At 42.2% G+C, this 72,089-nt stretch overlaps 3 protein-coding genes across 3 annotated transcripts; all 3 read right to left on the bottom strand.

Annotated features, from left to right (window-relative positions):
* Window positions 1–26,737: 26,737 nt before the first annotated feature.
* LOC127652144 (probable RNA-binding protein 46) lies at window positions 26,738–46,446 on the bottom strand. Its single transcript, XM_052138206.1, has 5 exons — window positions 46,302–46,446; window positions 45,484–45,821; window positions 45,092–45,221; window positions 35,420–36,226; window positions 26,738–27,018 (listed from the first exon to the last, which is right to left on the bottom strand). The coding sequence occupies exons 1-5, from the start codon at window positions 46,444–46,446 to the stop codon at window positions 26,825–26,827; spliced, it is 1,614 nt and encodes a 537-aa protein (XP_051994166.1). The 3' UTR covers window positions 26,738–26,824.
* A 1,230-nt stretch (window positions 46,447–47,676) lies between these two features.
* LOC127652153 (lecithin retinol acyltransferase-like) lies at window positions 47,677–59,145 on the bottom strand. The gene is made up of 2 exons (XM_052138214.1): window positions 58,087–59,145; window positions 47,677–48,132 (listed from the first exon to the last, which is right to left on the bottom strand). The coding sequence occupies exons 1-2, from the start codon at window positions 58,591–58,593 to the stop codon at window positions 47,977–47,979; spliced, it is 663 nt and encodes a 220-aa protein (XP_051994174.1). The 5' UTR covers window positions 58,594–59,145; the 3' UTR covers window positions 47,677–47,976.
* A 226-nt stretch (window positions 59,146–59,371) lies between these two features.
* On the bottom strand, window positions 59,372–61,994 carry LOC127652152 (lecithin retinol acyltransferase-like). The gene is made up of 2 exons (XM_052138213.1): window positions 61,133–61,994; window positions 59,372–59,793 (listed from the first exon to the last, which is right to left on the bottom strand). The coding sequence occupies exons 1-2, from the start codon at window positions 61,658–61,660 to the stop codon at window positions 59,641–59,643; spliced, it is 681 nt and encodes a 226-aa protein (XP_051994173.1). The 5' UTR covers window positions 61,661–61,994; the 3' UTR covers window positions 59,372–59,640.
* Window positions 61,995–72,089: the final 10,095 nt, after the last annotated feature.

Here is a 72,089-nt window from a genome sequence, read left to right as displayed (position 1 = left end):
AGAAGGTTTTGTATAAATACAAGTTGCAGTTTGTGTATGCACCTGTGATAACCTCAACAAATCAGGCCTTTAGAGATACATCTCCTTCGGTGTGCATTATGAATATTAACGACATGTAATTATACAACCATTCCAGAGGGCAGATATTGGAGGCCTTAAAGATTAGTAGCTCGTTGGCCTATTTGAATACTAATGGTAAATGGTGCTGAGTGTGTGTGTGTGAGGGGTTTTCAAAATGGCGCCGAGGCAGGGCGCCGTAGCAAAAGCTCTTCTATGTGCTGTCTGTTTTATGTTTGTTTTTATCTGTGATGCACTTGTCACTTTAAGCTATGGCCGCGAGACACTTCTGAGGATTCGTGAGGAAGTTTGTGGATTGTCATCTGTCAATACTGGTCTGAGGTGTGCTGATTTCGATGCGTGCCCTATCCGAGGCAAGCGAGGCCAGGACTCAGGTCGCGGAGGTCGGGAGCAGAGCGAAGGGACTGGGCGGAGGTATCGCCACACACGCCATACATCTGAGCCCCTGAGTGGGGATACTACAGGCTACCAGCGGCGGAAGCGCAGACACCGAGGGAAGCGAGGGGGGGTTGCTTGTGAAGCTACGCAGCCGCCAGTCGAGGCTCCTGCTGCCGTCCATCTACCTGGCGAATGTTCAGTCATTGTCGAACAAGACGGACGACCTGCTGAGCCGCATTAAGACCCAGCGCGAGGCCCGGGACTGCTCCGTGTTTTGTCTGACAGAGACGTGGCTACACAGCGGCGTGCCGGACTCTTCTTTCCAGCCGCCGGGTTTCTCTGTCCACCGCTCGGATAGGGTGAAGGAGCACACCGGGAAATCGAAGGGTGGAGGTGTATGTTTTTTAATTAATGAACTATGGAGCACGGATTGTGTTATCATAAACAAAACTTGCAACGCTAACTTGGAATGTCTTATTTTGAAATGCCGCCCCTTTTATCTCCCACGGGAGTTTTCGGTAATGTTCCTGTGTGGTGTTTACATACATCCGCGGGCGGACATTTCTGTTGCCTTGCGGGAATTAAGTGACATTGTACACAAATTTGAGAACTCCCATGTTAATGCTGTGGTTATAGTAGCTGGTGATTTTAATAAATGTAATTTTAAATCTGCTTTTCCCAACTACTATCAGCATGTTAAACATCCAACTAGGGGAGCACATATCCTGGATCACTGTTACAGTAATGTAAAATCTGCTTATCAATCTAGTCTCAGACCAGCCTTTGTAAAATCAGATCACTCCTCTGTGTTACTTCTTCCTACATATATACAGAGGAGTAAACAATTAAAACCTTCGTCATGTATTGTTCAGTGCTGGACGAAGGAAAGTGAAGTGAAACTACAAGGATGCTTTGATGCTACTGATTGGTCTGTGTTCCGTTCAGAAAATTTGGATGAGTATTGTGATGCAGTGACTGGGTACACTGATTTCTGCATTAATTGCTGTGTTCCAAAAAAGGTAACAAAACAGTATGCTAGTCAGAACCCATGGTACAATGGTGATGTGAATAAGAAAATACAACAGCAGGCCATGGCTTTTAAATCTGGTAACGCTGCTGCTTATAAGTTGTCCAGATATTCTTTGGAGCGGTCAATTAAAGCTGCTAAACGAGCCTATGGAGCTAAGATAGAGGGACATTTCATGGAGGCAGACCCACGACGTATGTGGCGAGGGTTAAATTCTATCACCGCATGGAAACCTAGAGGAGGATCCAGTCCCAATGTTGATCCATCCTTGTCAAACAAACTAAATAAGTTTTATTGTCGTTTTGACATTGGAAATGTTGAACCTGTTGTTTTTCCTGCTTGTAATGAGCAGAGTTTTACCATCATTCAGGAGGACGTTCAAAGGATCTTGTCCAGGACAAAGGTGAGGAAGGCACCTGGACCGGACGGTATTCCTCCTCGTGTCCTTAAACTGTGCTCCGAGCAACTTAGTCCTGTTCTGACTGATCTTTTCAACATGTCACTGGTGAGGTGTACTGTTCCAGTTAGCTTTAAAAGATCATTTATAATTCCAGTGCCCAAGAAGACACCTGTGACGAGTCTGAATGACTATCGGCCAGTGGCCCTCACATCTGTCCTGATGAAAACCTTTGAGCGGTTGGTGTTGAACTTTATCAAAGATCAAATCCCTGTGTCTGTGGACCCACTACAATTTGCATATAAGAAAAACAGAAGTGTTGAGGACGCCATCTCTGCTTTAAACTCTGTCTATAAGCATCTAGATGTACATAAATCATATGCTAGAATGCTATTTATAGACTATAGTTCAGCTTTTAATTCAATGGTCCCAGCAAAGCTCATTCACAAACTGAAATGTCTTGGACTCGATGATGCCATTTGTAAATGGATTTTACATTTTCTTACTAGTCGACCACAAAGGGTCAAAATCAATGGTTGCATTTCAGATGAGCTGTATGTTAGCACTGGTTCACTGCAGGGGTGTATCTTGAGCCCCCTATTGTTCACATTGTATACTCATGACCTTGAAGCTTCCAATGCTAATAGTGTGATAATCAAATATGCAGATGATACAACAATCATTGGGCTGATCAGCTTAAATGATGAATCTCCTTATCGTGGGGAGGTGGAGAAGGTTGTTCAATGGAGTAAGGAAAACAACTTGCTTTTGAACACTTCAAAAACGTGTGAACTTGTTATTGATTTTGGTCACAATAGAAATCAGGTGCCTATTACTATCGATGATTCAAATGTGCAGATTATTGAGAAATGTAAATTTTTGGGTGTGACTCTCTCATGATTTGAACTGGAGCTCAAATACAACTAACATTGCTAAGAAAGCGAGACAGCGCCTCTTCTTTTTACGTAGGCTTCGAGAGTTCACCCAAAATACTAAGATTCTTCTGAATTTTTACTACTGTGTAATTGAGAGTGTTCTAACTAGTTGTATTACTGTGTGGTTTGGTAATCTCACCTTGAAAGAGAAGAAGGCTTTGAACAAAGTGGTTAGTTCAGCCAGCAAGACTATTGGCTGCACTTTGCCGCTTCTGGAGGTTACATATAAAGCTAGACTTTTGGAGCGAGCTTTAAAAATTGTTAATGATGATTCGGGCCATCCTGCAGGGGCCTTTTTTGAGATGCTTCCCTCAGGGAGAAGGTATCGCTCTGTCAAATTTTCTACTGATCGTCATTTAAACAGTTTTTTTCCCCAAGCTGTGATCACTTTAAACAAAGCACTTTAAATTAGGCACTTTAAATCAATGTATGGATTTTATTGTACGGTGTTTTATTATTGAGTTTTATGTGGTGTTTGCTTGTTTGTTTTATGTTATGTCCTTTTATGTGTTGATGTTGCACCTTGAGCTTGCACATTTTCTTTTTCCAATGTGGTTTTATACTGCAAATGGCTAATAAAGTGAAATGAAATGAAATGAGGAGTATAGGTCCATAGAGATTCTGCTGATTGACCTAAGCTTCAGATGCTGAGCACTGCAGGCAAGCAATCAATAGCAAAGTAGAGGCTTTCAAACAGAGGCTAAATATCTATTTCCCTCTGGATGTCTATTGTTTCTGTGTGTGATACCATTTATTCTTCACACAACAAACTTTGTATATTTACAAGAACTCTTGAATTTCTCACAATACATTTGAAAGGTCTGTAAATGTTAATATAGTGATGTTTAAATTCAGATGGGACGAGCCACGTGCATAGCTGTTGTAAAATAGTCAGTATGTACACTGGTGACCGCACATCAACTGAGTTCTATATTATTGTTTTGCATTAAGTTGCGACACTGCTTGGCTGAAGATGAAGAATTTTACTTGGTGGAAGAATTTATTCTAATTGTGATTATTATTAAATTAAATGATTATTAACAGTGGTGGCTTTTATCATATTGCTGGTATCATATTTTAATAAAAGCAATAAGCCACTTGAGGCTGATCATGACAGTGATATTTTGGCAGGGCTTTGCACTATACTTAATAACACCCTCTAACCATGTACAGTGTGATAACTGTAATGCATAGCCTCTTGTGGATTATTGCTTTATTATATTCATATATATTCCACATTCACAGACTAATAACCTGCAGTTACACTGTAAATATGTTATATGGGAGCTTGCAAGTGTGCACAGTAAATATGCACAATATTTAACAAAGAATCTAAGTACACAATCTTGGTGAAATGTCTCTGTGGCAGCGGGGGTGTGGTCGAGCGTCCGTCAGGAGAGAGAGCGGTAAGGGTGCATACACCTGAGCCAAATTATGACTAACACCTGTCTCTAATTGGGAACTTTTGTCTCTAACTGAAGTGAGATTGGGGAGAGTGGCATAAAAGGACCACGTCAGTGCCAGATCGAGAGAGAGAGAATGGGTCGAGAGCCTTACTGTGAAGCTGATGTGTTATTGTGAAGCTGATGTGTTATTATGAAGCTCTAAACCAGAGAATTGGCTAATCAAAGTTCCCAACCTGTGATTGAAGAAACCAGCTCCTGGTGTCCTTCTTTGTTACAGTCTCAATGTACTTGTATGTGACTGTAAATGACTGATTGCATTGAACATCACTAACAAGGACAAAACCCAAACCAAACGGCCCTGAGCTCTCTCGCTTTTTTTTTTTTTTTAGATATCTATTATAAATCCACATAACTGTCAGCCTTGTGTAAAATACAATTTGTTCGACCGAATGCGTGCTGGACTACAGCAGCACGAGCACAGGCACTCGAATGCGTGCTCAAGGAATCTGTGTCTCACAGGTGCAGCTGGTTTATTTGAAGGACTACAGAGAACAGCGTTTGATTTACAAAACACTTCCAAATACAAAAATTAGGTGCAGTTTACCCTGGCTGTTTACAAAGCTGATGGTTAAAATATATAGAAGTGACATAATTCGTGCAACAATATAGAAGACTTTAAAGGATACCTATTTTTCCCCTTTTTACAAGATGTAATATAAGTCTCAGGTGTCCCCAGAATGTGTCTGTGAAGTTTCAGAGCAAAATACCCCACAAATAATTTATTATACCATGTTATAAATGATAAAACACTGATTTTGTGTGCGTCTCTTTAAATGAAAATGAGGTGCTGCTCCCCGCCTCCTTTCTGGAAAAGGGTTACAGCAACAACAAATCAGAACCAATATGACTGACAGTGTAAATACCGGAGTTCAGACATATATGTATGAATATATTATGTATATCTGGTCTCCGTGAATACAATCAGAGACAATGGTAACTTTAGCTCTATTAGCCATATAGAGCTAACAAGCACATCCATGCTTGAGAATCAAATTTTTGAAAATCCTGCTTTATATTGACACTCATTCACAAAGCAGTCTGGTGTAAAATAATTTGCACAAACATACACAAATTTGGTATGTTTTGGGGCACAATGCCATCAAAAACAAAACTTGTCCACTGTGTCTTCAGTGGCTCTGATGCCGGGAGTACATGAAGACTCTTATGTTCACTTTTACAGCAACAACAAAACATTTACGACACTTTGGAAGCTGAGACATTATTCTTCTCACTGTATCTGCTCCAGTGGCATACTGTGTGTAGATCACTCAGACATCTATAATAATAGGGTGGAGTCCGTCACCAGTCATGGGTGAGGCCTGTTCTAATGTGACGTCACTTTAGAGCAGAATCAAAAACCATTCATTTTGACAATTTTTTGGGATTAATAGAAATATAAGAAAGAGGAGTGGGTGGACTTTTAACATTGTAGGGTGGTTGTGTACACACACTGCTGACTCACATTTATGTACAAACATCATGTAAATGTGAATTTTGCATAATAGGTCCCCTTTAAAATGTTTAAGACATGCATGCATTTAATGTTAAATGATAAAGCGAAATATGCCTTAATAACCTAAGTATCTGCACTGTAAACTTTTGTTATATTTGGTTAACCGCGAGAGTTCCTGAACGGTTGTGCTATTTGGGACATGGGAATAAAGTAAATGTATAGCCATGGATGCATCAAACACAATCTCAGATTTGCATGGAATAATGTGCACAGTGAGCTATGAGCCAAAATAGCACAATACATAGATCTTCAAATTATAAAATCACATTCAATTTGAACAAAAATAATCTCTGTCACTGCCTGCAACATAATAGGCCTATTCTTAACCGATGGAAAATGCGTAATTCTGCCCAGGCAGGTTCACTTTCCATGAGGCAGCGATTGCTACGGTTTACAGGACTTCTTTGGGATGATTTGATTGATGATTTAACTTGTGTAATTATTGTCTGCACACCAGAGCAAAAGGGGTCAAACATTGGCTCATTGTTTAACCAGCGCTGAACTTTTGCCAGGAGAAAAACATTCTGAAATAATGTGTAACTGTCACATTCCTCTTTGCAACCTGAACTTCAACAGAGTGTTGATTTGTGACACCAGCAATGAAAAAGCTTGATGCAGCGCAACAACTGGTGAAACAGAACACAGGTGTCTCAAGATGCGTTCATAAATATTAAAGTTCTTTTAAACTTAATGCAGTATCTAAAAAATGCAACAGTCCTGAGTTGTGGCGCGACGCAACGGTCAAAGATGTCCATCCAGTGCATGTTTACATAGAAAAACTATTTAAAAACAGCGCAGACGCACGTGTAAACAGCCCGTAACTCACCATATAGCTTACTTGAAAAACTGGTTTGTCGGGTACCGTCAGACTCAGATCGAGTTGAAGAACTCACGTGCAGAATAGTGATTTTGATATTTAAATACCGTGCACATCCCTAATAATAACGTATGATTTTGAATCGGTTCATAATTAAAAAGTAGCCTACATATAATTGGCCACGTCAGACATTGCTATAAACATTTCTTCCATCTATTTGAAAAATCCAACCAAATCTGACAAGCGTGCTGTAGCGCATAAAAGTGAACATAATCATGTCATGGGGGGGGCCTCCAAGGTATACCGGCCCATGGGCCTCTCAGACCTTAATCCGTCCTTGATCACTAACCCCATAACTTAACACATGAATTGAATATGTCACAATTTTCATGCTCTTTGAGGACAAAACTATTATGTTGGCACCCCACAAACTATACAACTATACAACAATCACAAACAATAAAGACAGGAACCCTACTATTCAACTTGTACCATATTCAGTACTTCAGATCACGTGCTTCAATAGATACAGAACAGACAGCAATCAGAGGACTGCATTTTATTTTAGGGCATTTAGGTGCCACTTTGCTGAATTATGAGCTGTAACCAAGTACTACTGTAGATTATGTTGATGACGTATAAGATGACGTAGGAGGTCTAGTAAAAAGCGGAAACGTGGAAATAAGGCAGAAGTGAATAATAATAATAAAGAGCAGACCTGAGTTCTACACGAGGTGTCAGTAAGTTTGTACACACATCTACATGGTGTCAGAAGTCAGCCTAAAGTGACGATGGCACAAGGACTTCGTAAGATCGACCCCCTCATCTTTGACGAGAACATTGCGGACAATTGGACTAAGTTTAAGCGCGAATGGCGCATATACAGCAACGCCGGTCTCTCAGCAGCAACCGAAAAAGTGCGAGCATACACGTTTCTCAACCTCGTTGGTCCCGATGCCCAAGATAAATATGACACGTTCACTTTCGAGGAGGGGGAAGATCCGGAGGATTCAGAGGTACTGATAAAGAAATTTGAAGAAATCTGCCTGCCTGTAAAGAATGTAATTATGGACAGACATGCATTGAATACAACGAACCAGAAGCCACGTGAAACAATCCAGTCCTACGTTGCCACGTTAAAGACACTAGCCAGAAAATGCGAATTTGGGACGTTGCACGACGAACTGTTAAGAGATCGATTGGTAGGTGGCATTCACAATGACAACATCCGCACACAGCTGCTGAAAGAAAAAAATCTAACTTTAAACTCAGCTATCGAAATATGCATGCTACATGAGCAGTCTGAAAAAGGAAACAAAGAAATAAAAAAAGAAGCAGGTACCAAAGAACTAAAGAAGGAAAGTGAAGTTTGTGCAGTGCAATATTTGACGTGTTCGAACTGTGGTGGCTAGCATTCATCTGACCGCAGCAGCTGTCCAGCCTTCAACAAGCGATGCAATGCGTGTGGGAAATGGAATCACTTCTCTAAATGCTGCAGATCAAGCAAAACACGCATCTACAACAGATCAGAACAAGGTCCATCTCAGTCAAACAGAGCACCCCACACCATACGCAGAGGAGGACAGACACATAGAATTAGTGAACTTGATGCACAAACTGCATATGAACCAGCAGATTTGTTTTACTGTGAAAGTTTAGAGGTGCCAGCTGATAAGGGAGAGATATTTACCATCCTGTCCACTTCCAACACAAGGAAGCAACTTGAGGTGAAGATTGACACTGGAGCCCGGTGCAATGTTCTGTCTAGAGGCGTTCTCCAGCACATCGACCCAGGCGCACATGTCAACCACAGCCATGTAGTCAACCTTGTGGCCTATGGTGGTCAGATTATAAGGACTTTAGGTGTCACTAATGTAAACTTCACATGTGGGACACTACAGTTCCATGTTGTTGACAATGATGTAAAACCTCTATTGGGCCTCAGAGACAGCGTCAAATTAGGCTTTGTGCATCTTGGCCCGAATGTGCACGATCTCCAACAAGGGGACACCGAGCTCACAGAGTATAAAGATCTCTTTGACTGCAGCACCATAGGCAAACTGCCTGTAGTGTATCACATGCGCTTGGACCCCTCTGTGCACCCTACAATATGTGCTCCCAGACGAGTGCCATTGGCAATGAAAGACAAAATAATCAATGAACTCCACAGAATGACTGAACTGGGAGTCATTAAGTCAGTTCAGGAGCCCACTGAGTGGGTCTCGTCTATGGTGGCTGCACGTAAAAAAGATGGTGCCATAAGACTGTGTATTGACCCTGTCCACATCAACAAAGCCCTCCTCAGGCCACATCATCCTATGAAAACAGTGGAACAGGTGATCGCTGACATGCCAGGAGCCAAGGTATTCAGCATCCTTGATGCTAAGTGTGGGTTCTGGCAGGTGCCACTCAGTGAGGAGTCATCAAAGCTGACAACCTTCATGACCCCAGTAGGCCGATATGCCTTCCTCCGAATGCCTTATGGGATATCCACGGGTAGTGAAGTTTTCTAAAGGTGTATGGAGCAGCACAAGAGAAGAGCACGACCTGCACCTCCGCCAGGTCATGGACAGAATACCTGCCGTAAACCTTAAGCTTAACCCTGACAAGTGCCGTTTTCGGGTGTCTGAGGTGTCGTATGTGAGTCACCTTCTAACTGACCAGGGCATAAAGCCCGACCCTACAAAGACAGATGCTGTCCATTCAATGCCAACCCCAGAAGACAAGCATGGAGTCCAAAGGTTCTTGGGTATGACAAACTATTTGTCAAAATTCATCCCGGGCTATAGCGAAACCACAGCACCCCTGTGTCAACTCCTGCTTCAGGATGTAGAGTGGTGTTGGCAGGAACACCACATGGCAGCATTCACCAGACTCAAAGAACTACTCACAAGTCCTCCTGTACTTCAGTACTTTGATGTGCATCAGCCGGTGGTGTTATCTGCAGATGCCTCGCAGCATGGCTTGGGTGCTGTCTGCCTCCAGAACAACAAACCGGTGGCGTTTGCCTCAAGAGCACTTACAGAGACTGAGTCACGCTACGCTCAGATAGAAAAGGAGCTGTTGGCCCTTGTCTACGCTTGTCAGAAATTCCACGACTACATATATGGCCGTCCAGTGACTGTCGAAACTGATCATCAGCCTCTCATCACTATTCTAAAAAAACCACTACACTCAGTTCTGCGCGCCTTCAGAGGATGATGCTTAAGCTGCAGCGTTACAACCTCAATGTCATTTACAAGAGAGGCAAAGCGCTATACCTAGCAGACGCGCTCTCGCGTGCACACCTGCCCTCCACTGACTGGGCTGAAACTAGTGAGGACTACGATGTGATGACAGTGGAAGCTCTCTCCTCAAGAAGAATTGTGGAACTGAGGCAGGAAACACAGGCAGACCATCTGTGCAGGCGCTTATCTGAGGTCGTTGCGGAGGGCTGGCCTGACTCAAAGAAGCTGCCACATGACCTCAGGCAGTTCTATGCCATACGAGACGAACTCACAGTTGATAATGGCCTATTGCTCCGTGGTCAGCGCTTCATCATTCCCCACTCACTGCAACCCTATTATATCAGACAGCACCTGGGCCTAGAAGCAACAAAACGCAGGGCCAGAGAAACCATGTTTTGGCCCAGCATATACCAGGACATTGAACATGAAATCTCCAGGTGTGCTCCTTGTAATGCCCTCAGACCACACCAAACAAAGGAGCCCCTTCAATTGCATTATATACCAGACTTGCCATGGGCTCTCACAGCCGCGGACGTTTTTGAGTGGGGGGGGGGGGGAGAACACCTGGTGCTCGTTGACTCATACTCCGGCTGGTTTGAAATAGACCAACTCCCAAACGTGACCAGCGCGACCATCATAACCAGGCTAAAGCGCCACTTTGCCACCCATGGAGCTCCTCAACAGCTAATGACTGACAACACAGCATATTTCACAAGCAGGGAGTTCCAAGAATTTGCCCACATATGGGACATTTGCCATGTCACCAGCAGCCCCCACTACCCTCAATCAAATGGGCTAGCTGAGAGGGCTGTATGCTCAGCTAAACACCTGCTGGAAAAATGTGCATGTGATGGTACAGATGTATATGCAGCACTGCTCAATTTGCGCAACATACCAAGAGATGGGCTGCCCTCCCCAGCCCAGTGGCTGCTGTCTCGGCGCACTAAGACTCTCATTCCCATGACCAAGGTTATGTATGTGCCAAAGGTAGAAACACAGGTCCGGGCAGCTCTGACACATTATGACAGATCAGCCAGACCCTTGGTTTCATTGCAAGCAGGGCAGACAGTAAGAATACAGACGAGTATGGGATATGACAGATTGGCGACGGTAATAGGAAGAGCACCGCAGCCAAACAGCTACCAGGTCCAGTCCGGAGATGCGACATATGTGAGAAACAGGCGCCACCTCCTACACACACCTGAACAATACAACCTGCCCACAACAACAGAGGCCCCACTCAACCCCGATAGCGAATCTCTGCCAGAACCCCAGCCTAATGTCGAACAGCCGCAAACAGAACAGGTGCTGGAACCACCCGTAGTTGTCACCCGTTCAGGAAGAATATCAAAGCCCAACCCCCGATACAAAGACTACACGACATAAGCTTAGAGAGTTCTCTCTACCTCTATTGCAACAGCCCTGTGTTTTTTTTTTTTTTTTTGGCTGAAAAAAAAAAAAGAACAATGTTGTATTCTGTTTTGCAATGTTAAACGTTGTATTCTGTTTTGCAGTGTTGTATCATATTTTGGTACACGTGTTAGGTTTTACACTGTTTTCCAGTTTTACTGCACTTATATAGCACATAAAGCTAGGGCTAACTGTTTTTTTATATATATATATATATATATATATATATATATATATATATACTCATCATTAAGAAGGGGATGTAGATTATGTTGATGACGTATAAGATGACGTAGGAGGTCTAGTAAAAAGCGGAAACGTGGAAATAAGGCAGAAGTGAATAATAATAATAAAGAGCAGACCTGAGTTCTACACGAGGTGTCAGTAAGTTTGTACACACATCTACAACTACATCCATGGACTTCTGAAAAGTTCCAGACAAACCTTCCATTAATGTGAAATAAAAATTATAAGCAATTATGCAGTGCAGGTGACAGAACTGATTAAATGCTAGATAAAAATCAATAAAAAAATAAAATAAAAAAAAACAATTAAGTTTTGCAGCATAGTCCCTTGATATTCTGTGCCAAGAACACAAAATGCAAAAAATGTATAGTATCAAATTGTATGCATAAATGTACAGTATAGTGTAATGTTAAATTATTTGTAAATTATTCATATATTATTCCAATTATCAAGAACATTTGCACAGTACAGTAAGTGGCCGCAAAAAGTATTTGGACACTAAGTCACAATTAAAAATGTCTAAATGTCATTCAATTACAAAACTAAATATGGAAACATCTTACAATGAGGTTGTGTTTGTTAACATGGGTAAACTACATTAGTTAACATGAACTAATGATGAACCACACATGTACATCACTTAATAATGTTAATTATAATCAAAAGTTTGTATAAGTTAACATTAGTTCAAACAGTCATGACACAATGCAGCCATTCTTAATGCCCTAAACAAAGGCTTCATATTCTTTATATAAAATATAATTTCTTATTTTTTACCCTCCATTTTGGGGTGAAACATTTTTCTTCATTTGGCTTACAGTGCATTCAAGTTTAAGATTTTGTCAGTATGTGTGATCCCTTGGAATTGAACCCATGACCTTGTTTTTTGCCATGCTCAGCCAGTTGAGCTATATGATCTAAACATTTCTTCTATGAGATTCACCCCATTGCCGATCCTCAAAAAGGCAGTCTTCATAGAACACTTAAAGTTCCATCTCCATGCCATCTACTGAAAATATTATCTATTACTGCTATTTGTGAGGAATGGAAGCCCAAATTGCTACTTCAAAAGTAATGGCATCAAAGAGATTTCAGCATAGTTTAAAAGAAAACAGACAGAAATAGAAGAAAGTCAGAAAGAGAAATGAGACAGCTATGTTTCGACTATGTTCTGGTTGCGTAACTTATCACCAATAGCCACAATTATTTAATCTCTTTCAGGTTTTGTGGAGCCCTCAACCATCAGACACTGTCAAAGGTTGATCTGCAGTCACCCCACCACATTATCACTCTTATCAGATCTAATTTGGAGCCATTACGGCCCTTCTGAGGGTCATTAGTTGGACAGTCTCAACAAAAGCGACCAAAATAAACATGATACCGGCTGTTAGCTGTCTGCATGCTTTTAACAGACAGTGCACTCTCTCTCTCTCACAGACAGATGAAAAAAATTAGAGGGAGCATGGATAAATGTCAGATGGATAAATGTAGGGTAAAAGGATATAAAAGATGATAAGCTCTTTAAAAGCTGCAAGACAAAGATCCAGTTAGTCTTGTGTAGCCAGACTTTTGATTGAAAGGCAAAATGTATGCTGGGTATTGCAGCTTATTCTGGCCAAAAACCAGACACTTTGATGAAAGCTGTCTGATTTACATGTTAAGCAATCAATCACAGTTCGTATTGTCCATAGATGCCATTGGGGGTGGCATAATATGAGATAGATTACCACAATAACAGACCAGCGTGGGACAAATTGAGTAAATATTGTTGCAGAAGTCTATGTGTAGTGTCCAAGTGTGCAAAACATATGTTAAATAATGGTGCAGCAATCTCTGTGAACGTTTGCACAGAAAAAATATGAAAAATAGTGGAAAATGCGTACTAAGTTCAGTACAGAAAATAAGTGTAGAATACACAGTTGTTTTCAATGATATCTAGTTGACATGTTCCTAAGTGCCTAAAAAAACTCTAAAAATCTTTAAAAACTTGTTGCCATTAACTTGACCTTGGCAAATCCAGTAATTATTTAATTCTCAAAACATTGTAAACTCAACTCGGTTCAAAAAGGCTGGTGAAAAACATGTGTGTCCTTATTCTTGGACATTTAGTCAAACCAGCCCTTTAGATTAGTGCTTAAACTAGCTCGAGAAAGCGTTTTCCAATTTTGTGTGCAATATGCATAAGATTGGAGCATGCATGAGCAAAACGCAGAGGCAAGTTGTGGACCGATTAATGTGTTTTCAGACGAAACTGGAGGTACAATCACATTATCTAGGTATGTTGGTCCAACTTTGCAAAAATCAGACTGGTACGATTTCCTTCAACTAAAGCATTTACACGAGACTTTAAAAAGATGACTTGTTTTAGTCCTTCTGAAATGTAACTTTTAAAGTGTATGTATATGTACTGAGACCTACCATATAAGACTCTGATCCAGCAAGATAAAAAGGCCTACTTTCAGGAATAAATGAAAAATATGGATATGTTAATCCTTCACCTAAAAATACAGGTCAAAGTGAAAGATCATATGATGAAAATGGCAGCGAGAGGGGAGTGGTAAAAGTTTGAACATTGAGCATTAACTCTGAAGGTTATGTCGACCAGCAACGAGAAATGACAAGCCGTGAAAAAGTAATGTGGATGAGCAGAACCGAGATAAGAGAAACAAAGGAAGAGGGCATGTACCGAGCTACATTATGTGAGAAAAAGACATGGGAGATAATGGAAGTCAGAATAGCAAGAAAGACTTATTTGGGAAGGGGGGCATTTTTTTGCATTTTATTTTTCCTGAGGTCCACTTATAATGTCAAGGTTTCTTGCACCAAAATAAACATAATTTTGTTTTTCATGACCATTGTCCATCCTCTCTCTGACCCCACATTTTTTTGCGGCTCTGCTTTGAAGACTTTAATTAGAATATCCTCTTTGCATGTGAAATTAATAACAGCACTTGCAGGTTCAATTTGAACATGACTTGTTAATATGTACTGGGCAGGGAAATATGCATTCTAAATGTTTAGTAAATCAAACTGTTTTACTTCAAAAGATCAAGTAAAATTAGATTTTTCATATATGATCCATAACACTCACACTCTCTAACAAAGAATATGCTATTTGATCTCATCAGCAATAGTGACCTTTTATATCTCTCCCTTGTTGCAGATTTCAATGATGCACACTGGCCCACTAAAACATTTGTTGACTTTGGAAGTGGCAGTCTTTAAAAACCCATTACAGCAGTACAAGTCATGACAGCTTCATAAAAATCACTTAGAACTGGCACAGCATTGGGACAGCCATAGAACAATTTACAAGATGAATTGATGAAAATTCTTGGCAACGACCACAATAAAAAAAAATGGCACACTATGCTATGCATGTACTCATTAAACATCCTTCACACCCAGTGTAGTGAGATCCGGGATGCTTAATGACAAAGCTGAGGTTGTATGACTAATGATTTTGTTTTTCTGTTAACAATCTTTGTAACAAATGCTCCAAGTCTCCGAGTTTATGTTAAAAAACACTTCATTTTCAAGTCACACACAAAGCTCTCATTTCAAGTCACACACAAAGCTCTCATTTCAAGTCACACACAAAGCTCTCATTTTGTTCTTTGTAACCTCAAATTATTTCCTCATAAACCACCCAAACCCACCCCCAACACACACAGATTGATGCACATTTTAAATGTTCAGCTTGTTTGTTTGCTTGTTTCCTATCGGGAATAAGGGGGGTAAGATGACCTAGATGTGGTCACCCCTTAGTGTTAGGAAATTTGTTCCATTAGCCTCTGTGATCTCAGTGGCTTGAGAGGATGAGAACCATAGCAACCAGCTGAGCATCATGCCCCCTCTCTCACTAGTGTGGTGTAGATTTCAGGATTTTAAAGACCATCATTACAAAGTCACCTGCAGTTGAGGCAGCTAGAATGTGTTGCGGAAGAAAAAAATACTGACCATGCTGTGGCATTTTTCCCCTTTTCATTGTGAAAATGAAAAGAAAGAAAGAAAGAAAGGTTTTAAGAGCACATGTCACAAGATCTGTAATGCAAGGAAAATCTTGGTAAGCTAAATTTGATGTTATATAAATTATATCAACATTTACATTGTAGGCCTATATTAAAATTGCAAACATGGTTGCAACCTTGTTCACACATACTAACACACACACACACACACACACACACACACACGTAAAGTATGCTTTAAAAGCTTTTTGAACTTATTTTAAAACTGCTCACATTGCCTGCAGGTAAAACTGAACTCTAGGAAACTCTCTTTGTCTGTCAAGGGATTAAATGTCCCAGTTGGTGCTTGTTAATTAGAGCAGCACTATGTAGGGGCCTGGACCACTCGTCTAGTGAAAAGCACTATAATTTACAATAATACCACATGTTAGGGTACATAAAACATGTGCTATGAGATCTAAAATCATAATGATTAAAAAGCTAACTAATCAATGGCACTTGGCTCACATTTCCACTACTGTGACCACATCTATTATATGCACACGTATGTATTTATTATGTTTAAATATATAGGAAAGCAATCACGCAGCTTGTACAGAAGTGTACTATTACATTTATAAGTTATCTGATTGATTATTTTTGCCTGCCAGAACATAAAATATACCATAGACTTACATTGAATTTGGGACCTGAGCCATATGTAGGGACCAAAATGATATTATGTGGCTCCTTGCACGTATTGTGATAGTTCGGAGGTAGTAAAAGTGCCATTAAAGAGTGGCACTAAAAATGAGTAATAGTTTCTCCCCAGCAGATGAGATTAATGTTTAAGGTTAATGCTCTATCGAGTTTTAAATCAACAAATCTAACCTCCCTACTAGAGGTCTTCAGGGGGCAAAAAATTCGTGCCTGAAACTAAAGAGACATGGAATGCACTACCCGGACCCAAACCGAACCCGACTATTATTTGAAAGCTTGGAACTGTACCCATGCATAACTGAGAAATGCCAAATCCAAACTGGATCCATCTATTATCTGAAGACACAGACCAGATCGACACCGATTTCACAGCTGATTGCAATTAACAAGTTAATTTACAAGTTGTAAAAACAAAACTTTGTCTTACCTAATGTAACGTTAGCAGCCTTCTCCCCTGTGCCTGGCCGTGACGCATATAATCCATCCTACTTGCCAAATAAAGTTGGTATAATATATCCAGGTTTTCTGTGATTCCTCTCTTGCTGATACTGCATAGCTAATCATCTCATTATTTCAGCTTTAAAAGTTCACTTGCTGTCACAGTGTCACAAACATGACTTTTTTAGAATCAGCTTTGCAATTTTATTGTATCTTGTATAAAATAACTTTGACTGTTTGCTCTTTTTAACTATAATAATGATTTCTCTTTCATAGCCACGGCTGCTAACGTTAGCATTGCTAATTTGCTATCATGTGCCTTAAATCCGCTCTGACATCACTCAGCTCGTTGTGGCTCCACTCCGTTTTTCACCTTATTTCCTGGCCCGCACTTTCTCAATGTTGCAAGTTACAACACACACAGCACCATCATCATCAGCACTGTCTGATCACAGCCGGATGTTCTCGGATCGACTAGGGTATTACACATAGTGTTAAACAGACCCGGGACCTGCAGCAATGGAATGGAACCCGACCCGGACCCGGCTGACCGTATAAAGCGTGGATCTGAACGGGTCTTGGGTCCTCGGGTTAGGGTGGACCTGTGAAGACCTCTACTCCCTACCCTAACCGATAGAGTCATAAAAAGCAAACGTGACATGAAAAACGTAATTGCTGAAGCAACTATGTCACTTTGTGGTGCATTTAAAAAAATACAATATTTTATGGTTGCGTTTTTCAACTTGCTTGCTATTAGGACTCATACCCTGGTCTTTTGCATCGCATGTGTAATTCTCCTGGTTATAAAATGTGAATATTTAAAAATGTCCATATTCATGCTATACCTTAATTCAGGTTTGCATGCATAGTCTACATGGCAACTGTGTTCTGTATAAACAACATGCTCGTTCTTTTCCTGCTAATCTCTTCTGCTAACTATTGCCACTGTATATGCTGCATTTTAGTATTTTAGCTAAATCATTCGTATTTATTTATTTATCTCCTCAACAACAGCAGACAAGAGGCTGAGGGATTAATTGATGAAAAAATAAATGTGAGTTTTAAATATGAGACTGTGGCAGGGCGGAGGGCGGGGCCGGGTCGTGATTCTGCACACCCTGCCCCTAATCCGGCTAATTAGCCCTCAAGAGGGATAAAGTCCATCCGAAGACGACAGTGTGACAGAGAGAGAGATTTACAGACAGCTGTCCAACACCTGTGTGTGTTTGTCTTTTTGCTTAAGTTTATAATTAAAATATTATTTATACTGTCAAGCCGGTTCTCACCTCATCCTTTCCATTAACCCCTTTACAGAGACTTTTGCAGTGCTTTCAGTCAACTGTATATTGATTTAGCTATGTCTTAAAGGCTGTAAACTACAATCTCTCCTCCTCCTCACTCCAAAAATGTGCTTGACATATTGTATACCCACTGTAAAAAAAAAACTACTATTACGTTTATGGTAAAAAAAAAAACTGTCAGCTGTGGTCGCAAGAAATTCACCTTAAAAAATATGGTAACCACGCTTCAGGCTTTACGGGATGTAATTTTGATGCCTGTATATTTTGCATTACCATTTATATTATTAAATTATGTAAACTTAATACTTTGACCTTCTGAAACAATTTTCTTTTCACTTTATAATTTATTGTTACACACTTTAATTACAGAAAGGCACATGATGAAATAAAGTTCATCAATTGTTGCCCTTCCCAGAGCAATGGCCAATAAATATAGAGACACAAACACTAAACACCTTCAGGGTAACACATGTAAAATAAAGCAACACCCCTATGTAGAGAAGTCATATTAAAAAAAGGAGGAAATGTATATGTCCATAAAATATAATGAAATGTGATGGGTCACGCAGAGAATTCTGGGAATGCTTGATAGTTGTTTTTACCGTAATTTTAACAATAATTTACCATAAAAAGTACATGAACTCTCTCGTTAAACATAATATGCATTTTTACCATTAATTATGTGGTAAAATCATACTTTTTACATCTAAAAATGTAATTGTACAACTTTTACTGTAAAATTACACATATTGTCTTTTTAAATATTATAATTGTTTACTGTATATTTTAAGCTAACTACCTGTTAACCCCAACTTTTGGGTGGAGGGGGACCCTGGAGGTAATTGGCCCCAGGGCCTTTGCAGGATCAAATTAATGGAATTTAGGATCAAATCTGATGTTAAGTACTTTTTTATAAATGAGGCCCCAGGAAACTGCTGAAATACGTACACAGAGCTGTGTAAAAATCATTTTGCAAAAATGTAGGTAAAATAACATGATTCTATGAGACCAGAAAGAAAGACTAAGTAATTGTGCTTTGCCTTTTAACTAATTTACAGAGCTGCTTTTTGAGCGTCCATAGATGCCACCTCCAAATAACAACTTTAGTGAATGGAATATTAAATATTAAACAGCACTTTGTGAGAATAACTTTGATAAAGTTATTTAAACTCTTGACATTGAGTGCTGAAGTTGAGACAGAGAACAGAAACTTCAACTGAGTGAAAACTTGTACAGCAGTACTTTTTTCTCTTTTATATGAGCTGTTAACGGCAAAGACAGATGAACATCATTAGTTCAGAATGCTGAAGATCTGCCCTGCTATTTCCACATCACACAGGTACTTGAACTGTCCAAGGCACTTTTAGCTGGAAAACGATGGCAAATACCAGGAATTTAGGCTTCAACGTCACATTTCAGGGATTTACGTCTGAGCCGAGCATGATTCTCAAGAGCTTTTGGGTGCTAAATGTTAAAACCTATGGAGGCATTTCTGTGGTTCTTTATTTAACTTGTGAAAGCTTATTTAGCCCTGCCTCTCACAAATCAACCCTTTTTCATTGTGTTGTTAAATGTTCTGGAGCATTTTTATTGTTGTTATTCTAAATTGTTGTAGGCGTAACACTGAGATTTATCCACTTCCATCTGCCTGCTAATAAAGTGCTTGACTGGAACTGTAATGAGGGCAGATTTAACCTTTTTTTTTTCCTTTGCTTTAAGCACAGTACACCAGGCTCTACATATGGTGTGTAAAATATTTTCATGACCTTATTTCATCCAGTTGTTTGTTGGGCTGCGACACACTTTTTAACCTTCTTTTTGTTAGTAGCCAGCATTCCATTACAATAAACAGGAACACATCTGTCTATTGGACTTTTAAAAAAAATAGAAAAAGTAAATGTTCTAATTTTGAAAGTCGCTCTAGATAAAAGAGTCTGCTAAATGAATAAAATGTAAATGCTTGCCTTTTCAAAATGTGTTTCCACTATGCTAGGGTATTGTGGGTGGTTGCCAGAGTGTTGTTAGGTTGCTAAAGAGCTGCTGAGTGGTTCTAGGTGGTTGTTGGGGAGTTCTGGGGTTTACTAGGTTTTCCTCCTTGGCCCAGTTCAAAAAAGGACACCCCTGAGTTCCTATGATTCTATTTTGGTCCCTAAAAATGACTTGAGTCTCATTGCTTAGAAAAGTAATTGCACACCACTCCTCAGCAACTGCATGATTTAAAATATCACTTGTGCCCGTAGGTGAAACAGTGCAGGTTGAGCTACATGACAAAGTTTAATACTAATGGTTAGGAGTATGAGCAACATTAATAGTGATTATTCATACAGGTATGTTGTTTTGTTTGCAGAAAACCCAAGGGGGTTAGCAGCTGACAGAGCAAGGAATATGACTGTCTCTCTCTCTCTTTCTCTCTCTCTCATTGTACTGTCAGGGGCCACATATATTGAGGAATTCAGTGAAAATTGCACTGATAGGACAGATAATACAGCTGTTTAAAATTCCTGATCAGTAGTCATAATTTGGCATGCAACTCCAAACTCAATTCCTAACCTTTTCAGATTAATTTGTTTACTTGTTATAATCTTATTAAAACATCTTTCGTGACAAACTTATCACATCTATTTTTATATTCAGCTGCTTTGTAAAAATGTAATGGGAAAGGTAGTGAATCGTCCAAATTCTGTGGAGAGTGAGGCCAGGAGAGGAAGTGTGGTAAGGATTGACACCTGTGGGAAATTATATCTAACAGCCAGTCCAGACCTCCGGAGGAGAGAGAGACGCGATCATGTGTGTGATCATTTGTGTTATGCCGAAAAGCAAACCGTGAGTGAGTGAATTATGTGGACTGTTCACCTGGCCCTGCTTCATCCTTTGTGGAACCACTGTCTCCAAAGTCATGGGAACAGCCGCTCTCCATGGTTTTAAGAGGATGAGGTGGTAAATCTGACGTGCTTATCCTCTATCCGTTCATTTCACCTCATAATTGATTTCCAAGACTCGCCATGGTTTCTCTCCAGCTCTTACTGCAACACAACATAGCTATTTCCCACAGGTTGGTTAGGTCCCAATCCTTACCACTCTTCCTCTCTCGGCCTAGTCTCCACAGACATCACTAGGCCACTCTCCCATCTCCGCAATCACTTTGCTTTACAGACCGTTTTTAGACTGAGAAAGCAATAGAGCAATGTGAAAAAACTTAAGGATGTGCTGTGTTAGCAATATTCATATAGCACAGGTATCACTCAGTCCCATCTCCCCCGCTTGTAAATGTCCAATAGTGCAATATATCAGTCTGAACTGTGGGTTAAATCATATTTAAAAGGTCTACCGCACATGCACATAAATTGAAATCGATCCGTCTAATGTAGAGAGCGCAAAAAATGTAATATATAGAATAAATGGCTGAATTTATGACTAGAATATATTATGTCAATACTCTAGCTCACAATGCCCAAAGGTCAAACTATATCAGTGCAATGAAGCTAGACAGCTGATTACAGTGCTCTTGTCCAGATGATTAAGGTCTGCTAGCAGATATGTGACTACAGCTCCTACAGTTCACCAGATTGGGTTGTGTGTGCGTGGAGGTTGGAGGTTGGAGGAGCTCGTCATCATCTGTCAGAGGAGGTAGCCTATTTGAAAGCTGACTACATATTGACCTTTCTTGAACAGGATTTTTAGTCAAGCTGCAGGTGCAAAGTGCAAATCAGAGCCAAATGCATAAAGCAATAACAAGAGATTTGTGGCATGCTTGGAAAATACTTGGAAAAGGGAAATGTTATCTGGGTTTCTTCTGAGAATTTTATAATTGCTAGGTTGACTTCTGTGCAGTTGACATGACATGTAATTTTACTATAAGCAAAGAAAAAGGACAATCGTCTTGGATTATCATTCAGATGGGCAGCAGAATAAAAGATTTTATTTATAAAACAAAATAATCTGTTTTATTAGTGTTGTAATTGTATAGTAATTTTAAGTTAACTGTGGAGATTTACCTGCATCATAACTATATTCATCATAAACTGATAAAAAGATGTGAATCAAAATGAATAATATGGACAGAATAAGATTTAAAAGCATGTAATTGTTTGTTTTTTTTTCACAAATGACGGATCCGAAATGTACAGTACATAATACCTTAAAAAAAGTTCACATGTCTAGGACTCCAGCAGGAACTAAATTAATTTTTTAAGCTTAGAAGTTAAGAGCTGGAGTTTTTCATCCTTCTACTAATTCAATTTGGGATGGATGTTTATGTGGAACTACTTCCATGTTCATTTTTTCAGTCATGATGCCTCAACTAAAGAGAAGAACCATTAAATAGGTTAAAGCTGTACTTTCACAGCTGTTTATTTGTGTAGACACAAGGAAACTGGAAGACTAACTGTTGGCAGAAATGTTTTAAAATAGCTTAAAAGCTTGAACTTTCCTGCAGTGTGACCTACTAAACTTAATCTTAAACACTTTTAAACAGCATGTTTATATTATGTATTTCAATGCATAAAGCTTGAATGACCTTATATTAATTGAGAGAATGCATTCAATATTTGTCACTCCGAATAACCCTTTAAAAGCACTTTTGATAGAAAGGTGATTTAAAATAATGGGAAAACACAATGTTATGATGGTCTGATGAAATTTTAACTATCTATGTCTGCAAATGTACACCTGTGCATACCCTACTGTTAACAATGATAGAAAAGATAATAATATAGTGATACATTATTATACAGAGTCTGAATCTGTGCATACAGACAGGCACGATCCAAACTGCTGTTCAGATATATCAAGGGTATACCTGAATAATTTTTTATCTTGTGAGGGTTACTATCTTACAATACCATCATAAGTAACAATGTGTCCACTGTGTACAACATCTATGATTTTGCTTGAAAGAGATGAGAATTTATTGCACTTTTTCCACTAGTCTCTTTTCTGACATATGGGCTCTGCCACCTGATCCCATTCTCATAGCACCTTGAGACTGTTATTTGACCTCATATGTCTAATTTATCCCTCTTTCACACACAAGCCGTGTTTGAGAGATTGCTTGGGTGTGTGTGCTTTTTTATTAGACGTTTTCTATAGCATATAGCCAAGCACTGAGAGGCCCCTCGACTTTAACAAAAAAAGATTTACTCAAAATTCAAAATGCTTGGCAATTGGCTCTTAAAATTATGAATTAGCTTTGGAACTCTCTATCTAAGCCTTACATGTTGCTGAAATGTGATGTGAATTCATATTCCTCTTCTTGTTTTTTTTAACTGGCTGTACAGTATGAAGTCAGGAACTGCTTGGGTCATTTTGAAGATGCCTAAAGCCTTTATAACCCAGCATTCTGAATTTATAACCTCTGCCACTCATTTTATAATGAACGTACAAGAAGGAAAGAGCAGCTCAAAGAAAAGACAAGTAATCTACAATCTGTTTAAACCATGCATTCACAGCCAATAGATGCCCACCTTAACTGTCAACCAAGAGAAAAGTACACCTTGGTATTGGAGTCTAAATTACATATGAAAATGGAGTCAAAAATTATATGTGGCTAAATACTAAATGAGTTTAATATATTTTCATCTGTAAAATACATTTAAAGCCTACTGAATTAAGCTGTTGAAATGGAGGAAAATGTTCACAGAAGTGAACACTTCAAAACATCCTATGAAATGTAACCATGTTTAATGCTGCAAAGAACTGCACTGCCCCCAAGTGGGAACAAAATCATATAGCACCTTTACAGTCTCAAGATTAGGATTTGAAATGTTTCCTAAAACGGTGTAATTGTTTTAACCAGATAATCTGATTCTTTGAAATAAGAATGTTTAATGTTGAATGCTGATTTTTACATTTGTTCAATCTACGTAGAGAAATTCAGAATGTGCACCTTTTGTTGGTCCTCATTCAGTATTTGACAGATATAACTACCTAATTAGATTAATCAGTGGACACAGGCATAATTCATTGAGAATAATCCATACCTTCAAAAATAAAAATAAAATAACCATAAGGTAGTTAATACCATAAAATAAACCATTATAGCAAAAGGGATTATCCCTCTATTATTGATTTGCTAAAACGAATCTAAAATTCCTGGCTATTTGGCCTTATTTATAATATAATACAATATCATATCATACAATCCATACATTTTTGAAACTGGTTGACCTTATCTTTGAGATGATATAAATGGGCATGTTTCTGTTGCAACAAAGCTTTTGATTTGGTTTCCAAGGTAACCTCCTCAGGCTTTCTGCAGTTGTCATGTTTTTAAAAAAAAGTCTGCCCTCAGCTCTCTTCATATTTTTCATAGCTAAAGTACTTCTGTTGTATCAATTGAAGTATATAACTGATGTAAATGTGCATTGTAGTAATGCCCAACAAGGGTGAAGTGTCTGATTGCTAAAGAACAGCTCCTGAGCTAAAAGCACTTTGATCAGCACACAAAGAAATGTCGAGTCCACAGTTGAGAGATGCTTTGAATGAGTACTCCCCAAACCTGGAACAAGACCTTTACTCTAAGGGCCATATTCAAAGCACAACTGATGTCACCAGTGCAGTTTCACAATACTTCATTAAGCCATCTGATAGGCTTGTAGAATCACAACTTGCGTCAGAGAGGCTTTTGTTCAATTGATGAGAAAGATGGTGGGCATCCACAAGGAGGTAATGATGAACAAAGGTGCTACATATTTGCTCCCCATAATTTTAGATCATGCGTTTTTAAGAAACCTCAATGCGCCTACCCAAAAAACATATAACACACAATTCTATAATAAACAAATGCTGAAAATATCCCAAATGGTTTGTGAGAAGTTGGAATAGTTGCAGCCACATACCTGATTTGAACATTCTTGCCAGAGAAAGACTTGAAGTCCTTTGAGCTTCTTCAAAAAGAATCAATGCAAACATTTAAAAAAAAAAACATTTGAATTACCAAAAAAAAAAAAAAAAAAGATTAATGATGGTTGATAAAATGTATTCTAAATAAAACCGAATAAATAAAAAAAACACAGATTTCACCATATGTACAGTACACTTATGCAATGTGGAGCCTCACTCTGGGGCAGAGGCACTCATACTTTCTATTGAACTTTAAAGGAAGATAGATAATGTGTCATGTGGCATAGTGGTTAAAGCTTAGGTTACCCGTCTGTCGATCACTTCGACGTTGTGTTCCAACTGATACGACTCTTGAGCACCGAACATACCTCTGATCTATGAAAAAAGGCCAATGAGAAGTTGGCAGACAGAATTTGCATGTCCCGCCCCCGGACATACGGGTATGAAGGCGGGGAAATGTCTGTTTCATTCAGGATTTTTCTGAGGAGCCGGAAATGGTCCAGCCACAACAGTGGCTCGGCTCAGCAACATGACCGGGAGGACATTTTCATAGATCAGAGGTATATTCGGCACTCAAGAGAGACCCCTAGTGTCGCTTCTTTGACACAACGTCTCGTTCCCTCCATCAGGGAACTGAGGTTACATCCGTAACCTAGACGTTTGTTAACCATAAGGTTGCTGGTTAGATACTTGCGATGAGCAAGTCAATAACGTGCATCATTGTTACATTGAAGAAAGCAATTAACCCCAGGTTGTTCCAAGGGGATTGCTCCTGTAATCAGAGCAATCTAAGTCCCTTTAGATAAAAGTGTGGTAAATAACAGCTTACTTCCATTATGGTCTTAATTTTCCATTAGTTGTGGCAGCTCTCAATCATCCAAGTTACCGTAGAAGGTCTGGAAAACATTTCAATTCCTCCCTTGTACTGCTTTCTTGTCTCTCTCTCCATTTTCCTGTACAATAAAATATATAAACAGCACAAAACAAATTACACCAATAGTCGTTATGAAAACTGAACTTACTTGGTATCAAAAGAGCATCATACAAGCCTTCTTGCTCCTATTTCAATACCGTTTGTCCATTGCCTGCTGGCTCTGCTAAAAAAAGAACTGCCTGAAAACGAAACTGCTCAAAAATCACTGGAATGGCCCTATTATGCATTCTGTGAGCAGCAGCCCAGGAAGAGGCTGTCAGCAATGAAGAACAGCAGAGCCTAGCTGAAGGCATTACAGTAGTTTAACTGCAACCGTGCACCACATTTCTTGATAATTTATCATTTGTTGATATCTTGTAACATTTTAGATTTTTAGATACTTGTATCAAACTTGGCTTGGCAAGTCTTTTTTTATTATTAAGTTTTATAATCTTAATTTCTGTACCTTAATACATTTAAAAATGTTTGTATCATATATAATAGTGCAATCCACTCTAAATGTCTTAACATACACCTAACTAAATGTAATCTTGACTACATGGTTATACTGTTTGTGCATAAAAACATTATCAAAAATTACTTAATACTTAATAAATGCCATTATTCCTTAATAAATGCAAAAGAAATTACGAAATGGAGAAAAAAAAACTATCTGCAAGGGAAATATAACTACAATCTGGAAAGGCAACATTATATATCCACACAAATACCATCTCACTATTGGGAAGACGTATCTGTTCTTTTATTAATAAAGTCTGTATTAAGAGTTACTTGGTTTTATAACCTCAAAACATAAACAGTTAATATCTCATGTTTGTATCTAGGCGTAACATTGTGTTTCAAATTCTAAATAACTTATAACTTCTTGAGGAGAAAACTTCACCAGTAATCTAACTTAAAATTAAATAAACATCCAAAGAGAATACATAAAATTGTCAAGTAAAGAAACACCAACCTAGTTAAAAAAACTGTATGCTATAGTATGTAAATTAATAAAAACTCATGCACACTACATACATTATATTGCTAGCCATTCTATTAAACCAACGCTACAGAAATGGCAAAACTCTAAAAACGTAACTTATATGAACATATAAATGATATTCAGAGACAAAAAAAAAAACTTCTCAGGCACTGTATGACTTGACTATAGATAGGATGACTGGTTGGGGATAAAAAGTCTCTGGGCAGAGGAGCAAGATATGGGCAGAGGAGGTGAGATGGAGGCTATGGGGTATGCCGGGTAAGGCAGGGACCTACAGCCAAAGGACAGGAAGCCTGAGCCAGAAGGAGCAGGAGGAGAGAGATTCACCGGAGAGGCAGGGCAACTCACTGAGCAATCTGTAATGTATGAAAACACAAAGTGATTACAAATTGCAAAATGGCATGGATCATTGCTCTAATATACGGTAAAAGTATTATTTCAAGGTGTCATATCATAAAAATGTACTTGATCTATTGATATAAGAGTTTGATGTGCTATGCAAACATGCTGTATGTCTCAAAACTGAAAAATTCCTCCTTTGTTCTTTTTGGAACTTTACAATCAAAACATGAGGGGAAATATCTCCTTTTGCATTCCACAGAAAAATGAAAGCCATATGGGTTTGGACTGACATGAGAGTAAGTAATGATAGAATTTTACATTTTGTGTGAACTATTCTTTAAAGCACTAAAAATTTGAACATTTTAAAACATACATGAATAGGTCTAAATGTAAAACTCTTAAAATAAAACACTTGCATGATCTTTTCAAAATTATTTAATAATTCATTTGAATTATTTCCAAATAATAATATGATTTTGTGAAATTAATTAAAAACTCACTGTTTTCCCACTCTTTTCAAGGCACAATTATCCAGGACATTTCCAGGACATTTTATGTGCCCAACAAGCGTAATATTTAAGCAAAAATAAGTGCGTCCATTTAAATTGAGCTTTTATTTTGCCGTTTCTGTGTGTTTTTGATGGTAGTTTCACACCTCCAGATAAGCAGATCACTAGATGGCCCAGTGTTAATACTAATCCCTGTAAAGCTGTGATTTAAATACATAAATACATAGTCTGTATGTGCTGCACACTTCAGTTTCCTCTGCTCTCTATTATCTCACACACAAGAGTGCATGTGATGATCGTGTTTTCAGTGTATGCAGCCAGCTTCACACATTCATTGCTTGCATATTATAGAATTATTCATTTTAATTAACACACTTGGACACATTGCAATTTTAATAATTGTGCATTCAAACATTACATTTCATCCAAATATGTCATATTTCATCACATTCTGCGTGTTATAGCTAATGCCATTTTTATGACTAGATTCTGTGATTCAGTCTGTGATTTCAGCATACTACATGGAGTAACCGGGGTGTAAGCACACTCTGATCATGGAATTACTGAAAATGTATTCACATCCCGAGGTGTGAAGGCCAAATCACCAGGCTACCAAATCAGAGTGTGAATTTCTTTTAAAAAAACATCAGTGGTCTGACCATCATCACTATCTAAAGTTTATAATAGGGCTGCCCCCCTGACAGTCGGCCAAATTTTAGTCGATCAGAAGAGTCTTGGTCGACCATGTTTTGATTAGTCTGTTGGTCGCAGAAAAACCTTAACAGAAAAATTATGAACCACTGGTTGGACGTTATGTGGTACTATGGGGTAATTTTTCGCTAAGCAGAGTTAGCGTTAAGCCTAATAAAGCAAGACACCTTGATTTCTAACTTTGAACCTTATTTTTTATTTATTTTAACAAAAAATTCAAAAGAAACAGGAAAAAAATAAGTGCAATTAAAATGTGTGTAGTTGAACTTTTTGAAAGATAGTTTTACAACAGTTGACAACACCTCTCTGGCAAAGAACCTACTTCATCTGTGTATTCTTTACCAGCCGGGTATTTCGTTATCTGGGAAAATACATCATGTGTGTGTGAATAAATTTGTTTTGTTCCCTCCTTCACGATATATATGTAACGGGAGCCAGCTGGTAGATAGCTGTGCAGTGTGTAAACCTCACTCTCCTGACCTCAAGAGGTGCACTAGCGACTGACGCTAGAGTTTGTAGCCTTTAGCCTCCTTGTTAGAGCACCCTCCTCCCACACCAGAGACCTAGGTTCAAGTCCCGTACGGAGCGGGTAGAACAAGAGCGTCATATATATATATATATATATATATTGCAATATCCAACCCCCAGCTGAGGGACCGGTGTCAAAGAGGGAGCTTATTTTTAATTTTGAGATTGATTATGTTGTGACTTTGAGGGGTGCATTGATTATCAGACGTCTCATGGCAAACAAACTGATACGACGCTGCAATTCGAGTTGAATGGAATACTTCATGAATCACAGAAACAACAATACAGAGCATCGCGGCGAACATTTGGACACACACACACACACTTACACATCAGGCGCGTGTGGCAGTGTATAGCAGGCGAGTGTTTCAAACAGCTAGACAAAGCGAAGTTAAATGTAACACAATGCAGAATCTTCAAAACTGAACTTCAATTTAACAACCATATCAAAAACGGATGGTTCCCCTTCTGTCACTCACTCGACATTGTGTCGATTGTAGTGAAACAAGGGGTCTCTTCTGAGAGCCTCGCGTACCTCTGAACTTGAGAAAAGGCCAATGTCAAATTGGCAGACAGAATTTGCATGCCCCACACCCGGACATACGGGTATAAAGGGGAGTGGGCGAGCGACTATCAGACAGATTTTTTCTTCGGAGCAGAACGGTTGTGTGATCAGCAAGCTGTGTGTCACGACTGCTTCACCCACCTCTGCAAGAGAGCTTTTTGTTGAATCTGACGGTGCATTCCAGCGGCTTTCTCCTCTCTGCATGCTGTGCAGACTCCTAAAAGTGTTGATTTCTCTGAAAGAGTTTATTTTCCTCTAAAAGAGTTTGTTTATGGTAAAAGAGCAACATACACAAGCATGCGCTGAACGTCCTTTTCAGGACACGTCTTTATAAAGATGCCCTTCCGCCGCTGTGTAGTTCCTGGATGTGGCCGGTATCGCTCCAGATCTGACGGTCATAGACGCTGCCTCGTGTGCCTAGATAGCGATCACTTACTGCGAGGACATGACCATGGCAACGTTGCGGAGGCTTTCGTCCTCAAAACGAACGCCACTCCAGCCACCCCCGCGCCGCTCCTTCCCACGGGATTGAGGACAACCCGGCTGGCGATGGAGGTGATTTGGGGATGGCAGCAGGCTCTGTTTCGCTGGGCACAGCCCCACGAACCACCCGCCCCCTGGCACGCTCGTTTGCTTCCGTCTGAGCTCGGGATGACGGCCGCTCGCTTCACGGCCAGTTTGCCTCATCCCTGGAGCCAGGTCTGGATGACGACTTCGCCGCTGCTTCAGAGAGCATTCAGGTGTCTGACGCTGAAGACCTGACCGGACTCCCGTCCTTGGGCCAGCCCGCCCAGTCAGAATCTGACGCACAGATGGCCGACATGCTTTCCCAGCCCCGGCAGGCCAGCGCTCCTCTGTATATATCCCGCCCCCTGCCGGATGCGTGGAGCAAGGTAAGTGCTTTGAGTTTTTTCTCAGCACCCAAGCCTCAGGACACGCTTTTGCCTCCCGACGCACTATTACCTGCACCCCCCACCGTGAGGCCCCACCCGGTATGTCCAAAACGTTCGTCCCGTTAGTGCCTCTCGCACGGAGCTTAGATGCATGGCTTGCACTATCCAGCCCGTCGCGTTGGCTGGCCAGGACCATTCGACTCAGCTACGCGATTCAATTCGCCAGGCTCCCACCTCGTTTCAGCGGTATTGGCTCCACCCTGTTGCGCAGAGAGAACACCAGCACCTTAAGAGCAGAGATTGCCAATCTGTTACTCAAGGACGCGATAGAGCCTGTCCCTCCAGCTGAGATGAAGAAGGGTTTCTACAGCCCTTACTTCATCGTACCCAAAAAAGGTGGTGGGTTGCGGCCAATCTTAGACTTACGAGTTCTCAACCAGACTTTACAAAGACTCCCATTCAAAAAGCTCAAGCAGAGGCGAATTCTAACCTGCATTCGGCATCAAGACTGGTTTGCGGCGGTAGACCTGAAGGAAGCGTACATCCACGTCTCCATTCTGCCTCGACACCGACCCTTCTTATGGTTCGCGTTCGAAGACCAGGCATATCATTACAAGGTCCTCCCCTTTGGCCTGTCCCTGTCCCCTCGCGTCTTCACCAAGGTTGCAGAGGCAGCCCTTGCCCCGCTACGGGAAGTGGGCATCGGCATGCTCAACTAACTCGACGACTGGCTCATTCTAGCACTCTCGAGAGTTACTATGCGCCCACAGGACCAGGTGCTCATGCACCTCAGTCGTTTAGGGCTTCAGGTCAACTGGGAAAAAAGCAAACTCTCTAAGGTTCAGAGCATCTCTTTTCTCAGTTTGTAGTTAGACTCAGTCTCAATGTCAGCACGCCTCACCAACGAGCACGCACAGTCAGTGCTCACGTGCCTTGCTCGCTTCAACCCAGGCACAGCGGTTCCTCTCAAACAGTTCCAGAGGCTCCTGGGGCATATGACATCCTCGGCCGCGCAGCTCGGGTTGATGGAAGACCACTCCAGCACTAGCTTCAGACTCGAGTTCCAAGATGGGCATGGCGCCAGACGGACCTCTGTTTTCTGCAGACAGGAGTCCCCCTAAAGCAGGTGTCCAGACGTGTTGTGGTCACCACAGACACCTCTCAACTGGGTTGGGGCGCAGTGTGCTTCTGCCTCGAGTTGTTGGCTGTACTCCTTACCCTGCGGAGGTTTCTCCCACTGATTCGTGGCAAGCAAGTCTTGATCTGTTCTTACAGCACCGCCATGGTAGCGTATATAAATCACCAAGGTGGCGTGCGCTCCCGTCACATGTCACAACTCGCCCACCATCTACTCCTTTGGAGTCAGCCACGACTTAAGTCGCTGCTCGCCACTCACATCCCGGGCGACCACGACACGATGGCGGACGCGCTGTCGTGGCAGGTTGGGCTCAGTGGAGAGTGGAGGCTCCACCCCCAGGTGGTCCAGCTGATTTGGGACTGCTTCGGCAGGGCACAGATATATCTCTTTGCCTCCCAAGACAACTCCCACTGCCAGCTCTGATACTCCCTAACGGAAGCCCCCCTCGGCACAGACCTGCTGGCACACAGCTGGCCCCGGGGGCTGCGCAAGTACGCATTTCATCCAGTGAGCCTTCTTGCACTGGTGCTGTGCAGGGTCAGGGAGGAAGAGGAACAGGTCTCCTTGGTGGCTCCTTATTGGCCCACCCGGATCTGGTTCTCAGTTCTCACACTCCTCGTGACAGCACCTCCCTGGCAAATTCCAAATTCCGCTTGATTCAGTCTAGCTCAAAGTCCTCTCCTTGAAGACTGCCCTCCTTATCGCGCTTGCTTCCATCAAGAGGGTCGGGGACCTGCAAGCCCTCTCTGTCAGCGACACTTGCCTGGAGTTCGGTCCGACAGATGCTCACGTCATCCTAATGTGCTAATGGGCTATGTGCTCTAGGTTCCTACAACTCCCTTCAGGGACCAGATCGTGAACCTGCAAGCGCTGTCCCGGGAGGAGGCAGACCCAGCCTCTTCATTGCTGTGTCCGGTACGTGATTTGCGTATCTACATGGACCGCACGCAGGGCTTTAGATGCTCAGAGCAGCTCTTTGTCTGCTTTGGCAGACAACGGAAAGGGAACACCGTCTCCAAACAGAGGTTAGCTCATTGGGTTGTTGATGCTATCTCCCTAGCCTATCACACCCTGGCCGTGCCCCCCCTCCTCCTTGTGGGTTTGAGCACACTCTACGAGAAGTGTGGCATCCTTGTGGGCACTGGCCCATGGCACCTCCCTAGCAGACAGGGCTGGGCAACACCCAACACCTTTAGTAGGTTCTACAACCTCAGGGTTAAGTTGGTCTCATCCCATGTTTTGACTGGTCCTGATCCAAGCTGATCCAGTGCACCTTCTTTCCCAGGTGAGCCAACAAGCTCTCGCTTCCTGGATGCTCTTCCTCCCTAGCCCTCTGGCCACAGATTCGGCGGAGGAATTCGCCGCCAGACCCACCACGAGTCGAGTGCTCCGTGCTGAGCTTGGGCTCCACAGGCATAGTTCCCGCTTCAGGCAACTCCGTGACGTATTTTCTGAGGTGCGGTCCCCCCGCTGGCAGGACCCGCGTCTCCCTTGGGCAGTCCTCGCTGTCCCCCGGTCACCATGTCCGTAGCAACAGCTCCCTTGTCAGGCAGGATCTACCACCGCACCATGTCCACAAGTGGCTTGACAACCCCCGTGTGTATTAGCCACAAGTTACCTCCCCCCAGTCTGGGTAGGTCGTGGTCTCCACAGGGCCTTTTCCCCCTGAAAGAATAGGAACGGGAAAGGACACCTTCCCAGATGAATCTGTAGCGTTAAGATAGCCCCAGCCGCTTTAAACTCTATGACGAGAAACGTAGAGAGAGAAAAGAAGCAGCCGACCCAGCTGCTTCTAGCACACAACAGCCTGCTTGCACCTGGTTCAGCAGTCACGTAACATGGGTTAGTGCATGGCGTTTTGAAGTGGGACCCCTTGTGTCACTTCAATCGACACAACGTCGACTGAGTGACAGAAGGGGAACGTCATGGTTACTGTTGTAACCTCCGTTCCCCGATGGAAGGAACGAGATGTTGTGTTCCCCTTGCCACGTCACTATCCATACCACTGTAATGCGCCGTAACCTTATTTTCGGCTCCTCAGTGAAAACCTGTCTGACAGTCGCTCGCCCGCTCCCCTTTATACCCGTATGTTGGCCTTTTCTCAAGTTCAGAGGTACGCAAGGCTCTCAGAAGAGACCCCTTGAATCACTACAATCGATACGTCTCGTTCCTTCCATCGGGGAATGGAGGTTACAACAGTAACCATGACATTATGGCATCTCCTGTTATTTGAAAATAGATGGTTCAGACAGTCACAAACAAAAATTGGTGCGCACTTACTAAGATTACTATGGTAACCTGAAGGAAGAACAGACAGATGCGCGTTCTTTCGCATACTCGACGAGTACTCAAGTAGAAAAAAAGACCAAAATGCCCATCCCTACTATAAATTAACAAAATGTTCAGTCTCTTTGCTGGTTTTTCCAACATATTCAGAATAATTTACGTGTTTGTCGGTGTAACTGCGAGCTCGCTTCGTGCATGTGCTTGTAAAATGTATATTTTAAAGGCTCATTATTATGGTTTAGTACTTCTCTGTAATGTAAAACAGTGTTAGCAATGCTACTTATAACATACTTTCTCAGCCCTAGAACTCAAACCATTTTCTGATGCCCCCCAAAATACATATATTTAAGTTATTAAATTAATATCATAAATGTGGACTAGTCAACTAATGGCTTAAATTAACACCTACTAGCTGACTAAGAAAATCTTTGGTTGGGGTAGCCCTAGTTAATAACTCATATAACTCACTTATAATGTTTTTGTTTTTAACACAACAGTAATGTTGGAATGAAATAAATCTTATTTTTACCTATATCAAAACTTAAACTATTTCATCAGATCAAAGCAGAGATGACAGCAGATGACAAAGTATTTGACAGGATATTCATTCATGACAGTTAAGCGTAGATGTTGTTTCACAATGTGCAGCTGCCAGCAGGGACAACACAGTACGACTTTGTGTATTTTACTCCTATTCAGTGTCCCGATTATTTCCATGTTTTTATAAATGTAACAATAACCTTGTTAGCAACACAGTCAAAAAGATCTATTAAACTAAAATATTTTCCAGGACAGATAATTATTTTCCAGGACATTTAAGTATTTTTGTTTTTACATTTTCCATGATTTTTTCAGACGGTCACTAAAAAAACTGGTGGGCACTTACCAAGATTACTACATTAACCTGAAGGAAGAACAGACAGATGCGCGTTGTGCACATTCTTTCAGAATTGGGCAGCAAATCTTCACATAATGAAAGAATATGATGCATTATATTTTGATTATGCAATCTTTTGTTCATTTTGTAACATACTATTTTATAACAGCCTATAATACTGAATAGACTCCTATTCAGAGTCCCGATCATTTCCATGTTTTTATGAATGTAACAAAAACCTTGTTAGCAACACAGTCAAAAATATCTATTAAACTAAAATATTTTCCAGGACAAATAATTATTTTCCAGGACATTTATGTATTTTTTGGATGATTTTTCCATGACTGGAAAACTGCATTGCAAAATTCTATGTTTTCCATGACGCGTGGGAACCCTGTCTACGTGCACAGTATGCGTGACGCAACATTTGTCATCAGCACAGTCCTCGTTTCTGCACATCGTTGCAGCATGCGCCTGCCACTGACTGTAGTAAAAGCACTCATTGTGTGCGCACATTGAACAAATTCCTATTCGCTTTGGGTCCGAAGAGTATACTTTGAAAGATAAAGCAGTCTACCAAGCACAATGCGATCCAGAACACACAAAAACAAAGTACCCAAGACTTTAGGGGTTCAGCTGACAGTAAAAGCTTGGAAACCTTTGTTTTAAAGGATCAGCTTTAACTGTACAGAACTCAACAGCAACTTGTTAGCATTGTACAGCAGCAGCAAAAACAAAAAGGCCAGTTCAAGGGTCAGAGAGAGGGAGGAAAATGGTAATGGAAAAACTAAATTGTGAATGATTTTGCTAAAAACCTTCACTTATCAGTGAACCTTGGGGTGATAAAACTGATAGAATTTATACAAATGAATGTGATGACCCATTTAAGGACTGTATTTGAAACTAACCCAGGTTCCAGAGTGCATTCTGAGCAGCAAGCTCCTTGGCATCCTCCAGTATAGTGCAGACTTTATCAGGCATGTAGCTGCTTCTGGTGCTGCCGATGACTACTTTATAGATGAGCAGTGTTTTTCCCTCTTGTCCTAATAGGGAGTAGAGGTGATACTCTGGCGGAGACCAGTCATTTTTGTGGCAGTAGTAATCCAGCAATGATACAGCTGAGCACAGCTGGCTGGGCTTCAGGGAGCTCAAGCTCACTGGGATCAAAGTGGACCCTGGTAGGAATGGATAGACACAGCGATCTGAATCCACTGCATAAGGGCTGCCTAAGAGAGGTGGCAGGCTGAGGTGCTGTGCAGCTATCCCATCACCTATTGCTCCACTTCTCAACCCAATGGCCACGTCATCTTTACTGTGGTACAGGAGGTTGGAATCAGCACAGTTTCCACCTGATGCAGTTCCATTGTAGCTACTCCGTGGTCCAGATCGTCTGCTCGTGTCTTTGCTGACAGGCTTGGCAAGAGTCACCTCAATGGGTGAACCATCAATAACTTTCCCATTCATGGATTCAAGCGCAGTTAAGGCATCCTCTCTGTTATAGAAATGAATGAAGGCATAGTCTGTCAGCTTCTTTACACGTTCCACAGAGCCAGGCTTCAGGCACGAGAACTCAGAGCGAAGTGTCTCCTCTGTGGTGCTAAGCATGAGGTTACGCACATAGAGGACCCGCACTCGCAACATGGTTTCCTCATCTAACTCCTTTTCTGGTTCTGCCCAGTCAACCTGGATGGTGTGACCCCACAACTGAAACGTTCCTGGAACATATAGAACAGTAAGTTATATGTTCTATGTAAACAGTGCTTTACATATAGTTACACATCCCTTACTTTTTTCAGCTGTTCATATGTTGAAAGATCAGTTATAAATACGTGCATACAAAGTAAGTAAACAATTCTGTCACACCAGTCTCAACGGCAATAAATAAAAAAACTAACAACTAAACCGACTAAATTAACTTTTTGGCTCACCGGCCACTGTGGCTAGTAGTTTTTCAATATCACTAGCTTCATAGCATTTTCACAAGACAAAATCTCCCACACCACAAAAAGTGATAAAAGTAAATGGAGACTGTAACTGCATGCATTAGTTTGGACATTTTATTGAAACAAGAACGATGTGAGTACAGCAGGAGACAGGCCTAATGGTTTAAGTAACCTATAAAATATCCAAAGGCAAACGCCAGTTATAACAGGAGTAAGATATAACATGAGGATTCAATTATTTTTCCATAGTTCATGAAAGTTTAAACCCCTTCAAACTGTACTTGCCTTTGAAAGTTTACCATTGTTCTACCATTGTTTCACAGTGGCATTTGCAATGACAAGGCCAATATGTAAGACCATGGGTGGCCTCACATAACTGTGGTTATGTTAATGTTGAGTATTTACTAAAAAAATAAAAAGGAAAAAACTAAACTAATACACTAAACACATTTAGAAACCGTTTACTACAACTCTCACAGTTGTAATAATATTAAAGTCTAATAGATTACCCCTAATATATTTAATAATAATCACAGCAAGTTACCAGTTAGTGTTAGTGGTATTGCATTAAAACACACACACACACACACACACACATACATACATATATATATATATATATATATATATATATATATATATATATATATATATATACAGTTGAAGTCAGAAGTTAACATACACTTAGGCTGTCATAAAAACTCATTTTTAAACTACTCCACAGTTATCAAATTAGAAAAATATAGTTTTGGCAAGTCATTTAGGATATCTACATTGGCAAGAGTAATTTTTCCAACAATTGTTTATAGACAGATATTTTCACTTTTAATTTACTATATCATAAATCTAGTTGGTCAGAACTTTGCACACACTAAGTTAACTGTGCTTTTAAGCAGCTTGGAAAATTCCATAAAATTATGTCAATCCTTTAGGCAAATAGCCAATTCATTTCTGATAGGCTAATTGGCTAACTGGAGTCATTTGGAGGTGTACCTGTGGATATATTTTAAGGCCTACCTTCAAAATCAGTGCCTCTTTGCTTGACATCATGGGAAAATCAAAAGAAATCAGCCAAGACTTCAGAAAAAAAAAAAAAACTGTGGACCTCAACAAGTCTGGATCATCTTTGGGAGCAATTACCAAATGCCTGAAGGTACCACATTCATCTGTACAAACAATAGTACACAAGTATAAAAACCATGGGACCACGCAGCCATCAAACCGCTCAGGAAGGAGACACATTCTCTAGTCTCCTAGAGATGAGCTATAATTTGGTGAGAAAAATGCAAATCAATCCTTGTGAAGATGCTGGAGGAAACAGGTAGACAAGTATCTATATACACAGTAAAACGAGTCCTATATCGACATAACCTGAAAGGCAGCTCAGCAAGGAAGAATCCACTGCTCCGAACCACCATAAAAAGCCTGACTACAGTTTGCAAGTGCACATGGGGACAAAGATCTTACTTTTGGAGAAATGTCCTCTGGTCTGATAAAAAAATATTTAAATGTTTGGCCATAATGTCCATCGTTATGTTTGGAGGAAAAAAGGGTGAGGATCGCAAGCCGAAGAACACCATCCCAACCATGAAGCATAATGGGGGCAGCATCATTTTGTGGGGGTGCTTTGCTGCAAGAGCGACTTGTTCACTTCACAAAATAGATGGCATCATGAGGAAGGAAAATTATGTGGTTAAGCAACATCTTATGATATCAGCCAGAAAGTTAAAACTCGGTCGCAAATGGGTCTTCCAAATGGGCAATGACCTCAAGCATGCTTCCAAAGTTGTGGAAAAATGTCTTAAGGACAGCAAAGTCAATGTATTGGAGTTGCCATCACAAAACCCTGACCTCAATCCGATATCACATTTGTGGGCAGAACTGAAAAAGCGTGCCCAAGCAAGGAGGCCTACAAACCTGACTCCAGTTCTGTCTGGAAGAATGGGTCAAAATTCCAGCAAGCTTGTGGAAGGCAACCCAAAACGTTTGACCCAAGTTAATCAATATAAAGGGAATGCTACCAAATACTAACAAAGTGTATGTAAACTTCTTACCCACTGGGAATGTGATTGTCACGAACCCTCTCCTCTGCCCCATCCCCGCTTCCTCGAGCGCTCACGCTTGCCACTCCGCGAGCGTGCTCACTTCCCGCTCCCTCGCTCCGCCCCCTTGAGCTCGTACGCTCTTTTTTCCTCCCTCGAGCACTCACGCTCTTTATGCAATTATGAGCTCTCGCTCGTAACTCTCTCCCCCCTCTGACTCATGTTCGCATGCACGCTCCGGTGGCCAGAACATTATGACCACCGGCACTTTCTCAATCACCCCTACATTATGACCACCTGCACTCACGCGCTTCTTGTCCCCACACATTAGTTACACCTGCACTCGTCTCGTCACCTGTCATTGTCTACACCTGCACTCGCCCCTATAAATACACTATCCCTCCGTTTGAATCCCTTTGGTTATTGTATGTATTTAGTTCCCCGTATCGTTGCCCTGCTAGTCTCGTCTAGTTTTGACCTCCCTACTGTTTTACCTCTTAGCTTGCCAACTTGTTCCCCTGTCTCCGTTCCCACTTGTCCCTAGTTGTTAACTGTTTTCCCGTCCTCGACCCTCTTGTTATTGTTATATTGATTCCCCGGCTTTTGACCTCACGCTTCCCTCGACTACTCTTCACTGGATTTGCCCTTTTTGTACATTGCACGCTTTTGTGTTTAATAAAGCAGTTTTTCCTCCGACATTGTGACTGTCTCGTCTTGTGTGTGTGTGTGTGCGGGTTACAGAATAACCAACCTCACCGAAGACAGTCACAATGCGTCGCGCTGAGGATTCGCGCGGCTCACTAGAGCGGAGGAACACGTCACATTCAGCGCGAGGAGCTACGGTGTGGAAGCATGATCGCGCGCTCACAGCCCAGGGCCAGCAGGTACGTGAATTTTAATGAGGTGGCTCTGAAGACCATTTTTCAATGTGGCCTGAATGAGCCAACCTCATCATTAATGCCTGGTGGTCGCTGCCCCCTTAACCTGGCTCAGTTTATTGACCTCGCCCTACTGTACTCTGGTTCCTCGTTCACTGTGGGGGAGGCAGACACTGAACCAGCGCTCCACACCAAGACCCCCGTCTCGAAGCCTACCACGGCCCCCGTCTCGAAGCCTACCACGGCCCCAGTCCCGAGGCCTGTCACGGCCCCAGTCCCGAGGCCTGTCATGGCCCCAGTCCCTAAACCTGACACGGCCCCTGTCCCGAGGCCTGTCACGGCCCCAGCCTCGAAGCCTGGCACGGCCAACGAGCCGGCGCCCATGCCCGCCATGGCCAACGAGCCGGCGCCCATGCCCGCCACGGCCAACGAGCCGGCGCCCATGCCCGCCACGGCCAACGAGCCGGTGCCCATGCCCGCCACGGCCAACGAGCCGGCGCCCCTGCCTGCCACGGCCGGTGAGCCAGCGCCCATGTCTGCCACGGTCAGCGAGCCAGCGCCTGTAGCCTCGACCCCCCCTGAGCCAGCGCCTGTAGCCTCGACCGTCCCCATGGCCACGTCCCCTGTTGGCCGAAGACATAAGAGAAGGAAGAGGGCCCCTTCTCCCCAGTCTCGTCTGGTGCTCAAGACCTCTGCTCCGCCCTCAGAGTCTTCCACGGCTCTGCAGACCTCTGCTCCGCCCTCAGAGTCTTCCACGGCTCTGCAGACCTCTGCTCCGCCCTCAGAGTCTCCCACGGCTCTGCCGGGTTCTGCTCCGCCCTCAGAGTCTCCCACGGCTCTGCCGGGTTCTGCTCCGCCCTCAGAGTCTCCCACGGCTCTGCCGGGTTCTGCTCCGCCCTCAGAGTCTCCCACGGCTCTGCCGGGTTCTGCTCCGCCCTTAGAGTCTCCCACGGCTCTGCCGGGTTCTGCTCCGCCCTCAGAGTCTCCCACGGCTCTGCCGGGTTCTGCTCGCCCCTCTGAGCCCTCCCGGGCTCCGCCTCACGAGTCTCCAAGGGCCCCTCACGAGCCTCCTAGGGCTCCTTCTCACAAGCCTCCCAGAGCTCTACCCCTCAAGTCCCTCAGGGCTCCACCCCTCAAGCCTCTCACGGCTTCGCCTCTCGAGTCTCTCAGGGCTCCATCCCTCGAGTCTTTCATGGCTCCACCCCTCAAGCCTCTCACGGCTTCGCCTCTCGAGTCTCTCAAGGCTCCATCCCTCGAGTCTTTCATGGCTCCACCCCTCAAGCCTCTCACGGCTTCGCCTCTCGAGTCTCTCAAGGCTCCATCCCTCGAGTCTTTCATGGCTCCACCCCTCAAGCCTCTCACGGCTTCGCCTCTCGAGTCTCTCAGGGCTCCATCCCTCGAGTCTTTCATGGCTCCACCCCTCAAGCCTCTCACGGCTTCGCCTCTCGAGTCTCTCAGGGCTCCATCCCTCAAGCCTCTCACGGCTTCGCCTCTCGAGTCTCTCAGGGCTCCATCCCTCGAGTCTTTCATGGCTCCACCCCTCAAGCCTCTCACGGCTTGGCCTCTCGAGTCTTTCAGGGCTCCATCCCTCGAGTCTTTCATGGCTCCACCCCTCAAGCCTCTCACGGCTTCGCCTCTCGAGTCTCTCAGGGCTCCTCCGCCTCTCAGGGCGTCCCCTCTCGAGTCTTTCATGGCTCCACCCCTCAAGCCTCTCACGGCTTCGCCTCGCGAGTCTCTCAGGGCTCCTCCGCCTCTCAGGGCTCCGCCCCTCGAGTCTCTCAGGGCTCCTCCCCCTCTCAAGCCTCTCAGGGCTTTGTCTCTCGAGTCTTTCAAGGCTCCCCCCCTCAAGCCTCTCGAGCCTCCCAGGGCTCGGCCACTAGAGGCTCCTATGGCTCTGCCTCCCGAGCCTCCTACGGCTCCCCCTCCAGAGCCTCCTACGGCTCCACCTCCCGAGCCTCCCAGGGCTCGGCCACTAGAGGCTCCTATGGCTCTGCCTCCCGAGCCTCCTACGGCTCCCCCTCCAGAGCCTCCTACGGCTCCACCTCCCGAGCCTCTCATGGCTCTGCTCCCAAAGACTCCAGAGCTTCCTAGGGCTCCGCCTCTTAAGCCTTCCACGGCTCCACCACCCGAGCCTCCTACAACTCTGCTCCCTAAGACTCCAGAGCCTTCTAGAGATTCGCCTCTCGAGCCTCCTACGGCTCCGCCTCTCGAGCCTTCCACGGCTCCACCACCCGAGCCTCCTACGGCTCTGCTCCCTAAGACTCCAGAGCCTTCTAGAGATTCGCCTCTGGAGCCTCCTGCGGCTCCGCCTCTAAAGCCTCCCTTGGCTCCACCTCCAGAGCCTTCCAGGGCTTCACCTCTGGAGCCTCCTACGGCGCCACCTCCCCCGGCTCTGCCTCCAGAGCCTACCAGGGCTTCACTCCTGGAGCCTTCTACAGCGCCACCTCCCACGGCGTCACCTCCCTCGGCTCTGCCTCCAGAGCCTTCCAGGGCTTCACCTCTGGAGCCTCCTACGGCGCCACCTCCATGGGCTCCACTTCCTGAGCCTTCCAGGCCTTCAGCCCCTAAAGCCTCCTTCGGCTCCACCTCCAGAGCCCACCAGGGCCTCGCCCCTGGGGCCTCCTGCGACTCCACCTCCCTCGGCTCCGTCTCCTGAGCCTTCCTCGGCTCTGCCTCCGGAGCCCCCCGAGCCTCCCTCGGCGCCGCCTCTTCTGTCTCTCAATTCCCCACCTGCCGAGTCTCTCACGGCTCCGCCTTCCAAGGCTCAGTCTCCCAAGTCCTCCACGACTCCGCCTTTCACGGCTCCGCCCCCTGAAACCTCTCCTCACTGGGTCTTGCCTGCTCCCCTTGTTACCGTTCCTCTACCTGTCCTGTGGCCTCTTCCCTGGCCTCCGGACCCTATTCCTGTCCGGTGGTCACCTTCCAGACCCCCGGACCCAGTCCCTGTCCTCCAGTCGCCTTCCAGACCTCCTGACCCAGTCTCTGCCCTATGGCTGCCCCCTAGACCTCCCGACAACCCGCCTGTCCACTATGTTCCCCTTGACCTTGCCTTGAACTGCCCATTGACCCCCATGGACTGTTTCATCTCCCTTTTGTGCCTTCTGCCCCCGCGAGCTCACACGCTCGTTCTGCTCCCCGCGAGCTCACGCTCGTTCTGTCCCCTCGAGCTCTCACGCTCGTTCTGTCCCCACGAGCTCTCACGCTCGTTCTGTCCCCACGAGCTCACACGCTCGTTCTGTTCCCTCGCGCTCCTCGCAGCCGAGCGGCCGTCAGGAGCCGTCCTATTCAGAGGGGAGTACTGTCACGAACCCCTCTCCTCTGCCCCATCCCCGCTTCCTCGAGCGCTCACGCTTGCCACTCCGCGAGCGTGCTCACTTCCCGCTCCTCGCTCCGCCCCTTGAGCTCGTACGCTCTTTTTTCCTCCCTCGAGCACTCACGCTCTTTATGCAATTACGAGCTCTCGCTCGTAACTCTCTCCCCCCTCTGACTCATGTTCGCATGCACGCTCCGGTGGCCAGAACATTATGACCACCGGCACTTTCTCAATCACCCCTACATTATGACCACCTGCACTCACGCGCTTCTTGTCCCCACACATTAGTTACACCTGCACTCGTCTCGTCACCTGTCATTGTCTACACCTGCACTCGCCCCTATAAATACACTATCCCTCCGTTTGAATCCCTTTGTTTATTGTATGTATTTAGTTCCCCGTATCGTTGCCCTGCTAGTCTCGTCTAGTTTTGACCTCCCTACTGTTTTACCTCTTAGCTTGCCAACTTGTTCCCCTGTCTCCGTTCCCACTTGTCCCTAGTTGTTAACTGTTTTCCCGTCCTCGACCCTCTTGTTATTGTTATATTGATTCCCCGGCTTTTGACCTCACGCTTCCCTCGACTACTCTTCACTGGATTTGCCCTTTTTGTACATTGCACGCTTTTGTGTTTAATAAAGCAGTTTTTCCTCCGACATTGTGACTGTCTCGTCTTGTGTGTGTGTGTGCGGGTTACAGTGATGAAAGAATCACAATGCATTAATCAATAATATCTATACACATATATGAGTCCCATTGTCCCCTAAAGAGGGCATCAAAGAAAAATCATTGTAAAATAAAATCATATCATATATATATATATATATAGAAAAATAAATTTTATATATATATATATATATATATATATATATATACACTCACCTCAAGGATTATTAGGAACACCATACTAATACTGTGTTTGACCCCCTTTCGCCTTCAGAACTGCCTTAATTCTACGTGGCATTGATTCAACAAGGTGCTGAAGGCATTCTTTAGAAATGTTGGCCCATATTGATAGGACAGCATCTTGCAGTTGATGGAGATTTGTGGGACGCACATCCAGGGCACGAAGCTCCCGTTCCACCACATCCCAAAGATGCTCTATTGGGTTGAGATCTGGTGACTGTGGGGGCCATTTTAGTACAGTGAACTCATTGTCATGTTCAAGAAACCAATTTGAAATGATTCAAGCTTTGTGACATGGTGCATTATCCTGCTGGAAGTAGCCATCAGAGGATGGGTACATGGTGGCCATAAAGGGATGGACATGGTCAGAAACAATGCTCAGGTAGGCCGTGGCATTTAAACGATGCCCAATTGGCACTAAGGGGCCTAAAGTGTGCCAAGAAAACATCCCCCACATCATTAAACCACCACCATGTGGATCCATGTTCTCATTCTGTTTTTGCCAAATTCTGACTCTACCATCTGAATGTCTCAACAGAAATCAAAACTCATCAGACCAGGCAACATTTTTCCAGTCTTCAACTGTCCAATTTTGGTGAGCTCTTGCAAATTGTAGCCTCTTTTTCCTATTTGTAGTGGAGATGAGTGGTACCCGAAGGGGTCTTCTGCTGTTGTAGCCCATCCGCCTCAAGGTTGTGTGTGTTGTGGCTTCACAAATGCTTTGCTGCATACCTCGGTTGTAACGAGTGGTTATTTCAGGCAAAGTTGCTCTTCTATCAGCTTGAATCAGTCGGCCCATTCTCCTCTGACCTCTAGCATCAACAAGGCATTTTCGCCCGCAGGACTGCCGCATACTGGATGTTTTTCCCTTTTCACACCATTCTATGTAAACCCTAGAAATGGTTGTGCGTGAAAATCCCAGTAACTGAGCAGATTGTGAAATACTCAGACCGGCCCGTCTGGTACCAACAACCATGCCACGCTCAAAATTGCTTAAATCACCTTTCTTTCCCATTCTGACATTCAGTTTGGAGTTCAGGAGATTGTCTTGACCAGGACCACACCCCTAAATGCATTGAAGCAACTGTCATGTGATTGGTTGATTAGATAATTGCATTAATGAGAAATTGAACAGGTGTTCCTAATAATCCTTTAGGTGAGTGTATGTATATATATATATATATATATATATATATATATATATATATATATATATTTTATTTATTTTTCACAAAAGTGTTCTTTGATGTCCTCTGTATGGGACATTGGTACTCAGCACGTTTATATATATTATTGATCAATGCATTGTGATTCTTTCAAAATAGATTCTGAATCAATCCATCATTCTAATTTTATATTTATTTAAAAAGAAAAATCTGTTTATTATAACAGGTATAAAAGGTAATTCATTATGTTACATGGTCTAACAGTAATAGGTACAAATATTTTAAAAAGGAGATGACAGAGTTTATGTACTGTATATCTCCATCATGCTTTGTACCTGGTATGAGTTTCCTGCGAGCCATGGCAGCTGCCTTGTGAGATTCATACTCAACAAAAGCAAAGCCACGGTTCCTCGTCCTGTCCAATGCACTGGGGTACACAATTACATCCACCACACCTTCAGTCACCTGGATTTAACATTTCAGTAAAGAAGACCTGCCATTAGATCATAACAGACTGCCACATTATTTTGTAATTTATTTACTTATTTCAGTAGTCAATTTCAAAACCATTGAATACTTTATGTTGAACAAGATGCAAAAGATGCTTTTACAACCTTTTATCCACCAAGTGGAGCTAGAGAATCAGTCATACAACTAAAATCACAGACCTTGTGCAATTTATTAGGACAGTTCTATCATAATGTGTGCAATCTTGTAATATACTGGCCTTCATCATCTCTTCTTGGATCTCCTCCTTTTTCTTGTCTTTGGGAATGGAGCCGATAAAAAGGCGGCAGTTGTCTAGACTCACACACACTCCTATGAACTTTCCTGGGCGGATTTCATAGTTGTCAAGGAGCTGGATGGCTCGCTGGGCTGCTTCGCGGGTGGTGTACATGACGAAGGCATAACCGCGGTTCTCCCCACTGAACTCCATCATCAGACGAAACTCGTAGATGAGACCAGCCCGCTCAAAGACAGGCACCAGCTCATCTTCATACATGTCTCTTGGGATCTTACCCACAAACACCTCACAACCCCGTGGAGGAGGGGTGCCCTCCCAACCTGAGATTATTAACATTATTGCATTATCATGAGCAGCATTGGACTTATCTGATGCAACTAAAATGATCAGGCTTAAAAAGTTTTTATGATAGCTTTTCAGTTTTAATAATATTAGTATTATTTTACACCAGCTCTTTAGGGAAAAGGATGCAAAAGAATGGTGGATGGCACATGTTATGTATATGATGATGATGAAATGAAATACAAATTATTTAATGGGGAGTGGTGCAATCTAAACTTTTACACTACTTATAAATATTTATAAACCAATCTAATTGTAAAATCATCAAATATTTTACTTTCTTATAGTCTAGGACGTCTGTGGAAAAGTAAAGTTGTTTTAAAGGTGGAATGTACACTGACATAAAGTTTATGGTGAATTCAGATTTCATGTTTACTTTAATGTACTTATGGTAATATGTGATGTAATGTGGCTTTCTCATAAATGTGCATTAAGACTTTTAAGACCTTAACTATTACCTGGAGGTGGACCACCAAATTTTCTCTGTCCATTTTCCTGAACCATGCTGTAGCCTGTCCTGTCCATCAGGGCCAAAAGAGCAGCTTCTTTTGAGCTGTCTATCTTACTGTTTTCAGAGGGTTGACTGGTACTGCCTTCATCCATGATCACTTTAAAAACTCTACCAAAGAAAACCTTGTCTCAGTTTATGCATCACTTGTCTCAGTCTATTATATGTATTTTAGTTGAAGGGATAGTTCACAGTTTATTTGCTCACCCTCCTATTTTTCCACACCAGTGTATATTTAGTTCTAAGTGGAACTCAAAAGGCAGAATGTTTGGAACTGTCAGCCTCAAGTCACCATTCACTTTTGGATTTATTTTCACTCAAAAAATAAAAGTGAATGGTTACTCCTTTTGTGTTCCAATGAAGAAAGAATGTCCTATGGGTTTGGAATAACATAACAGAATTTTCATTTTTGGGTGAACTTTCCCCACCGCATGTCAGCTGAGGCCTGTACAATAATACTTAAAATGATAGACCTGCAGAAGCCTACTAAGAGAGAAGCTTTACAATGCCATTACAAACCCTTTGAAAAAGCACTGAGTTGCCCATCGTGCAGACGTCAACTACATTGTATACAAATTATATTTCTGTGGCGCGTGCGTGAATGAAGCTTCCCTCAGCTAGCAAAAACAATTAGCATCAAGAAATGTTATTTATTAGTAATTAACAGTGTACAGTCCTATATAACTTACATGTATCCTTGAAAACGACAATGCAACTTTTTAAAGCCCCAAAATGGGTTAATTAATATTATATAAAAATTCGATAGATCTGAAATCCGTTTTTGAGGTAAAAAGTTCGTTAGTTTCATCGCTACAGGACAGCCAGACATTTTAGTCGACCGGAACAGGTGTTTGGAGTCGAATAGATATTATATAATACAATATTTACGACAAAGTAAATAATCTACTCAATAGTAAATTCTCTTAATACAAATTATGTGTTTTTCACGTCTGTCAGCTTTTCGTAAAAAAAAATTACCTTCACTTTTGGTATGAAAATTGTGTCGATGTAACCGTGATCTGCTCTTTTTCCCTTTCAATAAATTAGATAAAGGTAAGATATGCGTCCAACTTTCTGTGACACACTCGATGATCGATGGCTTGATCCTGTTGACTGACGATTATCTGACGGTCGAGCATCAACCAATGAGCTGTCAGAACGAACGAACCTGAAACCGTCCAACCAACACAACATTTTTAATTTTTATTAAATTAAATTAAAATAGACCATGGTATTCTTTGAAGTGCCTTGGAGTACCATGTTATTGTGAAGTATTATATATCTATCTACACATTTATACAGACAAAACACAAATTATATAAAGATTTTCTTTAATTAATAGCTAATATGGCGTTATTATAAGTCACAAAATAATACAGTAAGAAAATAAATTATTCAACACATCTTAACATGATAGCACTTAACAAGAAGATCACATCCTTACATGGGTTTAATCAGAAATACTTAATTGCCCATTGCCTAAAATCTGTGTATGTTATAAATGTGCTCCAGGATGATGGAGAATGGAGAAGCACCTTGAACTAAATAATGTACAGTGGCTGGTGATATCCATTAGTCCACAGACATTTCAACAAAGAGGTGTTGATGTGGCTTGTTGTAGAGATTCAGGATGCCATCCAAATAGTGAAGGGGATGATTACTGTTGGCAAAATTCCAAAGATGGACAGAGCTTCCAGATAAAACATCACAAACAAGCACAATAGTAGGCTTAGGAGAGAACTGGTCTTGCTGCATACAATCTTGCGCACTGCTTTGCAGAACTAGAAAAAAAAAGAAAGAATTCCAAAGCTAAGACTTTTCCCTCATTCAATTTTGCATGCATTTAATTTTGCATTAGAATTCAGCAGAATCTTTTGATGAATTAAAAATGCAGAAAGGTCAGTTAAAGGAATAGTTAAAAAAAAAACCTCTCATGATTTACACACCCTCTGGCCATCCCAGATGTGTATGGCTTTCTTTCTTTTTCTGAACACAAACAAAGATTTTCAGAAGAATATTTCAGTTCTCTAGGTCAATACAATGCAAGTCAACAGGGAAATTTAAAGCTCAAAAAAGCATATAAATGCAGCATAAAAGTAATCCGTATGATTCCAGTGGTTAAATCTATATCTTCAGAAGTGTTTTATAATAGGTGTGCACTGTAAATTATTTTTGTTGTTTTGACAGTATTATTGCTGAATTTCCAACTGCGACTTACTATAGATACTGTTCACAGTATGTTACTGTCAAACTGAGCTGTATTCTTTAGGAAAAAATTAGTGGGAAAATAATTACAGTAATTTACTGTTAAACTGCATGAGAACTGGCCATATCTGAAACCTGTACATACACAATTTAGGGGAAATTTTAGGCATTATTAAGTGATCTATTATCAAAAAGACAAAACCTACTGTATGAACATTGAGTCTCCACTCAACTCACATCAGCCTTGAGAGGAGCAGAGGCCAAGTTACCTCTTTTTGCCTGAACCAGGTTAGCACCAAAAATCGTAACAAGAATACAGTTACATTCAAAACTATTTTGATTACTGAAGAGATTACTTTGCATTTTATTGTCATTTGTTTCATTTAATATTTAGTCCTTTCAGATGGAAAAATGTATACATATATATATGATGAGATCCAAAGTGCATTTGAATAGTGGTGAAACACTTTCTTATGCTACATTCATACGAGCAGACAGAGAAGTAAGTTTGGAGCAGAAGAAATAGACCTTAATAAACCTTGTGTTAATAAACCTTGTGTAAATTGTCAACTTTACACTGAGCTAAAATGCTATTTCTAGCCATTTTACATGACATGTTACCAGGTACGATCATATTTTTTTCATCAAGAAAATTCACGTTGAATCATACTTTCGTTTTTCTAGTAAGACCTTTGATGTTAGGGCAAAAATCATATTCTTGATAATAATGTTTGTATTGTTTTCCTGTAAAAATATCAAAAAATCTTTAAAACAAGATCAATTTGATTTATCTTGTTTTAGAAACAACATTGCATAAGATATTTAGGTTCTTCAGAGAATGTATTTTGAACGTGTGTATTTTGTCTTACTGTACAAGTAGAGTTTTTATAGTCAAAACAAGTGAAAAAAATCTACCACTGCTGAAGAAGTAATCCAAAGTATTTAGAATGTGTTACTGACCTTGAGTAATCTAACGGAATACGTTACAAATTACATTTTACAGCATGTATTCTGTAATCTGTAGCGGAATACATTTCAAATGTAACCCTCCCAACCCTGAATGTTAGTGACTTCTATCTCAATCCTTTCTGAATGATGCAGACATTTTTGAGAGTGTATTCTCTCCCTTGTAGCTTAAATGTCATGTTGATATAAAAACATGTCTGAAGTTCCGTGATATGAATTGATTTTTGTATTTTTGTTCTCTAGGTTTGAACAGGGGGAGTATTACAGAGTGTTATTTCAGTCATTTGGACATCTGGTGAACTTAATATTAATGTATTTGAATGGACTTTTATTTGTGTAGTAACATTTACTCATAACCTTTATGAGTAATATTTACGTGATAATAATTACTGTGTAATAAATGCTCTGTTTGCAAAAAGACCTCAATTGTTTAATTTGGTAATAGATAGAAGTGTATTACTCTAACTCTGTCAGCTCAAACTGTGCTTACTGTGGATAGATCTATGGACACTGCAATTTAATATACAGCATACAAACAATTATCATAATTTGACTGTACAGCACATACTGTAAATCATTACAGAGTATGCTGTAAACTATTTATATAGGTTTACAGTAATTTTATGGATGTAAAACTGTGGTATGAAATACAGCAGCCTGCATGCTATATGTTGCCATTAAGTTACTGTGGATTTTACATTAAAAAAAAATTACAGTGTGTGTTAGAAACAAATCAATATTTAAGTCCTATTTCCTACTTTCACATCCACATTTTTTTTTTTTTTTGCATAATTTTACCATCTATTGGTTGGAGCTGGTCAAAGGTGAAGATTTATAGACCATTTCAAGAACTATTCTTAGGTGTGAATGCTTGAACGCTCGGTCTCAACAACATGTCTGGATAAGTCCCTTCAGGTAAACCTTTGATGTTCTTTGAGAAAATATGTTATCTCAGAGCCTTATTTAAGGATCCGGTAATGATACCAGAAATGATTCAGAATCAGTAGCGTTCTAATTCATTTGTTATTGTTTACACCCTTGAAATGATTGACAGTGCATACGTTCTGGCCACCACTCTCTTGCATTGTGTGTACCTCCATACGTAGCCAAATCTCAACAATAAGTACATCACATGCCCAATTAAACAAACAATGCATTGAGGGAAGGGGGTCTTAGCCCTTATTAGGGCGGAGAAGACCCTGCGGAGGCCACACCTACCTGGGAGGGGAGGCAAATTTTGAGTGGCAATACATCGCAAGGCCTATACTTAGGTCTTATGCGGAACAGTAGTGCGGTGGTAGATCCAGCCTCGCAGGGGGGGAAGCATACAGCATGGCACCCGAGGCAGCTGTAACTGCCTAAGGAAAACACGGAGTCAACTCTCGTGAGGGGACAGAACCGTGGTTTTACACACAGGGGGAGTCCGAACAGGAGGCCTTACCTGTGGGGCCCCTATACCAGTACAGGGTAGCTAGAGGTACCCGCAGTGGTTTGGGTCGGCGAGTTCCTCCGCAGAACTGCGACCCACGAGGGCTAGGGAGGAGTCAACCAGTGTCCCAAACCTGGGATCTCCTGGGAAAGAAGGCACACTGTTTCCCCTGGTTAGGGGGAAGGGCGCTGGGTGCAAGCGATTCACCCAGTCAGATCGTGGATGTGCCACCGAATTCTACGGGCTCGGTACCTGAGAGAACACGGGACGATACTGACTCAACTCGGAGATTGTAGAATCTCGCAAAAGTGTTAGGTGTTGCCCAGCCCGCTGCTCTACAAATGTCTGCTAGGGCAATGCCCCTAGCCAGTTCCCACAAGGACGCAACACTCCTGGTGGAGTGGACTCGGACTCGCAAAGGGGGGGGGGGCACGGCCTGGGTGTGATAAGCCAGGGAAATGGCGTCGACAACCCAGTGGACGAGTCTCTGCTTGGAGACAGCATTCCCTTTCTGCTGTCCCCCAAAGCAGACGAAGAGCTGCTCAGAGCGTCTGGTGCTCTGTGTGCGGTCCAGGTAAATACGTAAGGCACGTACTGGACACAGCAGTGAAAGGGCTGGGTCTGCCTCCTCCCGGGGCAGCGCTTGCAGGTTCACCACCTGATCCCTGAAGGGTGTGGTAGGAACCTTGGGCACGTAGCCCGGTCGCGGTCTTAGGATCACGAAAGTGTCTGCCGGACCGAACTCCAGGCAAGCGTCGCTAAAAGAAGAACGCATGCAGGTCCCCGACCCTCTTGATGGAAGCGAGCGCGATCAGCAGGGCGGTCTTGAGAGAGAGGGCCCTGAGTCCAACTGAGTCAAGCGGCTCGAAGGGGGGTCTCCGGAGTCCCATAAGGATGACCGAGAGATCCCAGGAGGGAAACAGGTTAGGCCGGGAGGGAGTCATCCTCCAGGCACCTTTTAGGAACCTGACGATTAAGTCGTGCTTACCAAGAGACTTGCCGTCTACCGTGTCGTGATGGGCCGCGATAGCGGCAACATACACCTTGAGGGTGGAGGGGGACAGCCTCCTCTCCAGCCTCTCCTGAAGAAACACGAGCACTGACCTAACTGCGCACTTCTGCGGGTCTTCGGCTCGGGAAGAACACCAGTCCGCAAACAGACGCCACTTCAGAGCGTAAAGATGCCTGGTCGAAGGGGCTCTGGCTTGGTTAATAGTGTCTATGACGGCCGAAGGTAGGCCGGCTAGATCCTCCGCGTCCTGTCCAGGGACCAGACGTGGAGATTCCAGAGGTCTGGATGCGGAAAGAAGGTCCTTCCTCAGGGGAATTCGCCAGGGAGGGGCTGTCATGAGAAGCGTGAGATCCGAAAACCACGTCCGGTTGGGCCAGTAGGGGGCCACCAGAGTGACTTGCTCCTTGTCCTCCCTGACCTTGCATAGCACCTGTGCAAGAAAGCTCACTGGGGGAAAAGCGTACTTGCGCAGCCCCGTGGGCCAGCTGTGCGCCAGAGCATCTGTCCCAAGGGGAGCCTCTGTGAGGGCATACCAGAGCGGACAGTGGGAGGTTTCCTGGGAGGCAAACAGGTCTACCTGGGCCTTGCCGAACCTGTCCCAAATCAGCTGGACCGATTGGGGGTGGAGCCTCCACTCTCCGCCGGGCACGTTTTGCCTTAACAGTGCGTCCGCTATCACATTGAGGTTTGCCGGGGATGTGAGTGGCGCGCAGTGACTCCAGTCGCTGCTGACTCCAAAGGAGGAGACGACGGGCGAGCTGTGACATGTGGAGGGAGCGTACTCCGCCTTGGCGGTTTATGTAGGCCACCACCGTGGTGCTGTCTGTCCTGACTAGGACATGCTTGCCACGAATCAACTGAAGAAATTTCTTCAGGGCAAGAAAAACGGCCAGCAGCTCTAGGCAGTTGATGTGCCAGCGCAGCGGGCTTCGGTTCCACCGGCCTGCGGCTGCGCGCCTGTTGCACACGGCGCCCCAACCCAATTTGGAGGCGTCGGTTGTAACGAAAACACGACGGGACACCTGCTGCAAGGGTACTCCTGCCCATAGAAAGCAGAGGTCTGTCCAGGGTTTGAAGGTTTGGCGGCAGGCGGGGGTAACTTCCACGCCGTGCGTGCCGTGGCGCCATGCTCGTCTCGGGACTCGAGTCTGGAGCCAATGCTGAAGTGGTCTCATATGCATCAACCCCAGTGGCGCGGCTGCCGCGGAGGATGCCATATGCCCCAGGAGCCGTTGGAAACGTTTCAAAGGGACCACGGTGCCTGGTTCGAAAGAAGAGAGGCATTCCAGCACTGACTGAGCACGCTCGTTGGAGAGACGTGCTGTCATTGAGACTGAGTCTAACACCAAACCGAGAAAAGAGATGCTCTGGACCGGGGTGAGCTTGCTCTTTTCCCAGTTGACCTGAAACCCTAAACGGCTGAGGTGCTCGAGCACCTGGTCTCTGTGTGCGCATAGTAATTCCTGTGAGGAGGCCAAGATGAGCCAATCGTCGAGGTAATTGAATATGCGTATGCCCGCTCCTCGTAGCGGGGCAAGAGCCGCCTCTGCGACCTTCATGAACACGCGAGGGGACAGAGACAGGCCAAAGGGGAGGACCTTGTACTGATACGCCTGGCCGTCGAACACGAACCGTAGAAAGGGTCGATGTCGAGGGCGAATTGAGACGTGGAAGTACGCGTCCTTCAGGTCTACCGCTGCGAACCAATCTAGATGCCGGATGCCAGATAAAATTTGTTTCTGGGTAAGCCTTTTGAACGGGAGTTTGGACAAGGTCCGATTGAAAACTCGCAGGTCCAAGATCGGTCGTATGCCGCCGCCTTTCTTGGGTACAACGAAGTAAGGGCTGTAGAAACCCTTCTTCGTTTCGGTCGGAGAGACAGGCTCTATCGCGTCCTTGATTAGAAGGGAGGCGATTTCCTCGTGCAGGGAGTGGGCATGTTCGCCGTGCACTGCGGAGGAACGAACGCCCACGAAGGGGGGCGGAGACCTGGCAAACTGAATTGTGTAACCGAGTCGGATGGTCCGGTGCAGCCACCGTGACGAGCTGGGCAGTGAAATCCATGCCTCTAAGCTCCGTGCTAGGGGCACCAAGGGGACGAGTATTTTGGACGTACCCGGCGGGGCTTCGCAGCGGTGCGGAACAGGTAACGCGGCGTCGGGAGGAGCTGTGGCGTCCTGAGGCTCTGGTGCTGAGAATAAACTCAAAGCACTTACCTTATTCCGCGCACCCGGCAGGGGGCGGGTTCGTGACTGAGGAGGAGGTCTGATGCTGGCGTCCTCTGGACTCGTCTGAACCGGCCGGCCGGGGAACAGTCGTGGGGCTGAGGGCGGAAGCACCGCATCCTGGGCGCCGAGACTGTTGAGGCCTGAAAGCAAAGTGCCGTGAGAACGGCATTTGCGGGCCATGTGACCCAGAGGTAAAGGAAATAGCTCTTTTATTGAGAATTTGGGTACCGCAGCCCCCGCCAGGGGGTGCGGCAAATGAAAAAACAAAAGATTCTCCTCCCGGCCCTCCACCGAGGGACGGAGTGGTCTTACCACCTCCGGAGCTAACTTCTCGTCCTCTGGGTCCGCTGTCTCAGGGACGCTTGGGAGCCTTCCGGGTCCTCGAAGGGGTCCGTGAGGCAGGGGGCGTACGCTTCCTGCGGTTTGCTCGACGCCGGGGCTGAGAGCTGGGCCCAGGTTGGGGCGGAGCAGAAGGTCTTCTGGCCACGGGAGGACGCCCTCGGCGAGCAGGTGGGGCCTGGGCCGTGGCGGCAAGCTTGCGGCGCGGCATGATGTGCGAAATGGCCTCCGTCTGCTTCTTCACCAGGGAGAACAGCTGGACAAAGTCCTCAACGGTGTCACCGAAGAGGCCGAACTGGGAGACAGGGGCGTTGAGGAAGCGAGTCTTGTCAGCTTTACGCATCTCAACCAAGTCCAGCCATTGCTGACGTTCCTGGACCACCAGAGTGGCCATCGCCTGCCCGAGTGCCTGCGCTGTGACCTTCGTCGCTCTCAGGGCGAGGTCGGTCACTGAGCGCAGTTCCTGCAGCGTGTCGGGATCAGGGCCACCCCCGTGCATGTTGCGAAGTGCCTTGGCTTGGTGGACCTGCAGGAGAGCCATGGCATGCAGGGCGGAAGCGGCACGTCCGGTAGCGCTGTAGGCCTTCGCGGTGAGCGAGGATGTTGCTCTACAGGACCGGGAAGGGAGTACAGGGCGGCCCCGCCAGGTGGTAGTGCTTCCAGGACATAAGTGGAGCGCAACAGCTCTATCCACCTGGGGGATCTCCGTGTACCCGTGGCACGCTCCGCCGTCGAGGGTGGCGAGGGCGGATGAGCAGGTGGCGGTGTGACGAGTGGAGAGGGGTGCTCTCCACGAAGACGTCAGCTCATCATGCACCTCCAGGAAGAAAGGAACCGGGGGGGGGGCGAGGCTGTGAGCGGCGCCCCACGCCCAAGAACCAATCGTCCAGCCGTGATGGCTGTGGGGAGGATGGAGGGTTCCAATCCAGGCCCACGCGGGGGGGCGGCTGGAGTGGCTTGCTTACGGTTGTAAGCAAGCCGCGACCGCAACGTTGTCATGGTCATGTTTTCGCAATGAGAACATGAACCATCCACAAACGCAGCCTCAGTGTGATCACTGCCCAGACACACGAGACAACGCCTGTGGCCGTCGGAAGCGGAGAGTACTCTACAGCATCCAGGAACAACACAGGGGCGGAAAGACATCTTTATAAAGACGCGTCCTTAAAAGGACGTTCAACGCCGCTGTGTTTTTTGCTCTTTTAGAGGAAATTACTCTTTTAAATAAAATCACTCTTTTATGAATGAAAGAACTCGTGAGAGATCTTTCTTATCTGCAACTGTTGATGCGCTCAGGGGCAGGAAGTGCACAGCCGTGCAAACAGGAGAAAGCCACTGTTGTGCGCCGTAGAATCCAACAGCATGCAGCAGAGGATAGCAGGAACTCGGTGTGTAAAACGCAGCAGTCTGCAAACACGACCATAGGCTCCGAAGAAATTTTCTGAATGAACTCCCGTATTTGCGCCACTTAAATACCCGTATGTCCGGGGGCGGGACATGCAAATACTGGTTGCCAACTCTCATTGGCCTTTTTTCATAGTTCAGAGGTGAATATCGGCGCTCAAGAGAGACCCCTAGTGTCGCTTCTCTGACACAACCTGGAGAGAGCGACAGAAGGGGAACTATTCTTCTTTATCAATTATTATTTCTTAGGATCTAATTTATGTTCATCCTTTCAAAACTGAAACTTTTGAATAAGTCCTATTTCCTACTTTCACATCCACATTCTTTTTTTTTTCTTCTTTTTTTTTTTGGCAAATTGCATAATTTTACCATCTATTGGTTGGAGCTGGTCAAAAGTGAAGATTTATAGACCATTTCAAGAACTATTAGGTGTAAGGAAGTGACGTCTTTTTCCCTTGAACATTTCCTGCTAGTTGTTGAACTCTTCAAAAGAGCAGCGGGAGATGCTTCATTTAACGTGAATTTAACATTTACATGAAGTCATTTTGCAGATGCTTTTATCCAACAACATGTCTGGATAAGTCCCTTCAGGTAAACATTTGATGTTCTTTGAGAAAATATTTTATCTCAGAGCCTTATTTAAGGATCCGGTAATGATACCGGATATGATTCAGGATCAGTAGCGTTCTAATTCATTTGTTACTATTTACACCCTTGAAATTATCGACAGTGCATACGTTCTGGCCACCACTCTCTTGCATTGTGTGTACCTCCATACGTAGCTGAGATATTCTCTTATTTTGTGTTATACAGAAGAAAGATAGTCATATACATCTGGGATGGCATGAGAGTGAGTAAATGATGAGAGAATTAAAATTTTTGGGTGAACTATTCCTTAATAAAATAAAGTACAGCTCAATTCTCGAGAATCTAAATCTGATCACTAGGTGGTGGCAATGTGCTTATTTGGTACTACATTGCTGGAATTTCCCAAATGATTTATAAAGACCCAATTTACCACCACAGATTTCATGATTCCCATGGCTGATTTTGATTTAATGGAAAAAATATAATTTGGCTGGTGTATTCTGTGGTAAACATAGCATTTGTCCTTTAGATGACTCTATGTTTTAGATTATTGTGGCAAAAACATACTTCCACCACTTTTTTTTTTTTTTTTTAGCTAAATGTTTGAGTGGTTTGTTTTGTCGTGCATGCTGTTGGAATATCATCATCTGCCTTTAGGCTGAAAAAAGAAAAAGAGATGATGTGTTGAAAGAGATTACTGTTTTCTCCTCGGAATTTACAGATTAACATTCTTGCTCAAGACTAGCTGCAAGCAACAGAAACAAAACATTAATTAAACATCCTCAAATTGCAAATAATAATAATAATAATATTCACCTCCACCCTCAATGTTCAATTAGCCTGAACTCTCTTGAAGTTTGCGGTCCACCTGTCCTCTACTTCACAGTTATCGTGAATTTAATGGTTTTGGTTTAAATCATAACCTGCACCTATTAACAATGTCTGATTATTATAAATATATTATTATAGGGCTACTTCTATTGAGTTACTTGTCAGTTTGACATGTTTTCAGTTTTTGAATTTAAACAATTTGGCCTAGAAGTTTTCGGAAGGCTTAAGACATTTTACTTATAATCTCCTGAATGAGTTCAACTCATAAATGAGTTAAACACATAATTCAATATTTCTTGACTTTCCTTTAATTCCAAGTTACTTTTTATTTATACACTGCAAAATTATTCCACCATGATGCTTTATAAAAATAATGATGGTACTATTTCTCAACGGGAGTACATTTCTTAACCTGATTTATGTGTGACTGTAATCCCATTTGAAATGGAATTACTGCTGTTGCCACACATACTTAACCTACATAGTTCTCCTGCTGAAGTAGCCTGCTGGTCAGCATTACAATGCAGATTTCAGGAGTTTCAGGTAAATAGCAACTGTGATTTGTCTGTACAACTGTCCTCACACATTAACAAAAGAAACCTTAAATAAAGTTGAATGTAGCACTGCAGGATACAGGGCATCTCTGATTAAATATTAAGAGTCATTTTGGAAGAGCGTTCATCAACTGCCTGAACATACTTCACCAATGTCTTTTGATAGGAATAAATCTCACCTGGTAGGTCTGAAAGCTCATATTGGTGCCATATCTGCAGTACATCACATAATGTTCACAGTTGTACCACAGCAGACTGTAATTCGCATAGCCCAAGAGCTTCTCAGCTCGCCTAGCTACTTCCTCACCATCGAATGATGGCCGACTGCACACCTTGTCCATGTGGTTGACAAGAATCTCTGCTCCATATGCAAAGTCCTCCACTGAGTCCACTCGGACAGTTGCTTGTTTTGTTATCACACCCAAAATCAGACGGTTGTTAGTCACCATTTTCTCAAGGGCCTTCTTGTCCATGGTAAAGACCGGCAAGATATCAGGGATGAAGTGAGCCACACGGTTGTTCCCCAGATAGATTCCAAAATGTGTGAAGAGGGTTCGAGGGACCTCAAGCAAATCTCCTCTTTTAAACATGGAGATGTCATATTGAATCACTTGCTTCTTCTTTTTTTCTTCATAGTCTGTGATCACAGATATAAAAAACAAGCTGAGCAACTCTAGAGGATACATCCCGAGGAGGAGATGTGGTGGGCTTCTAGGAGGCCTGGAACCTGCCAGTTTTATCCCACTGAAGGCAGACTAGGGAGGGGCTTGAGGATTACAAACCCATGGCCACTTTAAGAAAAATCTCAACAATAAGTACATCACATGCCCAATTAAACAAACAATGCATAGTTACCCAAGGACTCTTTAGGCTTTCTCACTCTTTGTTTTAAGGGGATGAAGTTGCCCAATCTTTGTTATTTCAGTACCAAAGAAAAGTGAAGCAATTTTTAACGACATTGTATAATGAGCAAATATGTGTTGCAATAATGAGCCTTAATTCCTTACAATTTCGCCCAAATTTGGACAAATGCCTTTTGCTCAACTGAACGCATTAGTGGGAACCTTTCTCTATTAGAACTTGAAAACATGCCAGGACATTCAAACAAACATACATGTACACATTTTCAGTAGGAAATATTGCCTGGTTCAATTGCATGAGTGTAATTGTAAAAAATGTAATTGTATGCAGTTGAAACCATTCTTATTTATCGACACTTAAATTTAAAGGGCTACATGTTACTTTTGTGCTCGTTTTTTTTTTTTTTTTTTTTTTTTGTGGATAATCTAAAATTCAATCTGTGCACTTCGGATGCTTTGAATGCAATAAATGCAATCTATTCTTTATCAATTATTATTTCTTAGGATCTAATTTATGTTCATCCTTTCAAAACTGAAACTTGTGAAATAAAAGATTAGCAATTGATGTTAATTAGGCAAGATATGAAAAAGCATCTGACCCTTTGAATTGACATTTATTAACTTGTTAAAAAATAGTCCACATTATGTTTAACAATTATAAATATACAATACAGTAAAATTGTAGCCTACATAAAACTGTATAAGAATCAACAAAATTACCAGTTAAATTACCAATAGTAAAAATACGCAACTATCAAAGACAGTTTTTGTTGGAGGAAAAAATACTTTTTGAACTAGTATGAAAATATTATGAACTTTTGGTTCATAGTCCATAAATGCTCATAGTTCATTGGTTTAGACGTGTTTCGTCTCTTATCCAGCCATCCACAACATGAAAGGAATGATAAAGGTTGGAAGTGCGGTGAACGGCGCGATTCCAAGAAAAAACATGGACAACATTCCGATGACAGTGGTTAGAAGTACACTCCTCTGGTCCCGGATAACACATTTTAAACTTTCACAGAACTGTTGAGGGAAAGAAATGGTAAAAAAGGTGAGTTTCAGGGCACTGAAACTAAAAACACATTTGTCATTCGCCTGAGACTGCACCGCAGCTATGTTTTCTGGGCGTGTATCTCCCCGAACCTACTTGCCATTGAACTTGCTACTTGCTTTTGTTCTTTTTTTTTTTTTCACTGAAAATAACCCAGATTTTCCAAAAAGCTCTCAGTCAGCCAAATGACGTGAAGTACGTTGTACGTAGAGATGGCAGCAAGGAATTGAAGAGAAATGGAAAGGGAAACACAGTAGCTACTAAGACAATTTGTGGCAAAATTCCATAGTCAAAGATTGCATGGGCCCCTCAAATGCAACCCTTCAAAACAAAAAACAGAAAAGGGCATTTTAGGGAGGTTCCAACATAGCAACACTTTTCTTAAGTACTTTATCTTAAAAAGTACTTTAGCATTAACCCTTATTGTTAAAATGGCAAATAGACGTGCAGGAATCCATCATTTTGTCATTTGCCCCATGAACACATTTTGAGTTTAAACATGTGAAAGTATTTTCTAACGATGTTTCTATCATCCTTTAAATGTTGGCTGATATCACATTTTAAATGCTGATTTACTTAAATCCATACAACAAATGTGTTATTGGGACAATATAGTAGCTATATCAACATTTTGAAATGTTTATGAAAAGTAATCAAATATGATTAGCCTACTATTAAAATGTCTATTAAAAATAATTTAAATGGGAAAAGATTATGGTTATAAAAATAAAACCTAAAAATAACCATCAGAGAACGTTCTGTATAAATTATCGTTAGGTTGTCAAAAAAAAAACAAACACCTTGCAACGTCATGGGAAAGTTAGTTTATGGTTATAAAAATAAACATTAGAGAACGTTATGTGTATTTTCTTATTATGTTGTCATAAAAACCTCCCTGCAACGTTCTGGTCAAGTTAGTTTATGGTTACAAAAAAATATAGCCCTCAGAGAACCTTTGGAATGTTTCTCCCAAATATAACCGAACGGTAACCAAATGCTAACGTTAGGGGAACGTTCTGTGTTGCTGCGTATGATGGCGCAGATCGCATAGTTCTTAACACATTATTAACATTCAAATAGATACAAATGTTATACAACTTTAATCAATTACATTTTTATATATGCTACATATTTGAATGTACATGAACCACTCACGTTATAATTTGTCTCTGATAAGTGATGCGTAAAAAACTCGTTTTCCTATTGGTTATTTGCGCGAACTACGAAAAGGAAAAGGTCTAAACTATTTGTGGTAGATGTGGAGAGTTCACTGAAAAGGAAAACGTGGTGATGGAAGGCAGCGCGCTTTACCTGGTCTGTCTGCAGGCTGACCGCTGTCCCGTAACGGCAGTATGTGACGAAATGTTCGCAGTTATTCCATAAAAGACTGTATGCGATTTGGCCGACAAGTTTTTCAGCTCTTCTGGCCACCTCCTCGCCAGCCAGCGGCTGTTTTCCCAGCGTAGTATCCATTGTATTGAGGAAAATAGCCGACCCGTAAGCAAAATCCTCCACCGTGTCGACGCGTATGGATGCATACTTGTAGATCACACCGAGGAGCAATCTCTTAGTCGTCACTACTTTCTGAATTTGAGACTTGTTGCTTGTCAACACCGGGAGTATATCGGGTATAAGGTGGGCCACTTTGTTGTCACCGAGATATATGCCAAAATGAGTGAACAATGTACGAGGAACTTCCAAGAGATCCCCGCGCTGGAAACCAGTGCTCTCCTCTCGACGCTTTGTACATCTTTCTTGCTTAGACGGAGTGGTGCTGAAAAAGTTAAAATGTGCAAGAAGGAACGTTTTCTCCAACAGTAAAGCAAGGGAATCTAACATTTTGCAATGCTGCTTAGGTTACACCTCACCACTTTATATTAGTAGTGGCTCACTATGACATCACGGCGTAAGTGGGTAGACCATTGGCCACTATTGATGCGCTGCGAGCCAGATGCAAAGGCATCTGTGAAAACACTGGTTAAAGACTGCATTCAAACTGACATAACGGAACCTAAAAAAAAAAGGTGGAAATAGTGAAAAGGTCACGATAGGGAGGGAAAAAAGTTAAGAAAATAGAATAAAGTAAAAACAGTGTGGATTAGTGCGCATTGATAATTACGATGTAGGCCTGCAAAGCAATAGTGTATAAATTGATCTTCTTTTAGCCACTTCTACTTCTTCCTCACAGTGTTCAGCAATTAATTCCATTCAGTAATTCTTGAAATACTCCCATTTATCAATAAAAAAAATTTTTTTGGCTCCCAAAATGTTCTGGGAACTTTTGCCTTTGGTTCTAAATAATAATAAAACCTAAAAAGAACATTCCTAGAACGTTAGGAATTGGTTTCCAAAAAATGGCCAAACGGGAATCAAATGTAGGAAAACATGTTAGTGGAACATTCTGTTTGCTGATGATATGTGCCTATATTTAAAAATCTCCCAATTACATTGTTTGTCATTAGAAATGGCACTTTTATTTGCATAGAAAATAGCAATTGGTCTTTTTTGTTCTTTAATTAAATAATCTAATTCGACACATCATATAAATGCTGATGAAAGATGCACGCCATCTTCATGAGGCATTTGCGCAAATCCTAAATCCTAACTTACCTAAAGCTGTAACACATTAAAACCGTTTTCTTGTTCCATCTTGCAAGCCATCAAACAAGTCTAATTATTCTTAAGGCTGTTGCTTGAAAATGAAAAATAAATGTGTTAAACGAAAGGTCTGCTTTCTCTCATTGTCTGGACTTTCTCTGATTGTAAGTTGAGGCCAGGCGGATGTATGGAAAAAGTGAGAGCAGTGAGTTTGGCCTTCGGTGGTTTGAAGTTGAGAGCTGGTTCATGCCATGTGGCAATGATTAAAGTCCTCAATCCATTTACCCAGACCGCACCAAACAAGAGCTCCTTTTACCGAAAGACCAGTTTGCAGGAACATGCAGACAGAGCAGATGTCAGCACTTTTTTAAAGGTCTCCATAAATGTGACCATCACATTTCCTATGCATTTTCTCTCTGGCCAAACAATAAAAAAGTGAGCTTATAGCACTCAGCAGCACTACTGAATACCAATAGTACTTAATGGCCTTAACTTAAAGTATATCAATGGAATGAAAACAACTGATTGTCTTGTTAATATTTCAGGTCTTTACACTCCTTAATTCAAAGTTTATAAAAGACACATTAACTGCTAAATGGTCAGTATAATGATGCAAAACAGTCTTAACTCACAGATAAAGGAAAGGATTAATGCAATCCAGCAACCCTCCCTCCCTCTGAGGTTTAGTTTAGTGGGAGAGTGATGATGGACAGCATGAGGAATCCATGTCACACTGGTAACAAAGGTGTCCCAGGGCAAAAGCTGACTGGTGAGTGATTAGAGATTACTTGGTGCTCTCTCTGGGCTGCTGCTTGTTTGAACAGCAGCAGAGCGCTGAGAGATAGCCGGTGATAAATGACAAGGCATTTATCTTCTTTCTCTGTTTTGTCCCCCAGCATCCCAGTGTCTATATGTGACTGCTGAATGTGTTTGTGATGAATGTGTGAGAGAGAGTGATTTCAATTTACTTGACTGTGTATGTGTGTATCGAGAATGAGACTCTGTTGCTTTCAGATAAAGCCAAGAAGTTCTCCACACAATAAGAAACTGTTGGATCTGTCTGTCGGTTGTTAACAAATTAACTCTTCACGTCTCGTCTTCTCATTCTCAGTGATCACTCAGTGTGACTAAGGTCATGCTGTCAGGGAATGCTAATGTAGGTCAAAACATCCCATTTTCTATGATAATCCATAAAGCCTCATAAAAAGAACTTCACAGTAAATCAAAATGTAGGCTACGTATTGTTTTCATTTTGTACAATATAAATAAATGACTGAATGAATATTGAATTTTTGTGTATTCTTGAATGTTTGTCTAGCAGCATTTAAGGTAATACATTCTTCTTTCTTAAAATACACACATACTTAGCTATGCAGGAAACACGAACTCAGCCATCAGAGGAGGAAAAACCTTATGCTCTCTGACTTCCTGTGTCGATAGGGGTCAGAGGTAATGAGAGGACGTGGCGGCTCGAAACTTCAAGGGTTTATTGTTTTGGCATCACCTCTAAGACGTGGCCAACTCAACACAACTAAGTGAAGGACGCCATTCACTAATGTACTCGCTACAGATCAAAGTGCTTGCGTGTTCAACAACGACCCACCAAAAACGGAACTTTTAATTCAATCGGCTCTTTATTTTTGTGTTTTCCTTGATCAAATCTAGGTACTTGATACTCATTCATGCTATTAAATGCTTATGTGTTATAAAAATTCACATTTTGGTTCCACAGAATCACTTCTACAGTTTGGGGATTGTTAGTATCCACAAAATAAAATTAAAAAACACATGACATTACATACAGTGCATCATGGGCTTATTCAAAACAAGACTCTTGCATAAAGCACGTTTTCAAATGTGACACACAACACAAATGATTTCAAATTAGGAAGTCCTTCTTGTTTGTAGTCAAGCAACATTTGCCCATAGGCTTTTCCCTGCAGAAAGGCAACCAATTTTGAGTGACACTCAAAACGCAACATAAACTGCAGTTTTGCATCTTGTGGCAATTCTACGGCATAAATGCAATGCCATAAATTTTTCCAATTAAAATATTTATCTTGATTTGAAAACTAAATTAATTAAATTAAGTTATAAAGGTATTGTTAAATATTTTTCAGCATTTGTGTATGTAACATAACACCAATTTCAAGTTATCATTAAAATGTCTTATATGCCAAATAGTGGATTATTTCTTATATTTTACTGGTACTTAAAATACATAAGAATATATTTATCTAAAATATAAGAAAAAAGACAAGTAATCACAAACCATATCTGAAATAATGTTTTCTTTAGATCAACAAACTATTTAAACCTTTTCATATTTCTTTTTGAAGTTAAAGGGATAATTCACCCCAAAATGAAAATGCATTCATCATTTACTCGCCCTCATGACATCCCAGATGAGTATGAATTTCTTTCTTCTTCAGAACAGAAATAGAGATTTTTTTTAAGAATATCTCAGTTTATCCATTCAATGCAAGTGCATGGAAGCCAGAACCTTTACGGTCTAAAAGCACATAAAAGCAACATTAAAATAATCCACATGACTCCAGTGGTAAAATCCATATCTTATGAAGAGATATGGTAGGTGTGGATGAGAAACAGATCAATATTTAAGTCCTTTTTTACTGTATATTTTCACCTTTATCTAGTCCCAACAAGTAGGCGACGATATGCAAGAAGAATGCAAATTGCCAAAAAACAAAATAAGAAGATTGTGTAAGTGGAGATTTATAGTAAAAAAGGGACTTAAAAATGTATCTGTTTTTTACGCACGCCTATCATATTGCTTCTGAAGATATGGACTTAACGTCTGGAGTCGTATGGATTACATTTATGCTGCCTTTATTAGTTTTTTGGAACTTCAGAGCACTGATCAACATTTACTTGAATTGAATGGACCAACAGAGCTGAGATATGCTTCTAAAAAAATCTTTGTTTGTGTTCTACAGATAAAAGAAAGTCATACACATCTGGGATGGCATGAGGGTGTGTGAATGATGAAAGCTATCCCTTTTAAGCTTTCTGTGCATTTTCCAGTTTCAAGACCTTCAATGGCTGACGTCACAGTGTCTATGTCCATTTTACAAGCTTCTATGAACGAATGTGTCACACAATCTGTGTGTGTTTGTTACCTGAGGGTCACTGCGTAATGATGCCACCCCTACCCCTCCAAGAGAGTTGTGAAGGAAAAAGTTCAGCCCGTGAATGCCAGGCAGTTCGTACCTGGAAGCAACCGCACACACGTGAAATACATTATAATAATTGAGAGCACCTCCTGCTGACATCTGTGCATTAGCTCACACCACACTCTCACACAGACAGGCACCTAGACAAGTCAGTCCTCGGCATGAGGTGGTCCTCATTAGTGGCACCAGTGGTGTTTTCCTCATCCCATAAAACAAGAAGCTTGTGTGCATGCTCCGTCTCTCACACACAGGTCTTAAACAATGGTGTGGCGGTTACAGATGTGAAGTTGCTCAGTTTAAAGGTGTTACATTGTTTATGTTGTGTAACCCTAAATCTTTTACAGCTTTAGATATTAACTGGTAATGGTTTCTTTGGAAGTAGTTAGTCCTGAAGAATACTATTGTGTACATGAGGCAGATCATAAAGGAAAGGTTTGCTTTGTGTCTGATCAAATTATCAAATAATAATATCCGCTCTTAAATGGACACAACGCTTCAAACTTTCTGTTGCCTCTTACCGTGTGACAGAGGGAAGGTCAGTCTGATCCTTTCTTATCAGGTGTAGGAAATACTGCTCCACCACTTCAGCAGTTAAAAACATTTTCAGGCAGGGAAAATAGAGTGGGTGTCTAGCAATAACTCCTATAAAGGGAGATACAACTATTATAATGCTGAAGAGATAGATGCCATGTTAATATAGATCAAATAAAAAAATGTCTTACTGTAGTTTGTGAAATATAACCGGCAAATTAGAAATCTTAATTGAATATATTTTTTATGTTTTGTTGGTAAAGATACAGGTATGTATAAAAAAAGAACTATAACTGTTCCATTTGTTTGTGATTACTGGTTAAGGATTTAAGGAAAAATTACAAGAAACTAATTTATATTTACAAGACAGACAGACAGACAGACAGATAGATAGATAGATAGATAGACAGACAGACAGACAGACAGACAGACAGATAGCTAGATTGGATGACGGACGGACGGACAGACAGATAGATATATGAACAGAACAGTGGCAGTGTTTATGATCACTTGTCTTGAGCAGCAGGGTTGACACACGCATTTCCCCACATGCGGTGGTGACGTCACTCTGCTTACATTTAATATATCATTTGAACAAATTATACATCTTTTCAAAGGTCTAAGGGTTCAACATTGATATCCGATATCTGTTTCACGATAGCAATGCTCCAGAAACAGCAATTTAGTTATTTGTGCCAGGAGTACATGCAATATCAAAACGGGACTTCATACATTTGTTAAGAAAACGCGATCGCCAGATGAATCCAGTTCGCCACACTTGGGTCAATTGTCCATGTCAAGCGTTCAATGAAAAACATCGAATTGCACTTTTTGTCCATAAAAGTGATAAATCTGAGAAATATTGATATATTCTCCATGGTTTACATGAGATCTCGCCTTAAAGAATTACCCTTTGTCGTCGTTCTTCAACAAACTAAGCAATCTGAGCAGCATTTATGTTGTAAAACTGTATATTATTTTATATATTAGAGTCTCATAAACAAAATGAGCATGTCTCCTAAGTCTAATGGCATAGTTTTATTCATAATAGCCAAGCAGTGCAGTCAGATTTTGTGTCGTCTTGAAAGGTGGAGCCTTAATTTTACTCTGTATACGCTGAATGGCTTAAGTGTGACATTGACATGCATGCAGTGAGCAAATTTTCTCATCGTTGAAATATTATTTACTGTGTGTGAAATCGCATGGGGAGACTCACCAATGTTTGAGGAGTTCTCTTTGTCTCCACTGCATATGCTAACTCCTCCAGTCTGCAAGTATGAGGGTCAGAGGGCAGATCTGAAAGAGAGACAATTTTGTTCTTGGTATAATTAAATTAAGCAAGGTTGAGCTAAATCTTAGTGCTCCAAGAGCTAACTGCAAGCATCTGAACTGATTAAAAGTTTATTCTGCTCCAGATTAACTCCCAGGTTGCTTGATCTGATCAATATTTAAAATTGGAATTTGAATGAAAGCAAGACCAATGAACAAGACAAATGTGTCAAATGTAGCTACATACAGCAATTAAAAACCTGTCTTTTTTTTCTTTCTTTTTCATTTTCAGAAAAAAATGTGAATGGTGCTTGCCCATGCAAAACTCGACAACTCAATGCAATGGTATTGTGGGTGATTGCTAGGTTGTTGCTTCCTGGCTCAAATCAAAAATGTCCAACCCAGCCATTTTATAATCCACCAGGTGAAAATCAAGTCTGATTGCAAAGCAAAGTAATAGCACACCTATCCAAACAAGCTGCACAATATCTCACTTTGGTTGCTGTCTGTCTGCACAATAGAAAAAGGATGAATGGTCTGTCCATGAAAAAACACTCCTAATTGGTCAGTAGAGGTCAAGAAAAAAAAAAAAAGAAAACGTATGCACTTTCTCTAATCTCTAAAATGTATGCACTTATAAACAGCTGCCATTTAATTAGAAAATGTATCATTTATTATTAAATAGAGTATTTAAAACACAATAATGACAACTCAAATAAATAAACGTAGCCAATTAATTATTTGAATCTTTAATTATTTTTTTAATTTTTTTAACATGCTAAAGCATACTTAGGTATACAGTACATTGGTTATTGCTTTAAAAAAAAAACCTAACCCTAAGTATGAGCAATATTACTAGTGAAGCTCATCACACAGCTCCTTAGGTCTAGAACTTTAATCTCGTTATCATTCACTACATTGTCCATAATCAGATTTTCTGTTTAGGAAAAATACCCTTGGGCTGCAGTAACATTAGAAGCCTCTCTTACAATCAACCCTCTGTAAGATGCTCTAATCACCAAGGTTCCAGGTTCCCCAGTGTGTGTATTTGCAGATTCCAAAGCGGGGAATCGGGGGTAGTGGAACAAAGCAGAAGAGAAACAGAGCAGTGAGTCTATGTTGGTTTTTATTATGTACATTTGTATTTAAGACCTCCTGTGTTTGTGTGCATGGCTTTGCGAGTTTGTGAATGAATGTGCTTGTGTGTTCAAATAGCTAGAGCTAATGAAAAGATGTCCCCCATTTATTTAAAGGGTTTAGCTGCTTGTTTAGTGCGACTGAGAAGTGGCACATAGATAAAGAGACTCATGCAAAGCTGCTAGAGCTCCAAAAAGAGGTTGCGCCTTTTAGACAACCCAAATCAAAAGACTCTGGGAAAACAAGCAACAATGCACTCCAGTGCAAGGGATCTTTGTATAATAAGAGAACAATCACTTTGGCCCTTAAAATAAGGTTTAATTGAAGCACAACTCTTTCTGTTGAGTTTGTGGCTCAAATGTTCCTCCCACTTCCATCTTCAAAACAAGTAGGTCATATCAAGCACTGCATGTGCGTCTCTGTGAGAAAGTCTTACTTTTATAAAGGTTAGCCACATAATCTGTTAAATCTGGAGGCATTAAACCATACTACTGGAAATTGCAAAGTATCAAAAATCCTCTTTCAAAGAAAGATACAGAGAATGAAACCACATTTGTGAAATGAAACAAAGGTCAGTCAATTATATTATATAAGGTCAATTTTGATTAAAGTTGATTTAAAGTTGTTATCTGTTAGCCAATTAGCTCGCATGGTGCAAGCTGATTGGTCCTTTGACGTGTAATTGGGTAACCAATCAACGTCTTACTCTTTGTCCAACATTTAAATTGCTCAGTTCTGGAGATATACCAGTTTCACAGCAGAGTGCTGCAATAGTTTTTTCTCTGAAACCCACCTAAAATGTTTCTCATGATCTTAAAAATATTTTGATATGAAGGAGTATGCTTAAATGTTTGAATTTAGTTTTATTGACAAAAATATATTTGTGCCACCATATTAATTTATTTAATTACAAAGATAAAATGTAAGTGTTTGAAATTGATGACTTGGACCAAATAATAAAGAAAAGGAGCCAATAAGTACCCAACATAGATGGGAACACCTTTAATACTGTTTAAAAAGCATCTGTAACGTTAGCAGGAGGAGGCAGACGAGGGGTGTGGATATAAATGCGGGTTTTTATTGAACAAAGTGAAAACAAAACAGACTGGAACAAAGGAAACGTCCACGATGGGAAAATGAAACCAAAACATGAAAACAACAGGGGGTACACGAACTGGGAGAACAAGGCAAGACAGGCGAGACATCTACTTCCAAACATCAGCAAACAACGAACGACAGAGACTGAACAAACAACCAGGGTTTAAATACAGAGACATGATGATGACAAAACGACAATCAGGTGAGAACAATGACACGGGGCTGGCAGTGATGAGGGCCGGGAATCATGGGAATTGGAGTCCGTGACGGCGACACGAGAAACACCGGGCAGACAACCAGGGGTCGTAACAGCATCCCAGGGTGATACCTCAAGAAGTTGGTTGAGAAAATGTCAAGAAAACATTTATAGACAAATTGTGACTACTTTGAGGATGCTAAAAGATAAGATAAAATAAGAGTTTTGATTTATTTTGTATTTTGTTTAGTTACAACATAATTCCCATAGTTCCTTTTATGTTATTCCATAGTTTTGATAACTTTACTATTATTCTAAAATGTAAAAAAAAAAAAAAAAAAAGACTTACCGGTCAAAAAACTTCCATGCATATAAAATGAGCGTGTCACTGTCATAGAAATATGCCTGAAATTCAACAATGGCACAGTTAATACACAAAAGAACATAAGTCCATATTTGCTAGATGACAATCAGTCATGCTTGGACATTCCACCGAGACTGCCCTGTTGTCTGTCTCAGAGTCGCTGAGATGGACAAGAGCTGGATCCAGATAATCTGTCCTTATTCTACTGGACCTATATGCAGCCTTCGACGCAGTCAACCATCAGATCCTCCTGTCCACCTTCTCTACTCTAGGCATCACAGGAACTGTGCTTGGCTGATTCAAGTCCTATCTCACAGGTAGGGCTTTCATGGTAGCCTGGAGAGGTTGAGGTGTCCAAGTCACATCAGCTACTTATTGGGTACCTCAGGGCCCAGTTCTTGGACCACTTCTCTTCTCTATGTACTCACAACATCACTGGGACCCATCATTGAAGCACATGGGTTCTCTTTCCGGCCCAATGACCCCATGGTGGCAGCTTGAATCTCAGCCTTTTTGGCAGACATCTCAGCCTGGATGAAGGATCTCCACCTGCAACTCAACCTAGCAAAAAGCTTACCTAAAATCATTCCTGCAGAGCTACGTCCCCACCAGAAGCCAGCGGTCTGCAATTTAGTGGCATCTTGTACTGTCTACTTTCAAGAGCAAGGATAATTTAAGACTTGCCAATTTGCCAACAGATGCTTCAGCAAATAATCCAGCACTTTGAGAACAATGTTCCCCAAAGACATATTGGCAGTCATTTCACCCTCTTCAGTGCACAATATAAACTCAGTAAAAAAGAAACATCCCTTTTTCAGGACACTGTCTTTTAAAGATAATTTTGGAAAAATCAAAATAACTTTACAGATCTTTATTGTAAAGGGTTTAAACAATGTTTTCCATGCCTGTTCAATGAAACATAAACAATTAATGAACATGCACCTGTGGAACGGTTGTTAAGACACAATTAAGGCCACACTTATAAAAACTTATGACACTAAAGAGACCTTTCTACTGTCTCTGAAAAACACCAAAAGAAAGGTGCACAGGGTTCCTGCTCATCTGCATGAACATGCCTTAGGCATGCTGCATGGAGGCATGAGGACTGCAGATGTGGCCAGGGCAATAAATTGCAATGTCCATACTGTGAGACACCTAAGACAGCGCTTAAAGGGAGACAGGAAGGACAGCTGATCGTCCTCGCAGAGGCAGACCACATGTAAAAACACCTGCACAGGATCGGTACAGCCAAATGTCACACCTGCGGGACGGGTACAGGATGGCAACAACAACTGCCCAAGTTACACAAGGATAGCACAATCCCTCCATCAGTGCTCAGACGCAATAGGCTGAGAGAGGCTGGACTGAGGGCTTGTAGGCATGTTATAAGGCAGGTCACCGGCGACAACGTCGTCTATGGGCACAAACCCACCTTCGCTGTACCAGACAGCACTGGCAAAAAGTGCTCTTCACTGACGAATTGCGGTTTTGTCTCAACGGGGATGATGGTCAGACTTGCGTTTATCATCGAAGGAATGAGCATTACACCAAGGCCTGTCCTCTGGTGCGAGATCGATTTGGAGGTGGAGTGTCTGTCATGGTCTGAGGTGGTGTGTCACAGCATCATCGTACTGAGCTTGTTGATAGTAAACCTTTGTAAGTTAACACCATTCGCCGCTGCATCCACAGATGCAAGTTAAGGATTTACTAGGCAAAGCAGAAGCCCTACATCAACATTGTCCAGAAGCGCTGCCGACTTCTCTGGTCTCATGTTAGATGGAAAGTAGAACAGTGGAACCGTGGTTTTTGGTCCACTGTTGTCATGTTCTACGGGCCAAAGAGGAAAAGGACCATCCAAGCTGTTATCAGAGTCAGGTCCAA

The sequence above is a fragment of the Xyrauchen texanus genome, chromosome 11, assembly GCF_025860055.1.
Source record: "Xyrauchen texanus isolate HMW12.3.18 chromosome 11, RBS_HiC_50CHRs, whole genome shotgun sequence".
Taxonomy (NCBI): domain Eukaryota; kingdom Metazoa; phylum Chordata; class Actinopteri; order Cypriniformes; family Catostomidae; genus Xyrauchen; species Xyrauchen texanus.
Note: the sequence above shows the minus strand (reverse complement) of the source record. Positions and strands in the feature narration are given on the sequence as shown.

Coding starts and splice junctions, on each gene's coding strand:
- LOC127652144 (XM_052138206.1), bottom strand. CDS start 46,446: ATGGATGAAGGCAGTACCAGTCAACCCTCTGAAAACAGTAAGATAGAC. Junction 45,222..45,483: donor TCCAAGAAGAGATGATGAAG/GCCAGTATATTA, acceptor TGTTAAATCCAG/GTGACTGAAGGTGTGGTGGA. Junction 36,227..45,091: donor TCGCAGGAAACTCATACCAG/GTACAAAGCATG, acceptor TATATGTTCCAG/GAACGTTTCAGTTGTGGGGT.
- LOC127652153 (XM_052138214.1), bottom strand. CDS start 58,593: ATGTATCCTCTAGAGTTGCTCAGCTTGTTTTTTATATCTGTGATCACA. Junction 48,133..58,086: donor TGAGCTTTCAGACCTACCAG/GTGAGATTTATT, acceptor TTTTTTTTCTAG/TTCTGCAAAGCAGTGCGCAA.
- LOC127652152 (XM_052138213.1), bottom strand. CDS start 61,660: ATGTTAGATTCCCTTGCTTTACTGTTGGAGAAAACGTTCCTTCTTGCA. Junction 59,794..61,132: donor TCAGCCTGCAGACAGACCAG/GTAAAGCGCGCT, acceptor TTCCCTCAACAG/TTCTGTGAAAGTTTAAAATG.